The sequence below is a fragment of the Gorilla gorilla genome, chromosome X (genome assembly GCF_029281585.2).
Source record: "Gorilla gorilla gorilla isolate KB3781 chromosome X, NHGRI_mGorGor1-v2.1_pri, whole genome shotgun sequence".
Taxonomy (NCBI): Eukaryota; Metazoa; Chordata; class Mammalia; order Primates; family Hominidae; genus Gorilla; species Gorilla gorilla.
In genome coordinates this window covers 9,633,961-9,694,908 of record NC_073247.2, presented here as the reverse complement: position 1 = coordinate 9,694,908, position 60,948 = coordinate 9,633,961, and the positions used below count along the sequence as shown (strand labels likewise).

The 60,948-nt window shown below is 56.7% G+C and overlaps 2 protein-coding genes and 2 long non-coding RNA genes across 10 annotated transcripts; 1 reads left to right on the top strand and 3 right to left on the bottom strand.

The window, feature by feature from the left end:
- Positions 1-2,339: 2,339 nt before the first annotated feature.
- LOC129530146 (uncharacterized) lies at positions 2,340-12,107 on the bottom strand. 2 transcript variants are annotated; one of them, XR_008675692.2, is made up of 3 exons: positions 11,290-12,107; positions 4,755-5,408; positions 2,340-2,867 (listed from the first exon to the last, which is right to left on the bottom strand). It is a non-coding gene; the product is annotated as an uncharacterized lncRNA (long non-coding RNA). The 2 variants fall into 2 exon arrangements; XR_010132534.1 differs by lacking the exon at positions 2,340-2,867 and having other exon boundaries at positions 4,596-4,828; positions 5,025-5,408.
- LOC134757925 (uncharacterized) lies at positions 7,348-11,278 on the bottom strand. Its single transcript, XR_010132535.1, has 3 exons — positions 9,982-11,278; positions 9,838-9,936; positions 7,348-9,792 (listed from the first exon to the last, which is right to left on the bottom strand). It is a non-coding gene; the product is annotated as an uncharacterized lncRNA (long non-coding RNA).
- Positions 12,108-12,436: 329 nt separating the features above from the next.
- Positions 12,437-27,593, top strand: LOC101146761 (putative GTP-binding protein 6). Its single transcript, XM_055376897.2, has 10 exons — positions 12,437-12,844; positions 14,221-14,358; positions 16,229-16,299; positions 16,501-16,631; positions 17,344-17,411; positions 18,641-18,799; positions 19,727-19,935; positions 24,003-24,151; positions 24,371-24,523; positions 27,146-27,593. The coding sequence occupies exons 1-10, from the start codon at positions 12,502-12,504 to the stop codon at positions 27,267-27,269; spliced, it is 1,545 nt and encodes a 514-aa protein (XP_055232872.1). The 5' UTR covers positions 12,437-12,501; the 3' UTR covers positions 27,270-27,593.
- A 1,409-nt stretch (positions 27,594-29,002) lies between these two features.
- On the bottom strand, positions 29,003-53,985 carry LOC129530145 (PI-PLC X domain-containing protein 1). Of its 6 annotated transcripts, none has more exons than XR_010132550.1 (8): positions 49,159-49,473; positions 46,137-46,284; positions 41,870-42,006; positions 39,955-40,083; positions 39,200-39,355; positions 37,607-37,790; positions 31,061-33,224; positions 29,003-29,226 (listed from the first exon to the last, which is right to left on the bottom strand). XR_010132550.1 is itself a non-coding variant. In XM_055376898.2 (8 exons), the coding sequence occupies exons 3-8, from the start codon at positions 46,261-46,263 to the stop codon at positions 32,986-32,988; spliced, it is 972 nt and encodes a 323-aa protein (XP_055232873.1). In that variant the 5' UTR covers positions 46,264-46,284; positions 49,159-49,358; positions 53,947-53,985; the 3' UTR covers positions 29,003-32,985. The 6 variants fall into 6 exon arrangements, 5 of the variants coding, with proteins under 5 accessions (XP_055232873.1, XP_055232877.1, XP_055232875.1 ...); XM_055376898.2 differs by adding an exon at positions 53,947-53,985 and having other exon boundaries at positions 29,003-33,224; positions 49,159-49,358; XM_055376902.1 differs by adding an exon at positions 49,800-49,818 and having other exon boundaries at positions 29,003-33,224; positions 49,159-49,358.
- Positions 53,986-60,948: the final 6,963 nt, after the last annotated feature.

Here is a 60,948-nt window from a genome sequence, read left to right as displayed (position 1 = left end):
AGACGGGCTCCCCCAGAATAAGGGGACCCAGCCTGGTGGGGGGACGGGGCCTGGAGAGCCATGAGACGGGGGAGACAGAGGAGATGGAGAGGGGGAGATGGGGGAGAACTGGGGGGCATGGGATACAAGGATGAGGCAGAGCCGGACCCAGCCGTGGCCTCTGCAGCCCTGAGGTCCCGGGGCGCCTCCTCGTGGGACAGGACACAGCTCCTCGAGGTGGAGCAGAGGTGACGGGGAGCAGAGGTGACGGGGAGCAGAGGTGACGGGGAGCAGAGGTGACGGGCACCACAGGTTCCCAGCACTGGCACCAGACCGGCACCGAGAGCCCTGCCCAGAACAAGGGGGGACCCAGCCTGCGGAGGGATGGGGCCTGGACAGCCACGAGACGGAGGAGACGGGGAAGGGAGAGATGGAGGAGATGGAGACGGGCAAGACGGAGGGGAGGGGGGAGACGGAGGAGATGGAGACGGGGGAGACGGAGGGGAGGGGGGAGACGGAGGAGATGGAAGAGAAGGGAGTTGTGGGAGAACTGGCGGGCTTCAGATGCAGGAATGAGGGAGAGCCAGACCCAGCCGCGCCCAGCAGTTCCTAGAGGAGACACGGCTCCCGGGGGAGCGGGAGGCCTTTATGACTCAGAGCCGGGGAAGGAGCAGGAGCCGGGGAAGGAGCAGGAGCCGGGGGTCATCCCCAGCACGGTGCCCACGGGCGCCCCTGCCCAGGCCGAGGGGTCGGACCCCACATGGCACAGAAGCCCCGTCTGCTGCAGCCCCGAGACTCATATCCTGCGGCTGACGGAGATGCTGCCCCTGGGCCGGCGCAGACCCCACGTGGCACAAACGGCCCTGCTGGGTCTGAAGCCTGCAGACAAGGCCACTCACCCGGCAAGACGCTGCTGCGTGGCTACAGCAGAGGGGCCTCGAACCATGTTCCCCACGACCCACGGGCAGACCCTGGCAGGGCAGGGATCCCTCCACCCCGGCACCGTGTGTAGAAGTCACAGCTCCCCCAGCCTTGGCTGCCGCACACGCCACTCAGAGCCTGGGGAGCAGCCGTTCGGGTCTCAGTGGCACAGCGGCCCCAGGATGTGTCTGCGCAGCTCCTGGGCGGGGGCTGCTCCGGGTCTTCCGCACGGGGGCCTGGCCTTCGGCTGCAGCCTCCCCCGGCCTGTGTCCTCACCATGGCATAGCTGTCTCCACCCCGGTATCAGCTCCCACAGCAGCCCCGGCCGCCACGAGTGGGTCTGACCACAAGGCGGGGGGGGGGGGGGGTCCTGACCACAAGGCGGGGGGCCCTGGCTACGAGGTGGTCCTGCCTGCCTCTGCCCCAGAGAACAGCCCCTCTGCAGGGACAGAGCCACCCCATCTCCCTAGCGCGGTGCTGCCTGACCTCACGGAGCAGCCATAGGAGGGGATGAGGCCGTCGGGAAGGACGACCCCAGCGGTGCAGGGACAAGGAGGTCCCGCTTGGACAAGCCCCCCACAGGCCTCCCCACAACAGGGCTTCTAGGCCCGGTCCCTCAGCCCCCAGCACACAGGCCCTTGCCCTGCAACCAAGACCGGCCTGAGCGGTACCTACGGCCGACAGCCCACAGGTGCGACCACAGGGGGACACAGGTGCGACCACAGGGGGACACAGGTGCGACCACAGGGGTACACAGGTACGACCACAGGGGTACACAGGTGCGACCACAGGGGGACACAGCAGCCCCTCCCCCAGGTCACAGAGGCCCCCGAGCCCCCGTCCTCCTCACCAGGGCCTCGGTCCCCAGGCACTCACACAAACCTTGCAGGAGACTCAGAGAAGTGGGGCTTAGGGAGGCAGCCCCCTAGCTATAGCGATTCCAGAAAGGCAAACTCCATGCTGTGCCTGTCTTTTGTTTGAGACGGTCTCACGCTGTCGCCCAGGCTGGAGTGCAATGGTGTGATCTCGGCTCACTGCAGCCTCTGCCTTCTGGGTTCAAGCGATTCTCCTGCCTCAGCCTCCCGAGTAGCTGGGACTACAGGCGCCCTCCACCATGCCCGGCTAATTTTTGTATTTTCAGTCGAGACGGGGTTTCTCCGTGTTGGCCGGGCTGGTCTCGAACTCCTGACCTCAAGAGATCCACCCGCCTCAGCCTCCAAAAGTGCTGGGATTACAGGCGTGAGCCACTGTGCCCGGCCTTTTTAATAGAAAACGGGTCCCGCCAGGCAAGGTGGCTCATGCCTGTAATCCCAGCACTTTGGGAGGCCAAGGCGGGCGGATCGCTTGAGGTCAGGAGATTGAGACCAGCCTGGCCAACACGGTGAAACCCCGTCTCTACTAAAAACACAAAAAATTAGCCGGGCACGGTGGCAGGTGCCTGTAGTCCCAGCTACTCGGGAGGCTGAGGCAGGAGGATGGCGTGAACCCGGGAGGTGGAGCTTGCAGTGAGCTGAGATCGTGCCACTGCACTCCCGCCTGGGCGACAGAGCGAGACTCTGTCTCAAAAAAAAAAAAAAAAAGAAAAGGAAAACCTAGGGTCCCACTATGGTGCCCAGGCTGGTCCTGGGCTTAAGTGATCTCAGCTTGGCCACACAATGAATCAAGCTATGCACACGGGTGTGCTGACCAGGAAGTTGACAAAACCTACCTGCAACGTGGGACTCGAAGTGCCATGGGGGCCGGGCGCAGCGGCTCACGCCTGTCATCCCAGCACTTGAGGAGGCCAGGGCGGGCGGATCACCGGAGGCCAGGAGTACAAGACCAGCGTGGCCAACGGGGTGAAACCCCGTCTCTACTAAAATTAGCCGGACGTGGTGGCGGGCACTCGGGAGGCTGAGGCAGGTGAATCGCTTGAACCCGGGAGGCGGAGGTTGCAGTGAGCTGAGATCGCACCGGTGCATCCCAGCCTGGGTGACAAGAGCGAGACTCTGTCTCTAAATAAATAAATGTGCCACAGAAACCTGCCCCGTCCTCACCTCACCCAATGTCAGAGTCAGGGACACAGGGCGTGGCCCACAGGGTAGGATGACAGATGTCCACCCAGGCCCTGACCCTCCTGACCACCCCTCATCCGGGGGTACCCCGACCTTTTAGGACTATGAGGTGCCCTGAACACCAGGGATGTGGGGTGCCCCCAATCCTTTAGGACTACGGGGTGCCCTGAACACCAGGGATGTGGGGTGCCCCCAATCCTTTAGGACTACAGGGTGCCCTGAACACCAGGGATGTGGGGTGCCCCCAATCCTTTAGGACTACGGGGTACTCTAAACATGACAGCCATGGGGTACCCTGACCCTTTAGGACTATAGGGTGCCCAGAACATGACGGCCGGAGGGTACCCCAACCTTTCAGGGCTGTGGGACACACTGACTTCTTAAGACTACAGCTGGGCCTACAGGAGTCCAGGGGATGCCAGGCCTATGTGGGGAGGGGGCGGAGGCAGAAAAGCGAAGGGGGAGGTGCCGGGCATTGGCTGTCCCTGCCCTGAAGGAAGGGATGGGGCCGCCAGGTAGGCGTGCGGCCAGGACCACCCAAGAACTCAAGGGAGAGAAGGGACGGGGAGAGGGGAAGGGCGGGACGGGGAGAGGGGAAGGGGGGGACGGGGAGAGGGGAAGGGGGGGACGTGGAGAGGGGAAGGGGGGGACGTGGAGAGGGGAAGGGGGGGACGTGGAGAGGGGAAGGGGGGGACGTGGAGAGGGGAAGGGGGGGACGTGGAGAGGGGAAGGGGGGGACGGGGAGAGGGGAAGGGGGGGACGTGGAGAGGGGAAGGGGGGGACGTGGAGAGGGGAAGGGGGGGACGTGGAGAGGGGAAGGGGGGGACGGGGAGAGGGGAAGGGGGGGACGGGGAGAGGGGAAGGGGGGGACGGGGAGAGGGGAAGGGGGGGACGGGGAGAGGGGAAGGGCGGGACGTGGAGAGGGGAAGGGGGGGACGGGGAGAGGGGAAGGGGGGGACGGGGAGAGGGGAAGGGGGGGACGTGGAGAGGGGAAGGGGGGGACGGGGAGAGGGGAAGGGGGGGACGTGGAGAGGGGAAGGGGGGGACGTGGAGAGGGGAAGGGGGGGACGTGGAGAGGGGAAGGGGGGGACGTGGAGAGGGGAAGGGGGGGACGTGGAGAGGGGAAGGGGGGGACGTGGAGAGGGGAAGGGGGGACGTGGAGAGGGGAAGGGGGGGACGGGGAGAGGGGAAGGGGGGGACGGGGAGAGGGGAAGGGGGGGACGGGGAGAGGGGAAGGGGGGGACGGGGAGAGGGGAAGGGGGGGACGGGGAGAGGGGAAGGGGGGGACGGGGAGAGGGGAAGGGGGGGACGGGGAGAGGGGAAGGGGGGGACGGGGAGAGGGGAAGGGGGGGACGGGGAGAGGGGAAGGGGGGGACGGGGAGAGGGGAAGGGGGGGACGGGGAGAGGGGAAGGGGGGGACGGGGAGAGGGGAAGGGGGGGACGGGGAGAGGGGAAGGGGGGGACGGGGAGAGGGGAAGGGGGGACGGGGAGAGGGGAAGGGGGGGACGGGGAGAGGGGAAGGGGGGGACGGGGAGAGGGGAAGGGGGGGACGGGGAGAGGGGAAGGGCGGGACGGGGAGAGGGGAAGGGCGGGACGGGGAGAGGGGAAGGGCGGGACGGGGAGAGGGGAAGGGGGGTCGGGGGAGGGGAGGGGGGTCGGGGGGAGGGGAGGGGAGATGGGGAAAGAGGAGGGGGCATGGGGAGAGAGGAGGGGAACAGGACAGAGGGGGCGGGGACAAGTGCCGGAACCAGGGTCACACGTGGAAGGCCAGGACCCTGGGTCAGGAGTGGGCGCGAAGACCTGGGGTCACACGTGGGACGGCCTCCTGACTGGAGCGTGGCCTTCAGTCGCGCTGTCACCAGCCTGTGGGACCCCTGGGGTGCAGAGAGGGAGCCAAGCCTCAGGGGCCCAGCCCGGATGCTGCCGACTCCCATCCGCCAGCCTCGCCGAGAGCCCACTGACTTCATCACTCCACAGCGATCCCATCCCGGGGTTCCGGGGCCTGTGCAGGAGAAACGCAGGTGCAGGGCCTCGTGCCCACACCGCCGGCATCTGTGCTCCACAACCAACCTCCTAGAGCCGTCATCATCCCTGGGCTGCAGCGCCGGCCGGCGACGACTCCCTGACCACCTCGCTGGGGTCACGTGTCCCCGTGGGTAGAAAATCCAGTGATGCGTGTAGACGAAGAGCCCTCTGCACGCCTGGAAGCCCAGCGCCTTCGGAGGCCGAGGTGGGGGGATCACCTGAGCTCAGGGGTTTGAGACCAGCCTGGGCAACGTGGCGAAACCTCGTCTCTAGGAAAAATTTAACAATGAGACGGACGCGGTGGTGCACACCTGTGATCCCAGCTCCTCGGGAGGCTGAGGCGGGAGAATCGCTTGAACCCGGGAGGCGGAGGTTGCAGTGAGCCGAGATCACGCCACTGCACTCCAGCCTGGGTGACAGAGCGAGACCCTGTTTAAAAAAAAAAAAAAAAAACCATTTAACCATTTGCATGATGAGGACCAAGAGAATAAAAATGAAAAGAAATCTCAGCAACTCACTCTCCAATTATTCCTGTAGGAAAATGAAATGAGAAACATACGCACGTAAAGTATTTAGTATTTCCTGCAGTTTAAGAAATAGAATCCGGGGCCGGGCATGGTGGCTCACACCTGTAATCCCAGCACTTTGGGAGGCCGAGGCAGGTGGATCACCTGAGGTCAGGAGTTCGAGACCAGCCTGGCCAACATGGTGAAACCCCGTCTCCACTAAAAATACAAAAATTAGCTAGGCAAGGTGGCAGGCGCCTGTAATTCTAGCTTCTCAGGAGGCTGAGGCAGGAGAATCACTTGAACCCGGAAGGCAGAGGTTGCAGTGAGCCAAGATCGCGCCACTGCACTCCAGCCTGGGCGACAGAACAAGACTCCGTCTCAAAAAAAATAAATAAATAAAAACAATGCTCATCTTTGTACGATCTAATTGTCAGTCATTTTTATTTCCTTCTGCGTTCGCTTTTAGGAGAACTTACCACCGTCTTCCAAAACAGACGACGGCTTCACCATATCATGAGGAGATTTTCCTCTCACACACGAGAAAAACAAACTTGCAAACTGGTTATAAAACAGCCACCCCCTTGGCCGGGTGTGGTGGCTCACGCCTGTCATCCCAGCACTTTGGGAGGCCGAGGCGGGCAGATCACCTGAGGTCAGGAGCTTGAGACCAGCCTGGTCAATATGGTGAAAAACCCCATCTGTACTAATAATACAAAAATTAGCCAGGCATGGTGGTGCGTGCCTGTAATCCCAGCTACCCGGGAGGCTGAGGCAGGAGAATCGCTTGAACCCGGGAGGGGGAGGTTGCAGTGAGCCGAGATCACGCCACTGCACTCCAGTCTGGGCAACAAGAGCAAAACTCCGTCCCCCCCCCCAAAAAAGAAATCTCAGCAACTCACTCTCCAATTATTCCTGTAGGAAAATGAAATGAGAAACATACGCACGTAAAGTATTTAGTATTTCCTGCAGTTTAAGAAATAGAATCCGGGGCCGGGCGCGGTGGCTCACACCTGTAATCCCAGCACTTTGGGAGGCTGAGGCAGGCGGATCACCTGAGGTCAGGAGTTCGAGACCAGCCTGGCCAACGTGGTAAAACGCTGTCTCTACCAAAAATACAAAAGTTAGCCAGGTGTGGTGGTGCATGTTTGTAATCCAAGCTAGCTGGAGGGCTGGGGCAGAAGGATCACTTGAACCTGGAAGGCAGAGTTTGCAGTGAGCCGAGATCGCGCCACTACACTCCAGCCTGGGCGAGCGAGCGACACTCTGTCTCAAAAAAACAGACAACGGTCACTCCCAACCAACTCACATTAAACCCTTCTCTCAAGGGCTATGGATAAACAGTTTCAATTTTAAGAACACAGACTGCCATGAGACATTTTAAATGTTTTTGTCAGCGGAGAGCAGAAAGTTATAAAACTCAATGACAGGAAATTGCAAACATATAAGATTATAGTAGGTAAAATATCAACCCAATCTTTTTTTTTTTTTTTTGAGACAGAGTCTCACTCTGTCGCCCAGGCTGGAGTGCAATGCTGCAATCTCAGCTCGCTGCAAGCTCCGCCTCCTGGGTTCACGCCATTCTCCCGCCTCAGCCTCCTGAGTAGCTGGGACTACAGGCACCTGCCACCACACCCGGCTAATTTTTTGTATTTTTAGTAGAGACAGGGTTTCACCAAATTAGCCAGGCTGGTCTTAAACTCCTGACCTCGTGATCCGCCCACCTCAGCCTCCCAAAGTGCTGGGATGACAGGCGTGAGCCACTGCACCCGGTTTTGTTTTTTTTTTTTTTTTAAAGGCGCACAGATAAATGATCAGATTTTTTTTTTTTTTTTTTTTTTTTTAGATGGAGACTCGCCCTGTCACCCAGGCTGGAGTACAGCGGCATGGTCTCAGCTCACTGCAACCTCTGCCTCCCGGGTTCAAGCAATTCTCCCACCTCAGCTTCCAGAGCAGCTGGGATTACAGGCACCTGCCAGCACGCCCGGCTAATTTTTTGTATTTTTAGTAGAGACAGGTTCTCACTATGTTGGCCAGGTTGGTCTCGAACTCCTGACCTCAGGTGATCCACCTACCTCGGCCTCCCAAAGTGCTGGGATGACAGGCATGAGCCACCGTGCCCAGCGTAGATTTACTGGATTCTAAAATGCGCAATTCTCTATGTCTCGGTGTTTCTGAAACCAAGGTCATCTCACCATCCACAGGAATCTTTAATAGCTTTTTCCCCACCAACAGTCATTACATCAATGGTATATGAAAGTCAAGAAAACAGGAAACTCTCAAAACCAAGTTCCGAAAGCCCTGGTGTTTCTGCTAAGCTGGCTGCGGCCTCCTGTGTGTTTCGAATACCAGCCACACTGTGGCGGCCACATCTCACCAGGCAGGCCTCCACATAACGGCTTCAGTACCGACTGAGCGGCAAAGTTACATATAAAAACCTGAAAGAAGCCGGGCGCGGTGGCTCACGCCTGTCATCCCAGCACTCTGGGAGGCCGAGGCGGGTGGATCACCTGACGTCGGGAGTTCAAGACCAGCCTGACCAACATGGAGAAACCCCGTCTCTACTAAAAATAAAAATTAGCCGGGCATGGTGGTGCACACCTGTAATCCCAGCTACTCAGGAAGGCTGAGGCAGGAGAATCGTTTGAACCCGGGAAAATCGCTTGAACCCAGGAGGCGGAGGTTGCGGTGAGCTGAGATCGCGCCATTGCACTCCAGCCTGGGCAACAGGAGCGAAACTCCATCTCAAAAAAAAAAAAAAAAAGGAAAGCAGCAGAGATCTATGTCCAGCGAGAAGCTCCCAACACAGACCACGCACCCTGGAAACATCCGTTCCTATGAGGTTTTTAGACAGAGGGTCTCACTCTGTTGCCCCAGCTGCCAGTGCAGGGGTGCAATCACAGCTCACAGCAGCGTTAGCCTCCTAGACTCAGGAGATCCTCCTGCCTCAGCCTCCCTAGCAGCTGGAAGGACAGGTGCCCCACCACCAGGCCCGGCTAATTTTTAAGTTTCTCAGGGCCAGGCACGGTGGCTCACACCTGTCATCCCAGCACTTTGGGAGGCGGAGGCGGGTGGATCCCCTGAGGTCAGGAGTTCAAGACCAGCCTGGCCAACATGGTGAAACCCCGTCTCTACTAAAAATACAATATTAGCCGGGCACAGTGGTGCACACCTGTAATCCCAGCTACTCAGGAGGCTGAGGCAGGAGAATCACTTAAATCCGGGAGGCGGACGTTGCGCTGAGCCGAGATCGCGCCATTGCACTCCAGCCTGGGTGACAGACCGAGACCGTTTCAAATGAAAGAAAAAAGAAAAAAAAAATTGTTACAGAGAAGAGGGTCTCGCTATGCTGGCCAGGCTGGTCTCGAACCCCTGGGCTGAGGCAACCCTCCTGCATTGGTATCCCACAGTGCTGGGATGACAGGCCTGAGCCACCGCGCCCGGCCATCTATGGCTTTTTATCCCCAACGTAAGACAAGGAAGAGGCACAGCTCAGGAGCGAGCTGAGTCGACGCCAGGTGGCGCCCAGGTCCCGAGCCAGCTGTGCCTGCAATGCGGCCACCTGCACGTCCCCTCTCATCCCAGAGCTCACCCTCCGGAGCCATCATCCCCCCAACACGCAGGGCTCACCCTCCAAAGGGCCCCTGGCGGGGTCAGGGCCTGCGTGGTGGTCCGTGGAATCGCTTACGGACCCTCCTCCTGCGCGGCCTCCTGAAGCCCTTGGATGGCTCGGAGGGCACGGGGACCAGGTACTAAAGGATAATCATGGCTACACACACGTCCCCGAGCTCACCACCTGGGGACGCCCTCATTCCGTCTCTCAGTCTATTAACAGGGAAGACGGAGCCCAGGAGAGGCCTCCGTCCCGCGCTGCCCCGGCGAATCTGGGTCCCGATTCTGAGTTCAGTGGTGTTAGAAATAATAGGGTATGTGCCCCCTTAAGGCTGAATATAGCTAACCCCATTTACCCAGGCTGTGCACGTCACAATTCCACTCATGGTGTAGCTGGGACCACAGGCACCCACACACCACACCCGGCTAATTCTTTTTTTTTTTTTTTTTTGTAGATATGGGTTCTTACCATGTTGCCCATGCTGGTGTCAAACTCCCGGGCTCAAGCAATCCTCCCACCTCAGCCTCCCGAGTAGCTGGGACCACAGGCACCCACCATGATGCCTGGCTATTTTTTTGGAGATACAGGTTCTTACCATGTTGCCCATGCTGGTGTCAAACTCCTGGGCTCAAGCAATCCTCCCACCTCAGCGTCCCGAGTAGCTGGGACCACAGGCACCGACCACCACGCCAGACTAAATATTTTTTGTTTTTTTGAGGGGGTAGAGAAGGGGTCTTACCATGTTGCCCAGGCTGGTGTCAAACTCCTGGGCTCAAGCGATCCTCCCACCTCAGCGTCCCGAGTAGCTGGGACCACAGGCACCGACCACCACGCCAGACTAAATATTTTTTGTTTTTTTGAGGGGGTAGAGAAGGGGTCTTACCATGTTGCCCAGGCTGGTGTCAAACTCCTGGGCTCAAGCGATCCTCCCACCTCAGCCTCCCGAGTAGCTGGGACCACAGGCACCCACCACCACGCCCAGCTAAAATTTTTTTTTTGGGGGGGTACAGAAGGGGTCTTACCATGTTGCCCAGGCTGGTGTCAAACTCCTGGGCTCAAGCGATCCTCCCACCTCAGCCTCCCAACATGCAAACGGTGGCTACATTATTGCACAATCCCCGCGTTCTCTCCCATTCTGTTTTACAACTACTCCCACGTAAAGTAACGTAGAAAGGCGAGCCCCGTTATTCCCTTAGAAGGTAGACTGGAGCTTGCAGGAAGCTGTAGGATAAACATTCAGAGGCCAACTGAGAGAAAACGAAACACCCAGGTGATTTTAAGCTAATCAAGAACCCCTTTCACGTGGGTGATTTTAAACTAATCGCGTTCTCCCTTCACAGAACTAAAAAGGGAGGTTAATTTACACGAACGCGCAGGCTACAGCCACCTGTCCTGCCTAGGGACTTCGGGCCGAAAATGCTACCTGTCACACCTCCAATCCAGGCACTGCAGGGCTGTTAGGACGGGAATTAGCAGCTGGGATACCCCGATCCTACAAGGAGGGGGGTTAGCAACCCCTCCTGAAATACCAAAAAGGCCACGGCTTCCTGCAGACGCTTAAGGAACATGCCAATCACAACCGATTTCCTGAAAAACGCAAGAAATCCTGGTGAGGGCTGGGGTTGCAGGACGCTCTGCACACCACGGGTAACAGTTTGTGGGGGAGCTTCTCTGAGACCGGCTGCCTCTTACTGTCCCCTGGACCAGGGGGGCGCCGCTCTCATCCTCCTGGCATCTCCCAGGCCCCTGCCCCACTAAGAGCTCCACCGCAGGGGCTCCCGAGGCTGGACTCAGACCCGCTGGATCCCATCCAGGCCCCCAAGGCAGCAGTGGAGACCCTCAAGGCTGGACTCCAGCCCCTAATGTAGACTCAGGGACCCCTGGGATGGATGGGTTCGAACCCCCAAAGCTGACTTCAGGACCCTCAGAGCTGGACTCCACCCTCCAAGGCAGCATTCGGGACCCTCACGGCTGGACTGGAGGCCCACGGCAGATATGAGGACCCCTGGGAGGCGTCCGGGACCCCCAGGACTGGATTTGAGGCCCCCAGGCAGACATGGGGGCCCCTGGGCGGTGGTCAGGACGCCTGGGGCTGGACACAACCCCCAAGGCAGACGAGGAGAACCCCCGGGAGGCACCGGGGACCCACAGGGCTGGACTCAAGCCCCCAAAGCTAGACGTCGGGACCCACCTGGGCGGCGTCCGGGACCCCCAGAGCAGGTCTCAAGCCCCAAAGGCAGACGTGGGGGCTCCTCGGCGACGTCCGGGACCCCCACGGCTGGACTCAAGCCCCAAAGGCAGACGTGGGGGCTCCTCGGGGACGTCCGGGACCCCCAGGGCTGGACTCAAGCCCCCAAAGCTAGACGCGGTGACTCCGGGGTGGCGTCCGGGACTCCCAAGGGGAACTCCAGTCTCCAAGGTAGTCGTGAGGACCCCCAGGCGGCATCGGGGACCCCCAGGGCGAGACTCGAGCCCCCAAGGCAGACGCGGGGACGCCGAGGCGGCGTCCAGGACCCCCAGGGCGGGACTCGAGCCCCCAAGGCAGACGCGGGGACGCCGAGGCGGCGTCCAGGACCCCCAGGGCTAGACTCGAGCCCCCAAAGCAGACGTGGGGACCCCCTGTGTGGCGTCCGGGACCCCCCAGAGCTGGACAAGAGCCCCCAGGGCACACGTGGGGACTCCTGGGCGGCTTCCGGGACCCCCACGGCGGCTCTCCAGGTTCCAGGGCAGACGTGGAGACCCCTGGGCGACGTCACGGACGCCCAGGAAGGGACTCGAGCCCCCAAGGCAGACGTAGGGACCCCCGGGCGCCGTTCTGGATCCCCGGGGCTGGAGTCAAGCCCCCGAGGCGGCGTTCCGGACCCTCGCAATCAGACTTGGACTCCACCCAGCGCGGAACGGGGTAGGACGGGAGCGAGGACGAGATGAGTGAAGGCAGCGCCGCCGCCGCCGAGGCTCGGGGTCCTGGCGCCTACCCGGCCGGCCGCTGCACCGCTGGATGGGTCGGCCAGGAGCCGCCCACGCCGAACAGGAAGCGGCCCGGCCCCGCCTCCCCCGCCGGCAGCGCGTGCCAATCACCAGCACCTGATGCGGGGCGACCAATGAGGAGCACGCCCTGCCGGGGCTCGGCGCAGGGAGCCCGCCCCGGCCGCACGCCAATCACCAGCACGTGACAAGGGATGACCAATGAGCAGCACGCCCTATGCTGCGGAGAGGCGCTGGCGAGCACGCCCCAGCTGCACGCCAATCACTAGCACGTGACGCGAGATGACCAATGAGGAGCACGGCCTGTGCCGGGGAGAGGCGCTGGTGAGCCCGCCCCGGCCGCACGCCAATCACGAGCACGTGAGGAAGAGCGGCCTGTGGGCAACCCCCGCCCCAACGCTCAGCCTCTAGACGCGCCATGTGGGCCCTGCGGGCCGCCGTACGCCCGGGGCTGCGGCTCTTGAGCCGCGGCCGCTCGGCTCCGCGGGCAGCCGCGCCGTCCTGCCCCGCGCGCGCGCTCGCCTCTGTCGGCCGCAGGAGCCCCGGGAATCTGGAGGGGCCGTGGGGCGGAGGGCGGGGCCTGCGGGCGGACGGCGGCCGAAGCCGCACGGGAGACGACGAGGAGGAGCCGGAAGATGCGGACGAGAACGCTGAGGAGGAGCTGCTGCGGGGAGAGCCTCTGCTGCCGGCGGGGACCCAGCGCGTGTGTCTGGTTCACCCTGACATCAAGTGGGGCCCGGGGAAGCCGCAGATGACTCGAGGTGACCGCGGCAGGGCTTTCGGGGGAGAAACAGGAGCTGGAGACCTGGGGGCGGGGCTCTGAGGGGAGGGGGCTCATAGGTGAAGATTCAGGGGCGGGGCTCTGAAGGGACGATCTCATAGGTGGAGATTCAGGGGCGGGGTTCTGTGGGGAGAATCTCATAGGTGGAGGCGCAAGGGCGGGGCTCTGCAGGAAGGATTTCATAGGTGGAGATTCTGGGGCGGGACTCGGGAGAATCATAGGTGGCGACGCAAGGGCGGGGCTCTGGGGAGGCTCATAGGTAGAGATTCAGGGACGGGGCTCTGACCTGAGAATCTCATAGGTGGAGACCCAGAGCGGGGCTCCGAGGGGGAAGAGCTCAGGTGGCGACGTAGGGGCGGGGCTTCAGGGGGCCAGGCTCTAAGGAGAGGATCTGATGGTTGGAGATGCCACGGCGTGGGGCTCTGAGGGGAAGAGCTTATGGATGGTGATGCGGGGGCGGGGCTCTGAAGGGAGGATCTCATAGGTGGAGGTGCGTGGGCGGGGTTCGGGGGAGGAGCCCATGGGTGAAAGGGCGGGGCTTATGGGGAACAGGGGAGGATGTCATCGGTGGAGGTGCGTGGGCGGGGCTTCGGGGGAGGGGCCTATGGGGTAAAAGTGCGGGGGCGGAGCTTATGGGGTGGAGCCCGTGGGATGGGGTGGGGCCCGTGGGGTGGGGTGGGGTGGGGTGGGCCGGGCCGGGGCGGTTCTCGCCGTTGGGACCTACGTTTCTCTTGCCCTGGGTTAGAGGTAGGCACGGTGTGTTTGAGGTCAGGGAAGGGAGGGCGTCCAGCAGACCAATCTGTGTCGAGTCCCCCCCACCCCACCCCCCCCACCCCCCCCCCAGGAGGAAATGCAAATGAAAAAGTCGCTGCATGTGCCAGAGTCTCAAAAACGTTGATTTTTCTCTTGGAAGCTCCTGTAGTCGATGAGTGGTTTTTCTTTACGGGTGTTTTCCAAAATGGTCAATTCCTGGAACAGATGAAGCCCCAAACTGCTCAGAACAGCGCGCAGACCTCTTGCCTCTCTACTCCCCAAACCTGCCCGTGGTTCCTCAGTAATCCCTGAGCACCCGCAGCTCCCGGGTTCCCTGCTGCGCCCGCCTGGAGCCCAAATTCCATGTAACGCAGGGTCGCCCTCGTGTCCCGCTGTGGCTCCGGCGTCCTTCCCCCATCAGATTCCTACTTAGAGGCCCTGGGGGGACGGAGTCATATCGGGGGACAAACGGCGGCTCAAGGTGCCTTCTCCGGGGAGATTGTCTCAAGGGCAGGAGGAGGCCTCCCCAGGCAGGTGTGGACGGGGTCCCCGGGCCTACCCCGAAGGGAAGCATCTCTCACGGTGGCCCTTGTGTCCCCGCAGCCGAGTGGCAGGTGGCGGAGGCCACAGCGCTGGTGCACACGCTGGAGGGCTGGTCCGTGGTGCAGACAATGGTCGTGTCCACCAAAACGCCGGACAGGAAGCTCATCTTCGGCAGAGGGAACTTTGAGCACCTGACAGGTGGGTCCGTCCAGACCTGCTCCTTCCCCAAACCTCCTTTCCTGTCCGCTGCTACCGAAAACATCCAACTGAGACATGCTGAAGTACGGGGGTCTTGCGGGGCCAGAGGGGAAGCGGCCTCTCGGATTGCCCAGGTAAGCTGGGAGCACACGCCAGTAGGAGTCGGAGGACGGTGAGGCTTTATCTGTGTCGAGATTCACACCAGGCCCTGGAGAGACTTAAACTGGTGAAGATTAGGTCGGGGCAGTTTATAGAGTCCAACAAGCAGGGTAGGCAGTGGACCGGCTGTAACCCCACCTGCCCCTGCAGGCCCCCGCCAAATCCTCCTTCTGGGTGCCCCTCCACCCCACCAGCAGTCTCTTAGGGTGGGGTCCAGCATGGGATCCTTGCGCTTCCCAGGTTTCTGACCATCCTGCTTACAGTAGAGTTGGGAAGACGCTACTCACTTGCCCAGGTGGGGGTGTGCTGCCCTGGGTCACCTGCCCAGGTGGGGGTCAGCTTTCCTGCCTGACTCAGATGCATCTCACCCCTGCTGGGATGTGTTCACCCTGTGTGTGTGTGTATGTGTGTGTGTGTGTGTCCCCAATGGGATGTGTCCACGGTGCATGTGTGTCTGTGTGTGTCCCTGTCGGGATGTGTTACGCTGTGTTTGTGTCTGTCTGTGTGTGTTCCACCAGCTGTGTTCTCCGTGCATGTGTGTCTGTCTGTCTCTGTCGGGATGTGTTACTGTGTCTCTGTGTGTGTGTGTCTCTGTGTCTGCACATGTCTGTCTGTGTCTCTCCCTGTTGGGATGTGTTTACTGAGTGTGTCTGTGTGTGTGTCTGTGTGTCTGTGTCTGTCCCTGTTGGGATGTGTTTACTGTGTGTGTGTGTCTGTGTGTCTGCATGTGTGTGTGTGTGTGTGTCTGTCCCTGTCAGGATGTGTTTACTGTGTGTTTCTCTGTGTGTCTGCATGTGTGTGTCTGTGTCCCTGTTGGAATGTGTTTACTGTGTGTGTGTCTGTGTGTCTGCGTGTGTGTGTGTGTCTGTCCCTGTCAGGATGTTTACTCTGTGTGCATGTGTGTGTGTGTGTGTCCGTCAGGATGTGTTTACTCTATGTGTGTGTCTGTGTGTGTGTCTGTGTGTCTGTGTCTGTCCGTCGGGATGTGTTTACTCTGTATGTGTGTCTGTCCGTCGGGATGCATTTACTGCGTGTGTCTGTATGTGTGTGTCTGTGTCTGTCCCTGTCAGGATGTGTTTACTGTGTTTGTGTGTGTCTCTGTGTGTGTGTCTGTGTGTGTGTGTGTGTGTGTGTGTGTCTGTCCCTGTCAGGATGTGTTTACTGTGTTTGTGTGTGTCTCTGTGTGTGTGTCTGTGTGTCTGCACATGTCTGTCTGTGTCTGTCCCTATTGGGATGTGTTTACTGAGTGTGTCTGTGTGTGTCTGTCTGTGTCTGTCCCTGTCGGGATGTGTTTACTGTGTTTGTGTGTGTCTGTGTGTGTGTGTGTGTGTGTGTGTGTCTGTGTCTGTCAGGATGTGTTTACTGTGTTTGTGTGTGTCTGTGTGTGTGTCTGTGTGTGTCTGTGTCTGTGTCTGTTGGGATGTATTTACTGTGTGTTTGTGTGTGTGTGTGTGTGTCTACGTGTGTATGTGTTTGTGTCCCTGCCGGGATGTGTTCACCGTATGCATGTCTATGTCTTTGAGACACACACCCCTAGAGACACACCCCCTCCCACGCTGACTTCCTGGATCCCGGGTGTCGTGCTCAGGAACTCGGGGACGCCTGTGAACTGAGCTCTCCGCGGTGCATCCCACAAAGGGTATCGTGGGCTCATCCCACAGTCCACGGGCCTGGACGGCCAGCCTCTGACGGGACCCCCTCTTTCTGTTAGAAAAGATCCGAGGGTCTCCAGACATCACGTGCGTCTTCCTGAACGTAGAGAGGATGGCTGCCCCGACCAAGGTACCACAGGATGTGGCTTGCTGTGTTTGTCCCCGCGTGATGAAGGAGGGGACACCACAGCGTCCGGCCAGGCGGGGTACAGATGGGGACAGATGGGGACACGGTGGGGTTAAGGTATTAGAGACGTCCTCCTTCCTCTCACATTGGCCACCAGGGCCTGGCCTTCCCCCGTGGCTTCTCAGTCGCTCTCTCCTTTTGCAGAAAGAACTAGAAGCCGCCTGGGGCGTGGAGGTGTTTGACCGCTTCACGGTCGTCCTGCACATCTTCCGCTGCAATGCCCGCACGAAGGAGGCCCGGCTTCAGGTGGCCCTGGCGGAGATCCCGCTGCACAGGTGTCGTGGGGCCCCGGGGCCGCGCCAAGCGTCACGCCCGCTCCCGGAACCCCTCGCCAAGCGTCACGCCCACTCCCGGAACCCCTCCGTTCTGTAGTCACCTGTAGGGCGTTCTGGGGGTACGTGAGGAAGAAAAGCACCATGGGGGCCGGGTGTGGTGGCTCACGCCGGTCATCCCAGTGCTTTGGGAGGCCGAGGCGGGCGGATCATGAGGTCAGGAGATCGAGACCATCCTGGCTAACACGGTGAAACCCCGTCTCTACTAAAAATACTAAAAATTAGCCGGACGTGGTGGTGGGCGCCTGTAGTCCCAGCTACTCAGGAGGCTGAGGCGGGAGAATGGCGTGAATCCCAGAGGGGGAGCTTGCAGTGAGCTGAGATCGCGCCACTGCACTCCAGCCTGGGTGACAGAGCGAGACTCCGTCTCAAAAAAAAAAAAAAAAAAAAAAAGAAAAGCACCGTGTGGGCTCTCTCTCCGGGGCCCGTTGCCCCCACTGCCTGCCCCCGGCTCCCCGCTAGGCAGGTCCCCTCGGCCCGGGACACGCGTCACTCACAGTGTCTGAGCTACACACGGAGCGGGGCCGCAACAGCAGCTCCTCGCTTCGGCCCAGAGCCCCAGCTCAGTGCCCCCTTCACCTTCACCTTCACCTCGACCTCTGCCGGGAGGGAGAGAGCGTCCGCAGAGACCGAGCCACTCCCGTTCCCACACCAGGTCGAACTTGAAAAGGGACGTCGCCCACCTGTACCGAGGAGTCGGCTCACGCTACATCATGGGGTCAGGTAACTCGGGCCGGGCGCGGCGTCCCGGGGGGTCCTCGGAATGCGGTTGTCAGCGGCAGCCACACCCTCCTCAGCCCTGGAAGATTCCAACAGGTGGGGTCCAGCTGGGGTCTCCGTCTCCTGGTAGCATTTGAGGACATAGGAGACCCTCAGCCCTGGAAGATTCCAACAGGGTAGGGGCCGGCTGGGTCCTCCCTCTCCTGGTAGCATTTGAGGAGATAGGAGACGGTGATGGTTTTTGGAGATTTTGCCTAAATCAGTAGCCACACACTGGGGATTTAAACAGCAGAGATCCATGCTCTCCCCTCCTGGACACCAAAACTCTGAGATCAAGGTGAGGACAGGGCTGCGCTCCCTCCAGGGGCTCCTTCTGCCTCTCCCAGCTCCTGGGGGCTCCAGGCATCCCTGGGTTTGTGGCCGCGTCACTCCAGTCTCTGCCTCCGTCTCCACGTGGCCTTCTCCTCTGTGTCTGTGTCTCCTCTTCTGTCTCTTACAAGGACACATGTCATTGCATTTATGGCCCGCCCTAATCCAGAATCATCGCATCTCTAGATACTTCACTTACGACAAACACCCTATTTTCAAATAAGGTCCCATTGACCAGTTCTGGGAATTAGGATGTGGACAGATCTTTTAGGAGGACCACAGTTCAATCCACTACGCTTGTATCCACTTCCCTCTGGAGGCTCTAGGGCAGGGTCCTTCCTGCCTCTCCCAGCTCCTGGGGGCTCCAGGCGTCCCAGGCTTGTGGCCTCGTCACTCCAGTCTCTGCTTCTTAGAAGGACACAAGTCGTTGCCTTAGGGCCCACCCTAACCTAGGATGGTATCTTGAGACCCTACAAAGACCATATTTCCAAATCAGGTCCCATTCCCAGGTTCTGGGACGTCGGATGTGAAAGGGGCCCCACTGAGCCCGCTCACGATGACGTCCCGGGCCGTGTCCCGCTCGGAGGCCTCCGTAGTGATCTGGCCTTTACTTTCTCCCCGAGTCACGGGAAGCCCTCGCTGACCTCACGGGGTGGACACCCGGAGGCGAGATCCGGTTCCGCTGAGCAGAGCCCTTTCTCATGGAACAGGACGTGTCGGGGCCGCTGCTGGGGAAAGCGGCCGGGCCCCCAGATGCTGGAGCGGGAGCAGGCCCCGGGCCCCCGCAGACCCTCTGCGGCACCGCCCGCTCTTGTGCCTTTCCCGGCGTGGCTCACCGCCTCCCCATCTCGGGTGTCTTTTAGGAGAATCCTTCATGCAGCTGCAGCAGCGTCTCCTGAGAGAGAAGGAGGCCAAGATCAGGAAGGCCCTGGACAGGCTTCGCAAGAAGAGGCACCTGCTCCGCCGGCAGCGGACGAGGCGGGAGTTCCCCGTGATCTCCGTGGTGGGGTACACCAACTGCGGTGAGCACGCGCCCAGGGGAGGGGCCTTCCGCGGTCTCCGTGTGGGGTACACCGGTGAGGACTCGCCCGGGGGAGGGGAGGGGGTTCCTGTCGTCTCAACGGTGCCGTACGCCAGCTGCGGTGAGCACGCGCCCAGGAGAGGGGGTTCCCATGGTCGCCGTGTGGGGTACACCAGCTGCTGTGAGAGCTCACCCAGGAGACGGGTTTCCTGTGGTCTCTGTGTGGGGTACAGCAGCCATGGTGAGGATGTCATCTACCCCATCCTCCCATCCAGAGCTTTACCACCCTGTCTATACCACAACCTCCCCTCCATCTACACCATCCTCCTGTCTAGACAATCCCCACTGCCTCAGCTATACCAGCACCCCGTCTACACAATCCACCCATCTACACCATCACCTCTCCTCTGTCTACACCATCCTCCTGTCAACACCGGCACGACTGCCGTATCTATATCCACCCATCTACACCATCACCTCTCCTCTGTCTACACCATCCTCCTGTCAACACCGGCACCACTGCCGTATCTATATCCACCCATCTACACCATCACCTCCCCTGTGTCTACACCGTCCTCCCATCCACACCAGCACCACCACCCCATCTACACCATCCCACCGTCTACACCACTGCCAAATCTACACAGACGACCTCACTCCCATCCACGCCTTCACAGCACACCCGTCTACACCACCATCTCCCCCGTGTCCACACGGCGGGCCCCGCTCCATCGGCCCGAGAGCAGCGACGGTGGCTTTGTCCCACACGTCGTGTCTGGCCCGGGGTGCCCGAGGAGCTCAGGGACCGTGTGGCTCGGGGTGCGGCCCCCCAGAGGGTGCCGTGGTCTCCATTTGGAGGGCCTGGCTGCGGCACTAGGAGTTGGGACGCAAGGGTCTCTGCAGCGCCCTGACCTCCGCGCCCTCCTAGGAAAGACCACGCTGATCAAGGCGCTGACGGGCGATGCCGCCATCCAGCCGCGGGACCAGCTGTTTGCCACGCTGGACGTCACGGCCCACGCGGGTACGCTGCCCTCACGCATGACCGTCCTGTACGTGGACACCATCGGCTTCCTCTCCCAGCTGCCGCACGGCCTCATCGAGTCGTTCTCCGCCACCCTGGAAGACGTGGCCCACTCGGTGAGCGTGGGACGGCTGGGGATCGGGTGCTCGGACACCCACTGGGCAGGGGGGCCGGGCACTCAGACACACACACAGCCAGGGGCCAGGCACTCAGACACACACAGCCAGGGGCCGGGCCCTCAGACACCCACTGGGCACAGGGGCCGGGCTTTCAGACACCCACTGGGCACGGGGGCTGGGCACTCAGACACACACACAGCCAGGGGTCGGGCCCTCAGACACCCACTCAGCCCAGGGGCCGGGCCCTCAGACACCCACTGGGCATGGGGGCCAGGCACTCAGACACACACAAAGCCAGGGGCCGGGCTCTCAGACACCCACTGGGCACGGGGGCCGGGCACTCAGACACACACACAGCCAGGAGCCGGGCCCTCAGACACCCACTCAGCCCAGGGGCCGGGCCCTCGGACACCCACTGCACATGGGGGCCAGGCACTCAGACACACACAGCCAGGGGTCGGGCCCTCGGACACCCACTGGGCACGGGGGCCGGGCACTCAGACACACACACAGCCAGGAGCCGGGCCCTCAGACACCCACTCAGCCCAGGGGCCGGGCCCTCGGACACCCACTGCACATGGGGGCCAGGCACTCAGACACACACAGCCAGGGGTCGGGCCCTCGGACACCCACTGGGCACGGGGGCCGGGCACTCAGACACCCACTCAGCCCAGGGGCCGGGCCCTCGGACACCCACTGGGCACGGGGGCCAGGCACTCAGACACACATACAGCCAGGGGTCGGGCCCTCGGACACCCACTGCACACGGGGGCCAGGCACTCAGACACACACACAGCCAGGGGTCGGGCCCTCGGACACCCACTCAGCCCAGGGGCCGGGCCCTCGGACACCCACTGGGCACGGGGGCCAGGCACTCAGACACACACACAGCCAGGGGTCGGGCCCTCGGACACCCACTCAGCTCAGGGGCCGGGCCCTCGGACACCCACTGGGCACGGGGGCCAGGCACTCAGACACACACACAGCCAGGGGTCGGGCCCTCGGACACCCACTCAGCCCAGGGGCCGGGCCCTCAGACACCCACTGGGCATGGGGGCCAGGCACTCAGACACACACAAAGCCAGGGGCCGGGCCCTCGGACAGCCACACAACTCGGGGCCGGAACAACAACTGCCTCCTGGGGCTCAGACTTAGTGTCCCCCAAGCCTCCCACGTCCCCGGGCGAGAGGCTGAGCGGTTGCCCCAGCCTCACCGACACTCAGGGCCGTGTTCTTGCCGCCGTGAGCCCGTGTAGAAATAGGAAGTCGGCCGTCAGTCCTCTCCTGGCTTATGTGCCTGAACACATAAGCGTGTTCCCGGGTGCACCTGCTCCACGTCACAGACCCCTGACAGACAGTGAGAGTGACCGTTCGTGTCACAGACGTGCGGGCAGCGGCAGACACAGCACGGTGATGCCTGAGGATTGGTGAACACCGAGACCCTGGAAACACCTGTGGGGTCCTGAGGCCGTCACTGCAAAAGGGGCCACAAATGGGGGCCAGAAACCACAGGAACCAACTCTACCACAGTTCCAGAAAGCGGGAGCTGACCATAGACTCTAGGGGAGGATCCTTCCTGCCTCTCCCAGCTCCTGGGGGCTCCAGGCGTCCCTGGGCTTGAGGCCGCATCACTCCAGTCTCTGCCTCTGTCTGTGGCCTCCTCCTCTGTGTCTGTGTCTCCTCTTCTGTCTCTTAGAAGGACAGTAGTCATTAGATTTATGGTCCACCCTAATCCAGGATGATCTCATCTCCAGATCTTCCAGTTAATCACATGTGCAGAGACCCTGTTTCCAAATAATGTCCCATTCACAGGTTCCAGATGATCAATACATGGACAGGTCTTTTGTGGGGGGGGCCACAGTTCACTTCAGTTGGATCCAGTTCCTTCTGGAGGCTCTAGGGGAGGGTCCTTCCTGCCTCTCCCAGCTCCTGGGGGCTCCAGGCGTCCCTGGGCTTGAGGCCACATCACTCCAGTCTCTGCCTCTGTCTGTGGCCTCCTCCTCTGTCTGTGTCTCCTCTTCTGTCTCTTAGAAGGACAGTAGTCATTAGATTTATGGTCCACCCTAATCCAGGATGATCTCATTTCCAGATCTTCCACTCAATCACATGTGCAGAGACCCTGTTTCCAAATAATGTCCCATTCACAGGTTCCAGATGATCAATACATGGACAGGTCTTTTGTGGGGGGGCCACAGTTCACTTCAGTTGGATCCAGTTCCTTCTGGAGGCTCTAGGGGAGGGTCCTTCCTGCCTCTCCCAGCTCCTGGGGGCTCCAGGCATCCCTGGGCTTGAGGCCGCATCACTCCAGTCTCTGCCTCTGTCTGTGGCCTTCTCCTCTGTGTCTGTGTCTCCTAGGACACCTGTCATTGCATTTAGGGGCCACCTAGATAAATCCAGGGTAACCTCGTCTTAACTACATCTGCAAAAACTCCATTTCCAAGCAAGGTTCCCTTCTCTTCTGTGTCTGCCCCACATCTCTCTCTCTGTCATAAACATACCGGTCGGTCGTTGGATTTAAGGCCCACTCTGCTCCACCTCGACTTCATCTTCACCAGCTGCATCCGCAGAGATCTTAATTCTGGGTAGGGTCCCATCCTGAGGCTGCTGGTGGATGTGGATTTGGGGGCGGGGTGCTGTTCGGCTCCGGAACTGCCCCCGGCCCTAGGGTGCTGAGTGAGCTGCACACTCCGTCCGTACCGTAGACTTTCCAGGTTCATGAAGAGCACGGGGAAATATTGTCAAGCAACAAGGCAGGAAAACAAGGTGTGAGATTGTCACATTCAGGCTACAGCTTGGTTTTTTGCCCTGAGGGAGAAGCAGCAAATGTCCCAAAGAACGGACGCGGCTGCCACCTCCTTGAGAAGATGAGACTGAACCCTGCCCGGAGCCTGGACTCCGCTTTTGACGACTCCCGACAATAAATTATGGAGCGGGCGCGGTGGCTCACGCCTGCAATCCCAGCACTTTGGGAGGTTGAGGCGGGTGGATCACTTCAGGTCAGGAGATCGAGACCATGGCGAAATCCCGTCTCTACTAAAAATATAAAAAATTAGCCAGGCGTGGTGGCGGGCGCCTGTAGTCCCAGCTACTCAAGAGAGGCTGAGGCAGGAGAATGGCTGAACCCGGGAGGCGGAGCTTGCAGTGAGCTGAGATCACGCCACTGCACTCCAGCCTGGGTGACAGAGCGAGACTCATCTCAAAAAAAAAAAAAAAAAGTCTAAAACTTTCCTGGGATGAAATTTTTTTTTTGTTTTTACTTTTCTTCTCTAGAGACAGGGTCTCGCTCTGTCACCCAGACTGAACTGCAGTGGTATGATCTCGGCTCACTGCAGCCTCGACCTCCTGGGCTCAAGTGATCCTCCCACCTCAGCCTCCTGAGTAGCTGAGACCACAGACACGCACAACCAGGCCATGGCTAATTTTTGTACTTTCTGTAGAAACGGTCTCACTCTCTTGCCCAGGCTGGTCTCAAACTTCTGGGCTCAAGCCACCTCCCAAAGTGCCTCAGTTACAGGAAAAATATCATTTGTATTAAGTGCATCCAAACAAACAAAAAGTAGACGTGGATACCCCGGTAGTATAAGTCGGAGAATTACACACGGCTTTTTTTTTTTTCCCTGTGTTTTTCAAATTTTGTGTAAGGAGCCTGCCTGTAAGATTTTTTTCGAACGTGAGAAAAAGCGTCCTTTAAACAGGAAATAATTCCGCTGTTAAAAAAAATTTCACGGGAGGATGAAGCCGCCCTAAAGCTTTGAATGAAGACCCCCTGGGTGGGTGGGTGGTGGTTGGGTGCTCATATATGGCACCCCCTTGCGTGTGGGTCTGGGGGTGCGGAGCTGCTGCCTGTGGCTTGGAAGGTTGGGTAAGTGCAGCCGGGTGGGCTCGCATCCACTGTTAGTCCAGGAGCCCCCGTCCTGGGGTGTCCGAGGGGCCTGCACACAGGCGTACCTCCCACGCCCAGCCTGTCGTTGGGAGCTCGTGTGAGCCCCTCTCCTGGGCCTGTCTGCAAGCTTGGGGTCGGGGACCAGAGGCTCCGCAGCTCTGACCCCACGGCCCGGCCCACAGGATCTCATCCTGCACGTGAGGGACGTCAGCCACCCCGAGGCGGAGCTCCAGAAATGCAGCGTTCTGTCCACGCTGCGTGGCCTGCAGCTGCCCGCCCCGCTCCTGGACTCCATGGTGGAGGTTCACAACAAGGTGGACCTCGTGCCCGGGTGAGTCCTGCCCTGGGGTCCGCAGGCGTCTCCTTCCCCTGCACGCGGTGGAGCCAGGTGGGGAGATGCTCCGTCTCCTTGTGTGAACCGCAGCGGTGGCAGCCAGGACGCAGGGAGTGGCCCCAGACTGTGCCCCGTGGGCAGTGGACTCCTGGGGACCCTGATTTCGTCCGGCCGCCCCGACACTGAGCGGGGCCTGTGACATCCCCACCCTTGCAGGTACAGCCCCACGGAACCGAACGTCGTGCCCGTGTCTGCCCTGCGGGGCCACGGGCTCCAGGAGCTGAAAGCTGAGCTCGATGCGGCAGTTTTGAAGGCGACGGGGAGACAGATCCTCACTCTCCGCGTGAGGCTCGCAGGGGCGCAGCTCAGGTGAGCGGCCTGCAGGGGCAGGAGACGGGATGGTGCTCTGGATGCCTGTCTCTGGCTCTGAAACGGGCTCTTCGTGGGTGCAGAAGGAGCTGTGAGATCCCCGAGAGCTTTAGGATGTACAGACGAGATGAATGGGTTTGCATCAAATGTACATTTGTGACTGTGCATACAACAGGTGCCTAATCTGCGCTTGTCAAAACATACATTTGTGACTTTGCATACAACAGGTGCCTAATCTGTGCTGACAGTCAAAATGTACATTTCTGACTGCATACAACAGGTGCCTAATCTGCTGACAGTCAAAATGTACATTTCTGACTGCATACAACAGGTGCCTAATCTGCGTTTGACAGTCAAAATGTACATTTCTGACTGAGCATATAACAGGTGCCTAATCTGTGCAGAGTCAAAATGTACATTTCTGACTGCATACAACAGGTGCCTAATCTGTGCTTGACAGTCAAAATGTACATTTCTGACTGCATACAACAGGTGCCTAATCTGCGCTTGACAGTCAAAATGTACATTTCTGACCATACAACAGGTGCCTAATCTGTGCTTGACAGTCAAAATACATTTCTGACTGCATACAACAGGTGCCTAATCTGCGTTTGACAGTCAAAATGTACATTTCTGACTGCATACAACAGGTGCCTAATCTGTGCTTGACAGTCAAAATGTACATTTCCGACTGTGGATACAACAAGTGCCTAATCTGTGCTGACAAGGGGTACATTTCTGACTGTGCATACAACAGGTGCCTAATCTGTGCTGACAGACAAAAATTACATTTCTGACTGCATACAACAGGTGCCTAACCTGCGCTTGACAGTTAAAATGTACATTTCTGACTGTGCATACAACAGGTGCCTAATCTGTGCTGACAGTCAAAATGTACATTTCTGACCATACAACAGGTGCCTAATCTGTGCTTGATAGTCAAAATACATTTCTTACTGCATACAACAGGTGCCTAATCTGTGCCTGACAGTCAAAATGTACATTTCTGACTGCATACAACAGGTGCCTAATCTGTGCTTGACAGTCAAAATGTACATTTCTGACTGTGGATACAACAGGTGCCTAATCTGTGCTTGACAGCCAAAATGTACATTTCTGTGCATACAACTGGTGCCTAATCTGTGCTTGACAGTCAAAATACGTTTCCGACTGTGCATACAACAGGTGCCTAATCTGTGCTGACAGTCAAAATGTACATTTCTGACTGTGCATACAACAGGTGCCTAATCTGCGCTGACAGTCAAAATGTACATTTCCGACTGTGGATACAACAAGTGCCTAATCTGTGCTGACAGTCAAGGGGTACATTTCTGACTGTGCATACAACAGGTGCCTAATCTGTGCTGACAGACAAAAATTACATTTCTGACTGCATACAACAGGTGCCTAACCTGCGCTTGACAGTCAAAAGGTACATTTCTGACTGTGCATACAACAGGTGCCTAATCTGTGCTGACAGTCAAAATGTACATTTCTGACCATACAACAGGTGCCTAATCTGTGCTTGATAGTCAAAATACATTTCTTACTGCATACAACAGGTGCCTAATCTGTGCCTGACAGTCAAAATGTACATTTCTGACTGCATACAACAGGTGCCTAATCTGTGCTTGACAAAGTGTACATTTCTGACTGGATACAACAGGTGCCTAATCTGTGCTGACAGTCAAGGGGTACATTTCTGACTGTGCATACAACAGGTGCCTAATCTGTGCTGACCGTCAAAAATGTACATTTCTGCATACAACAGGTGCCTAATCTGTGCTTGACAGTCAAAATGTATATTTCTGACTGTGCATACAACAGGTGCCTAATCTGCGCTGACAGTCAAAATGTACATTTGTGACTGCTTACAACAGGTGCCTAATCTGTGCTTCACAGTCAAAATGTACATTTCTGACTGTGCATACAGTCAAAATTACATTTCTGACTGTGCATACAGTCAAAATTACATTTCTGACTGCATACAACAGGTGCCTAATCCGTGCTGACAGTCAAGGGGTACAGGTCTCCCTACCAATAAGAAAGCAAGCTCCAGCTGGATGCCGTGGCACAGGCCTGTAACCCCAAGACTTTGGGAGGCCGAGGCAGGAGGATTGCTTGAGCTGAGAGGAGTTTGAGGCCAGGCTGGGCAACATAGTGAGACCCCATCTCTACAAAGAATAAAAAATTACCCCAGGTGCGGGGGCTCACACCTGTAATCCCAACACGTTGGGAAGCCGAGGTGGCTGGACCACAAGGTCAGGAGATCGAGACCATCCTGGCTAACACGGTGAAACCCCGTCTCTACTAAAAATACAAAAAATTAGCCGGGCGCGGTGGCGGGTGCCTGTAGTCCCAGCTACTCGGGAGGCTGAGGCAGGAGAATCTCTTGAACCCGGGAGGTGGAGGTTGCAGTGAGCTGAGATCGCGCCACTGCACTCCAGCCTAGGCGACAGAGCAAGACTCCGTCTCAAAAACAAAAAAAAAAACAAAGGAAACAGGACGGTCTGATGAACGGATAGTTTGAGCTAAGCTCTTTTTAGCGTAATTATTTATCATGAAACTAACCAAATACTTACGGGTTCTGCTTGTCTCCATACAACGCGCATCTGTGCCCAGCTGGCTGTATAAGGAGGCCACAGTTCAGGAGGTGGATGTGATTCCTGAGGACGGGGCGGCCGACGTGAGGGTCATCATCAGCAACTCAGCCTACGGCAAATTCCGGAAGCTCTTTCCAGGATGAACAGACGCCCACAGAGGCCTGGGGAGTGGGGGCATTGCTGCCTGGGGAGCTGAGGCGTTACCGCTGTGTTGGGGGCAGCCTGGTGTCAGGTGCAGCAGGGTCCTCCTTGTCTGGTTCTGCACCCGTCTCGCTCCCAGCCATTTGCTGGGATGACCGTGCAGGCCGGTGACACGGCCGCACCTGCCCCAAAGCGGGCCGCCCGAGCGTCCACTCCAAGCCTGAGCATCCACACAATTCCAGTGGGCCCTCGGTGCCTGCTGTGAACTGCTTTCCCTCGGAATGTTTCCGTAACAGGACATTAAACCTTTGTTTTTACTTCCCTGAGCAGCATTTCCAGTTCCTCCTGCACCTGCCGTGAGCCGTGGCCCCGGTGGGCACCGACGGCCCCTCCGCCCGGCTGTCTGTGTTCACAGATGGTCTCGTTTCCCATGGTTGTGTTGGGGAAATGACGAAAAATCAGGTTTCCCGGCAGCACAGAGAACCCTTCCACAAAAGTAGAAGGGAAAGCAAATAGTTTTACTAAAGCAGCAGCTTCAAACCAGACCGTGAGGCTGGGCGCGGTGGCTCACGCCTGTAATCCCAGCACTTCGAGAGGCTCAGGTGGGTGGATCACGAGGTCAGGAGATCGAGACCGTCCTGGCTAACATGGTGAAACCCTGTCTCTGCTAAAAATACAAAAAATTAGCCGGGCGTGGTGGCGGGCGCCTGTAGTCCCAGCTACTCGGGAGGCTGAGGCAGGAGGATGGCGTGAGCCCGGGAGGCGGAGCTTGCAGTGAGCTGAGACCGCACCACTGCGCTCCAGCCTGGGCGACAGAGCGAGACTCCGTCTCAGAACAAACAAACCAGACCGTGATGTGTCACAGACCATCCGCTAAGAGATGCAGAGGAGAGAATTTCACCTGCGTGTGGCCAGGCTGTGCAGCCGTTACACACACATTAGCCGTGTCCATCAACGGGAAAACAAAATGCCTCGTATGTTTTGAGACAGAATCTCGCTCTGTCACCCAGGCTGGAGTACAGTGGTGCGATCTCAGTTCACTGCAACCTCTGCCTCTCGAGTTCAGACAGTTCTCCTGCCTCAACCTCCCAAGTAGCTGGGATTACAGGCACCCGCCACCATGCCCGGCTAATTTTTTGCATTTTTAGTAGAGATGGGGTTTCAGCATGTCGGTCAGGCTGGTCTCAAACTCCTGACCTCAGGTGATCCACCCAACTCGGCCTCCCAAAGTGCTGGGGAGTACAGGCGTGAGCCACTGTGCCCGGCCTGAATTAACATTTTCTTTTTTTTTTTTTTTTTTTTTTTTGACGGAGTCTCACTCTGTCATCGAGGCTGGAGTGCAGTGGTGCAATCTCGGCTCACTGCAAGCTCCGCCTCCCGGGTTCATGCCATTCTCCTGCCTCAGCTTCTCCAGTAGCTGGGACTACAGGCCCCCACCGCCATGCCCGGCTAATTTTTTATATTTTTAGTATTTTTATATATTTATAATTTATATATTATTTATTTTTGTATATTTAGTAATTTTTTGTATTTTCACCATGTCGGTCAGGCTGGTCTCGAACTCTTGACCTTGTGATCCGCCCACCTCGGCCTCCCAAAGTGCTGGGATTACAGGCGTGAGCCACCGCACCCGGCCTCCTGAATTAACATTTTCTAAAGATGCCTCCGGCCTGCTATCCTGAAAGCTGCCAGAGGTGTCTTGGCTGCATTGGTGATAATAAAATTCATACTCATATTTGACTTTAATGATGTTCATTTATTGAAACGATCTGTATGAATTCGGTGATTTTGTGGATACGCTCCTGACAGACAAGGATTCACAGCCGACGGAAGTCAGGGAGGCTCCCTGCAAATTCTTCATCTCCGCGGGGCCTGCCCGAGCCCTGATCCTGCAGAGCCGTGGGGCTGAGGTAGCCGCCGGTTGTGGCCCAGCAATGCGTCTTTCTGGGTGCGGGGCACCTTCATTTCACCGTAGCAACCGGGTACCAAAAGTAGAAGCGGATTTTTGGAAAATGAGTCATTAGGTCCCAAAGAGAACCTGTTGCAACATGGACTCCATAACGTTCTTGAGGATCATCCTGAGAAACTGATGTCTCTCGTTAGACAAAGAAATGCACGATTTGCTTGGGAAAGGGGAGTAAAAATGGTGCTGGCATCCATTGGCTGGCTGGGAACTTGAACCAGCAGCTCCAACAAGCGACATGTAGAAAATCAGGTATAGGCCGGGCGCGGTGGCTCACGCCTGTCATGCCAGAACTTCGGGAGGCTGAGGCGGGAGGATCACCTGAGGTCAGGAGATCGAGACCAGCCTGGCCAACATGGTGAAACCCCGTCTCTGCTAAACACACAAAAATTATCCGGGCGTGGTGGCAGGCACCTGCAATCCCAGCTACTTGGGAGGCTGAGGCAGGAGAATTTGCTGGAACCCGGGAGGTGGAGGTTGCAGTGAGCCAGGATCATACCACTACACTCCAGCCTCGGCAACGAGAGCGAAACTCCGTCTCAAAACATAAATAAAAATACAAATACAAAATTAACCAGGCACGGTGGCACGCGCCTGTAATCTCAGCTCCTCGGGAGGCTGAGGCAGGAGAATCACTTGAGCCCGGGAGGCAGAGGTTGCAGTGAGCTGAGATCGTGCCATTGCACTCCAGCCTGAACAACAAGAGGGAAAATCCATCTCAAAAAAAAAAAAAAAAAAAGTATTTGCAGGATCTGCGTCTGAAACTAGGACCATTCACGCTTCAGAGGCAGAAAGAAACCTGTGCAGAAAACCTGTGTGCGAGTCTCCCACATGGACTGGGGGCGCCTTCCGTGGGGTGGGGTCTCCCTTGTACCTGTAGGACTTTAATTCACGGAGGTGACCGGGACTAGCACAGAGAGGCCACTGAAAGAAGAAATTACTCCTGACCCTTCCTGAGAGAAGAGGTTGCCACACCACGCAGGGCACAAGCAATACCTGTGTTTGGCTCGGGAGGCGGGAATGAACGAGGGAACAGCCCAGGCCACAGCCTTCAAGGGGCTTCCCCAGAACGGGGCAACAGGACTAGGGAACGGCTGAGGATTGACAACTTTTGAACACTTCAGCAGGACTCTGGGCTGGGGGGCTGGCTCTACCGGGCTGGGACCCAGCCAGGAATGATTTACGGCCAGGGAAATACTGGCTTGAGGCCAGGTGCGGTGGCTCACGCCTGTGATCCCAGCACTTTGGGAGGCCAATGCAGATGGATCACCTGAGGTCGGGAGTTCAAGACCAGCCTGGGCAAAATGGTGAAACCCCATCTCTGCTAAAAATACAAAAATTAGCCAGGCGTGGTGGCAGGCGCCTGTAATCCCAGCTACTCGGGAGGCTGAGGCACAAGAATTGCTTGAACCTGGGAGGCAGAGGTTGCAGTGAGCTGAGACTGTGCCACTGCACTCCAGCCTGGGCGACAGAGCAAGACTCCATCTCAAACATAATACTGCTACTACTACTAATAATAATTAGCTGGGCATGGTGGTGTACACCTATACTCCCGGTTACTTGGGAAGCTGAGGCAGGAGGATTGCTTCAGCCCAGGCGTTGAAGGTTACAGTGAGCTATGACTGTGCCCCTACTACACACCAGCCTGAGCAACAGAGCCAGACCCCATCTCTACAAAAAAAAAAAAACAATTAGCTGTGGGTGTGGTGGCTGACACCTGAGGTCCTGGCTATGGCAGAGGTTGAGGTGGGAGGATCAGTTGAGCCCAGGAGTTTGAGACCACCCTGGACAACATAGCCAGACCACATCTCTACAAAAAAATAAAATTACCTGGGCATGGTGGTGCCTGCCTGTGATCCTGGCTACTCTGGAAGCTAAGGTGGGAGGATCACTGGAGCCCAGGAATTTGAGACCAGACTGTGCAACGTGGTGAAACCCTGACTCTACCAAAAATACAAAAATTAGCCAGCAGTGGGGGTGTGTCCCTGGAGTCCCAGCTACACGGGAGGCTGAGCTGAGAGGATCGCTTGAGCCCAGGAGGTTGAGGCTGCAGTGAGCTATGACTGTACCACTGCCCTCCAGCCTGGGTGACAGAGTAAGACCCTGTCCCTAAACATAATTTAAAGAAATATCGGCGGCTGGGCACAGTGGCTCATGCCTGTAATCCCAGCACTTTGGGAGGTCGAGGCGGGCGGATCACCTGAAGTCGGAAGTTTGAGACCGGCCTGACCAACGCGGAGAAACCCCATCTCTACTAAAAATACGAAATTAGCCGGGCGTGGTGGCACATGCCTGTCATCCCAGCTACTCGGGAGGCGGAGGCAGGAGAATTGCTTGAACCTGGGAGGCGGAGGTTGCGGTGAGCCGAGATCTCACCGTTGCACTCCAGCCTGGGTGACAGAGTGAGACTCCTTCTCAAAAAATATATATATATACACATATATATATACACACACACACGTATATATGTATACATGTGTGTATATACACGCATACATGCATACACACATATACATGTATATACACACATACACACATATACATGTATACATACATACATGCATACACACATACATGTATACATACATATATACACATATACACATGTATAAACATATATACATACATATATACACACAGATATATACACATATATACACACACAAACATACACACAGACACATCAACACACACACATATACACACACACACATATATATAGGCTTGGTGTGAGAACTAGCCGAGGGGTTGGCTGACAGGGGAGGCCAGCTCCTAAGTGGGCTGTTACTGGGTTTAGTAATTAGTGAGCTGTGGGTCTCTAATAGTGTCTCCCTGGGTCTCTAAGGGCTCCAGACGCCACAGCAAGGAGAATACAGAAATAAGAAAACATATTATGGGCTGCCATGGTGGTTCTTGACTGTCATCCCAGCACTCTGGGACGCTGAGATGGGAGGATCACTTGAGGCCAAGAGTTCAAGACCAACCTGGCCAACATAGAAAGACCCCATCTTTGTTTTTTTTTTTTTTTTGAGATGGAGTCTCGCTCTGTCGCCCAGGCTGGAGTGCAGTGGTGTGATCTCAGCTCAATGCAACCTCCACCTCCTGGGTTCAAGCGATTCTCCTGCCTCAGCCTCCTGAGTAGCTGGGAGTACAGGCACCCGTCACGCACCCAGGTAATTTTTGTGTTTTTAGTAGAGACGGGGTTTCACCACGTTGGTCAGGCTGGTCTCGAACTCCTGACCTCATGATCCACCCACCTTGGCCTCCCAAAGTGCTGGCATGACAGGCGTGAGTCACTGCGCCCGGCTTTTTTTTTTTTTTTTTTTTTTTTTTTGAGGTGGAGTCTCGGTCTATCATTCAGACTGGAGTGCAGTGGCACGATGTCAGCTCCACGCAACCTCCACCTCCCGGCTTCAAGCAGTTCTCCTGCCTGAGCCTCCCGAGTAACTGGGACTACAGGCGCCTGCCACACACCCAGCTAAGTTTTGTATTTTTAGTAGAGACGGGGTTTCACCATGTTGGCCAGGCTGGTCTCGAACTCCCGACCTCATGATCCACCCACCTCGGCCTCCCAAAGTGCTGGGAAGACAGGCGAAGTCACCACGCCCAGCCACCCCATCTCTATTTTAAAGAAAAAGAAAACGTATTATCATCGGTCCTATGATCACCAATATTTGGCCCAGACAAAGTCACAATACTTGGAAAGTCGGGGGTGAAACTGCAGCCGCCGCGTCCCGGACTTCAGAAGGGTCCCGTCAGCACCACAGCAGCTTCCGATTGAGCGCGATGACGTCACTGACGAAGCCGTCTGCGCCGACGAAGTCCCCCGCGATGATGTTGGTGCAGCGTGAACCCGGCCCCGGGCACTGCTCTCGGACCCACGCGCTCAGCCGCGGAAGGTTGCGCAGCGTCATCTTCTCCAGGGACTCGGACGGGTGCGCCAGAACGTACTGCAGGTTCTCCGTGAGGTTGATGCCGGCCACGAACAACCCTCCTGCAACGGTGAGGGTGGGGAGAGGTTGCACGGTCACGGGCCGCACCCGCCTGTTTCTCCCTCCTAGTCACATTATAGAGGTTCGCATCTCGGGAATCAAGAGTTGAAAGCGCCATGTCCAACAAGGAAATTGGGTGAACTTTGCTTATAAAGCGTGGTGGGCTGCAGACAACCCCAAAGATGCTCACGTCGTAACACCGTGTGGGAGACAGAATAATGGCCCCAAAGATGTCCACATCCTAATCCCCATGTGGGAGACAGAATAATGGCCCCAAAGATGTCCACATCCTAATCCCCACGGGGTACACGGAATAATGGCCCCAAAGATGTCCACATCCTAATCCCCATGTGGGAGACAGAATAATGGCCCCAAAGATGTCCACATCCTAATCCCCACGGGGTACACGGAATAATGGCCCCAAAGATGTCCACATCCTAATCCCCACGGGGTACACGGAATAATGGCCCCAAAGATGTCCACGTCCTAATCCCCACGGGGTACACGGAATAATGGCCCCAAAGATGTCCACGTCCTAATCCCCACGGGGTACACGGAATAATGGCCCCAAAGATGTCCACGTCCTAATCCCCACGGGGTACACGGAATAATGGCCCCAAAGATGTCCACGTCCTAATCCCCACGGGGTACACGGAATAATGGCCCCAAAGATGTCCACGTCCTAATCCCCACGGGGTACACGGAATAATGGCCCCAAAGATGTCCACGTCCTAATCCCCACGGGGTACACGGAATAATGGCCCCAAAGATGTCCATATCCGAATCCCCATGTGGGAGACAGAATAATGGCCCCAAAGATGTCCACGTCCTAATCCCCATGTGGGAGACAGAATAATGGCCCCAAAGATGTCCACATCCTAATCCCCGTGTGGGAGACAGAATAATGGCCCCAAAGATGTCCACATCCTAATCCCCATGTGGGAGACAGAATAATGGCCCCAAAGATGTCCACATCCTAATCCCCACGTGGTACACGGAATAATGGCCCCAAAGATGTCCACATCCTAATCCCCACGGGGTACACGGAATAATGGCCCCAAAGATGTCCATATCTGAATCCCCATGTGGGAGACAGAATAATGGCCCCAAAGATGTCCACATCCTAATCCCCATGTGGGAGACAGAATAATGGCCCCAAAGATGTCCACATCCTAATCCCCACGTGGTACACGGAATAATGGCCCCAAAGATGTCCACATCCTAATCCCCACGGGGTACACGGAATAATGGCCCCAAAGATGTCCACATCCTAATCCCCACGGGGTACACGGAATAATGGCCCCAAAGATGTCCACATCCTAATCCCCACGGGGTACACGGAATAATGGCCCCAAAGATGTCCACATCCTAATCCCCACGGGGTACACGGAATAATGGCCCCAAAGATGTCCATATCTGAATCCCCATGTGGGAGACAGAATAATGGCCCCAAAGATGTCCACGTCCTAATCCCCATGTGGGAGACAGAATAATGGCCCCAAAGATGTCCACATCCTAATCCCCGTGTGGGAGACAGAATAATGGCCCCAAAGATGTCCACATCCTAATCCCCACGTGGTACACGGAATAATGGCCCGAAAGATGTCCATATCCGAATCCCCACGGGGTACACGGAATAAAGGCCCCAAAGATGTCCATATCCTAATCCCCATGTGGGAGACAGAATAACGGCCCCAAACATGTCCACATTCTTATCCCCCATGTGATAGACAGGAAGAATGCTGTTGTCTTGGGCACTAAGTCTGTGCCATCTCTTATGAGGCTTATAGAGAGGGTTGACGTTGACCAGTGATTCTCAAAGTGGGGTCCCTGCAATAGTTAGAAATGCAAATTTGGGGGCTCCACCTACATCTGCTGAGCCGGAATCTCCTGCAAGCCGTATTTGAAGAAGCTCCCCCAGAGGTAGGTTCCAGTGCCCGTGTTGACCAGCTGGACTGACTCCACGGCCAGAGACGGCAAAGTCAACAGACGTTTATGGCCAAGTTCTCTCAGTGATTTTTAACACGTATTTCTAGGCTGGGCACGGTGGCTCATGCCTGTCATCCCAGCACGTTGAGAGGTTGAGGCCGGTGGATCATCTGAGGTCAGGAGTTCAAGACCAGCCTGACCCACACGCTGAAACCCTTTCTCTAGTAAAAACACATCCAAAAATTAGCTCAGCATGGTGGTGCATGCCTGTAATCCCAGCTACTCGGGAGGCTGAGGCAGGAGAATCGCTTGAACCCAGGAGGTGGAGGTTGCAGTGAGCCGAGATCACGCCATTGCACTCCAGCCTGGGTGACAGAGCAAGACTCTGTCTCAAAAACAAAACAAAACAAACAAAAAAAGGCCGGGTGCAGTGGCTCATGCCTGTAATCCCACCACTTTGGGAGGCCAAGGCGGGCAGATCACCTGAGGTCGGGAGTTCGAGACCAGCCTGACCAACATGGAGAAACCCCATCTCTACTAAAAATAAAAAAAATTAGCTGGGCGTGGTGGGAGGCTGAGGTGGGAGAATTGCTCGAACCCAGGAGGCGAAGGCTGCAGTGAGCCAAGATTGTGCCATTGCACTCTAGCCTGGGCAGCAAGAGCAAAACTCTGTCTCAAAAAACAAACACACAAACAAAAAAATTTTCCGCCTGGCACCGTGGCTCACGCCTGTCATCCCAGCACTTTGGGAGACTGAGACGGGCAGATCACGAGGTCGGGAGTTCGAGACCAGCCTGACCAACATGGTGAAACCCTGTCTCTACTAAAAATACAAAAAAAAATTAGCCGGGCGTGGTGGTGGGCGCCTGTAATCCCAGCTACTCAGGAGGCTGAGGCAGGAGAATGACTTGAACCCGGGAGACGGAGGTTGCAGTGAGCCGAGATCGCGCCACTGCACTCCGACCTGGGCAACAAGAGTGAGACTCCATCTCAAAAAAAAAAGACATTTCTGAACTCTGTAACCTCCTTCCTGTGTGAGGGCAAGAGACCAAGCTGAAAAAACCTGCTCCTTTGCCCGGCCCGTGACTGGGTTTTATGCTGCCCCCGTGGGAAGCAGCCCTCGCGGCCGTGAAGATCAGCTTGAGAGAACCCAGCCCCAGGCTGCAGGACCGAGACGGCCCCACCTGCCACCGTCCCCGCGGGGAGGACCTTCCTCCCTCCCTCCCTCAGGCTCCTGCCTCTGGAGGACACGGGGCTGTGGCTGCCGACGCTGTCTGCACCTCACACCCCCTCGGTGGCTTTTTTACAAAAAATTGTGGTGAAATACACATACAAAAAAGTTACCTTTTTTTTTTTTTTCCGAGATGGAGTCTCGCTCTGTCGCCCAGGCTGGAGTGCAGTGGTGTGATCTCGGCTCACTGCAGCCTCCGCCCCCCGGGTTCAAGCAATTCTCCTGCCTCAGCCTCCCGAGGAGCTGGGATTACAGGCGTGCACACAACCACGCCCAGCTAAATTTTTTTGTATTTTTACTAGAGATGGGGTTTCACCAGACTGGTCGCAAACTCCTGATCTCAAGTAATCCACCTGCCTCGGCCTCCCAAAGTGGTGGGATTACAGGCGTGAGCCACTGCACCGAAATTCACGATTTTAAATTGCACAACTCGGCTGGGAATGGTGGTTCAAGCAGATCGCTTGACCCCAGAAGTTTGATTTTGTCTTGTTTTGTTTTGAGACAGAGTCTCGCTCTGTTGCCCAGGCTGGAGTACACTGGCTCGATCTCGGCCCACTGCAACTTCCACCTTCCTGGTTCAAGCGATTCCCCTGCCTCAGCCTCCTGAGTAGCTGGGATTATAGGCGCACATCACCATGCCTGGCTAATTTTTCTCTTTTTTGTTTTGTTTTGAGATGGAGTCTTGCTCCTGTCGCCCAGGCTGGAGTGCAGTGGTGCAATCATGGATCACAGCAACCTCTGCCTCCTGGATTCAAGCATTTCTCCTGCCTCAGCCTCCCGAGTAGATGGGATTACAGGTGCCTATTTTTTTTTTTTTTTTGAGATGGAGTCTCACTCTGTCGCCCAGGCTGGAGTTCAGTGGCGTGATCTCGGCTCACTGCAAGCTCCGCCTCCCGAGTTCACGCCATTCTCCTACCTCAGCCTCCCGAGTAGCTGGGATTACAGGCGCCCGCCACCACGCCCAGCTAATTTTTTGTATTTTTAGTACAGACGGGGTTTCTCCATGTTAGCCAGGATGGTCTCGATCTCCTGACCTCGTGATCCGCCCGCCTCGGCCTCCAGAAGTGCTGGGATTACAGGTACAGGGATTACCACACCCGGCTCATGGATTCCTTTTAAATTGTTTTCACGTAAAAGTGAAGGCAAGTCCATGTGGACCCGGCCTGCCGCAGGGCGTCACGGGAGGCTGTGTGGAATCTACCCCCATGAGGGGTGACCTGGTACCTGGACGGCCGCAGCTCTTCATGGTCTCCAGGTATCGGATGAGGGCCTCGGTCTTCACCCTGTTTCCCCACCAGTAGGGGACTCCTGGCCACAGCTCGTGGTGCCGGCCCAAGGAGCTCTCGTCTTCATAGGAGACGATGACCTGTTGGCCCCGGGACCACAGCTGCCGCAGTGTCGGCACCTCCTGCAAAGGACCAGAGTTAAGGGGTGCAGGGGAGAGAGGAGAGCCAGGGACACGGGGGGCACCTGGGAGAGAGGAGGGCCGGGAAGTCGGGACACCGGCCCAACACGAGTATAAACCAAAAATGAAATTCTGGCCGGGCGCAGTGGCTGACGCCTGTAATCCCAGCACTTTGGGAGTCCGAGGCGGGTGGATCACCTGAGGTCAGGAGTTTGAGACCAGCCCGGGCAACATGGTGAAACCCCATCTCTACTAAAAATACAAAAATTGGCCGGGTGTGGTGGTGCACGCCTGTCATCCCAGCTACTCGGGAGGCTGAGGCAGGAGAATCGTTTGAACCTGGGAGGCAGAGGTTGCGGTGAGCTGAGGTTTCGCTATTGCACTCCAGCCTGGGAGACAGAGCGAGACTCCCTCTCAAATAAATAAATAAATAAAGTATGGCCAGGTGCAGGGGCTCATGCCTGTAATCCCAGTACTTTGGGAGGACACGTTGGGAGGATCACTTGAGGCCAGGAATTCGAGCCTGGGCTGCATAGGGTGACCCTGTCTCTATTTTTATATATTTATTTATTTTTATTTTTTATTTTTTGAGATGGATCTCGCTCTGTCGCCCAGGCTGGAGTGCAGTGGCACGATCTCGGCTCACTGCAAGCTCCGCCTCCTGGGTTCACACCATTCTCCTGCCTCAGCCTCCCGAATAGCTGGGACCACAGGCGCCCGCCACCACGCCCGGCTAATTTTTTGTATTTTGTTTTAGTAGAGATGGGGTTTCAATGTGTTAGCCAGGATGGTCTGGATCTCCTGACCTCGTGATCCGCCCGCCTCGGCCTCCCAAAGTCCTGGGATGACAGGCGTGACCCACCGCGTCCGGCACACCCACCGCCACACCCAGATAATTTTTGTATTTTTAGTAGAGACCGGGTTTCACCATGTTGGCCAGGATAGTCTCAATCTCTTGACCTCGTGATCCGCCCGCCTCGGCCTCCCAAAGTCCTGGGATGACAGGCGTGACCCACCGCGTCCGGCACACCCACCGCCACACCCAGATAATTTTTGTATTTTTAGTAGAGACCGGGTTTCACCATGTTGGCCAGGATAGTCTCAATCTCTTGACCTCGTGATCCGCCCGCCTCGGCCTCCCAAAGTGCCGGGATGACAGGCGTGAGCCACCACCCCCGGCTGACGCTGCACACATTTCTAAACCCGTCACGGGAAGCAGATCTCACCAGGAGCCACCCCACCGGGTCAGTTAGGGCCCCCCACATTGCGGGAGAGCAGGCAGCCCCCGTTCGACGGCTTCACCTGCTACAGCAATCATGGCAGCACCCACACCCAGGGCACAGCAAACGGAGTCTGAGGCTGACGATGCCCCTGCCCCGGGAGAGACGTGGGGATATCCTTCCCCTCCTCACCCCACGAGGACACAGCATGTCTCCGAAGATGTTCTTGATACAGGCGACCAGGTACTCGTGCAGGTCCTCGCTCAGCCCCTCGAAGTTTCTGCAGGCCAGGATGACCACCTCGCGCGGGTGCCGCTCCAGCCACTCCGAGATTTCCGTGAGCGTGTCCTGGGGAGGGGGGTGCGGGGCTGAGTCCTGCACGACTCCAACAACACAGGGAAGGCCGGGTGCGGCGGCTCACGCCTGTCATCCCAGCAATTTGGGAGGCCGAGGCGGGTGGATCACCTGAGGTTAGGAGTTTGAGACCAGCCTGGCCAACATGGTGAAACCCCGTCTCTGCTAAAAATAGAAAAACTAGCTGGGCGTGGTGTCGGACGTCTGTAATCCCAGCTACTTGGGAGGCTGAGGCAGGAGAATTGCCTGAACCCGGAGGCGGAGGTTGCAGTGAGCTGAGATTGCACCACTGCACTCCAGCCTGGGTGACAGAGCAAGACTCCATCTCCAAAAAAAAGAAAACAAAAAAAAAAAGAAATCTCCGTAACGGATTGCCGGGGTCAGTGTCTCCTGTCTGGTGTATAGGTGACGTCACCATTCCATTAAAGACCGGGCGTTTCCTGTCCAGATCTGCGTGTGGCTGTTTCATCCCCAGGGGAGCTTGGTCACCTCCCACTCTCTCCCTTGCTTCCCACCTCAGCCCGGCCGCACCTGCACCAGCGCCCGGCCGCCTCCCGCTGTCCCCCTCGCGTCCCACCTCAGCCCGGCCGCACCTCCACCAGCGCCGTTGTGTACACCATATGGACAAAGTGCAGGTTCTTCTCCGAGCCCTCCAGCATGTGGGCGATCCGCAGGTCCAGGTACCGCACCCCGGCATCCAGCTGCTCCGTGACGTCCAGCGCCTGTGGACAGAGGCTGCCGTCATGTCTGCCTGGCTGAACGCCGCGTGTGGAGGGCTCAGGAATGGGCTGCGGGGTTGGCCCACCCGCATGTCCTGCTGTCCACTGGGACGTGGATGTCGTAACAACAGCTGTTTGTACGTGCTGGGAGCGCTGCAGCCACGGGGACCTGCATTTGGAAAACCTCATCTCCGGGCACCTGGCCTTTTTTTTTTTTTTTTTTTTGAGACGGAGTCTCGCTCTGTCACCCAGGCTGGAGGGCAGTGGTGCAATCTGGGCTCACTGCAAGCTCCGCCTCCCGGGTTCATGCCATTCTCCTGCCTCAGCCTCCCCAGTGGCTGGGACTACAGGCACCCACCACTGCACCCAGCTAATTTTGTTTTGTATTTTTAGTAGAGACGTGGTTTCAACATGTTAGCCAGGACGGTCTCGATCTCCTGACCCTGTGATCCACCCACCTTGGCCTCCCAAAGTGCTGGGATTACAGGTATGAGCCACCGCGCCCGGCCTCCACTAAAAATTTTAAAAATCAGCCTGGTGTGGTGGTGTACACCTGTAGTCCCAGCTGCCCGGGAGGCTGAGGAAGGAGGATCCTTTGATCCTGGGAGGCCCAGGCTGCAGGAAGCTGAGATCGCACCACTGCACTCCAGCCTGGGTGAGAGAGTGAGACTCCATGTCTAAAGGAATGAATGAATCTGATTATTAGGGAGAAAGGGGCCTGTCTCCCTGTTTCCCAGGGACTAGCAGGTGCCTGACTGCAAACTGCAGACCCGCCTCAGGTCCTAAAGACACAAGAAATGAGTCCTTGTCTGTCTTGAGTGCAGGCATGAAAGGGGTTGTCTCGGCCAGGTGTGGTGGCTCACGCCTGTCATCCCAGCACTTTGGGAGGCCGAGGCGGGTGGATCACGAGGTCAGGAGTTCGAGACCATCCTGGCTAACACGGTGAAACCCTGACTCTACTCAAAATACCAAAAATTAGCCGGGCGTGGTGGCGGGAGCCTGTAGTCCCAGCTACTCAGGAGGCTGAGGCAGGAGAATGGCGTGAACCCGGGAGGCGGAGCTTGCAGTGAGCTGAGATGGCACCAACTGCACTCCAGCCTGGGCGGCGGCAGTGAGACTCCGTCTCACAAAAAAAAAAAAGAAAAAAGAAAGAAAAACAAAAGTGTTGTCTCTGCTGGGATGCAACAGGGCGAGACCCTCTCCCTCTGCAGCTCTCCGTGGCGGCCTGCCATGCTCACGGCATTAGCTTTACGCCATTTAATAAAATGCTGGGCCGGGCGCGGTGGCTCACGGCTGTAATCCCAGCACTTTCAGAGGCCGGGGCGGGCAGATCATGAGGTCAGGAGATCAAGACCATCCTGACTAACACGGTAAAACCCCATCTCTACTAAAAATACAAAAAATTAGCCAGGTGTGGTGACAGGTGCCTGTAGTCCCAGCTACTCAGGAGGAGGAGGCAGGAGAATCGCTTGAACCCAGGCAGCGGAGGTTGCAGTGAGCCGAGATCACGCCACTGCACTCCAGCCTGGGCAAGAAGAGTGAGACCCTGTCTCAAAAAATAAATAAATAAAAACACTGTTCCCCTCTCTTCCACCTTTGGGGAGGGGGCTCTGGGTGGGCAGCAGGTTTTGTTTTAATCCTGTCTCCGCAGCTGGGATAGGAACCTGCCTCCTGAGCCCACAGGGCACCACTCAAACCCTACCTGGGTGACGGGCCATTTCAGCACCACGGGGCCGTGGGCCCCACCCAGCTGAGAGGCCAGGTCAGCAGCACGGGGCACAGACCGTACCTGGGTGACGGACCACTTCAGCACCACAGGGCGCGTGATGCAGGGCAAGGCCTTGTTCAGCAGCTGCAGCAGCCGGGACTCCTCGTGCGAAATGGGGGACTTCTTGTTCAGGCAGTACGTCATCGTGTCGTGGCTCCCTGAGAGCAAAGCACACACGCGGACACGTCACCATGAGTCCGTCCCCGTCACCTGCTGTGAGTCGCTCCAGAGCCCGCCTACAGCACAGGCTGCCGCCCGCCTACGACACAGGCACAGGTATGGCGGGAGGGGTGCACGCTGACCCCCAAAACTCACGTCCACTGGAACCTGGGAACACGACCCGTGTTGAAACAGGGTCTCTGCAGATATCGTTAGGTTGAAATGAGACCATCCTGGAGTAGGGCAGGCCCCCAAATCCAGTGACAGGTGTCCATCTAAGACACAAGAGGAGGAGACAGACACAGAGGAGGAGGCCTCGTGGAGACAGAGGCAGAGACTGGAGTGATGCGGCCACAAGCCCAGGGATGCCTGGAGCCCCCAGGAGCTGGGAGAGGCAGGAAGGATCCCCACTCTAGAGCCTCTAGAAGGAACTGAATACAATTTCAATGACTTGAGTGGTGATCCCCAAAAGAGCTGTTCAAGTCCTAACCCCCCGCCCAGAACCTGTGAATGGGATCCTGTTTGGAAATAGGGTCTTCACACATTCTCTCAAAATGCTCAAGATGAAGTCATCTTGGCTTTGTGCTGGGTCCTAAATGCAATGACAGGTGTCCTTAGGAGACACAGACCCAGAGGAGGAGGACTCGTGGAGACGGAGGCAGAGACTGGAGTGATGAGGCCACAAGCCCAGGGATGCCTGGAGCCCCCAGGAGCTGGGAGAGGCAGGAAGGGCCCTCCCCTAGAGCCTCAGGAGGACGTGTGGTCCTGCCCATATCTTGACTTCAGATTTCTGTATCTAGAACTGGGAGAGAGTAAATTTCTGTTCTTTGCCGCCTCCTGACGTGTGGTCACTTGTTATGGTAACCACAAGAAACACAGACCTTTGTAGAGTTTGACTGATGGCTGACGTTTGCATTTCCTGCCTATGACACGTAGTTGTTATTTCCTAAATATAGATATAAATATATCTATATTTAAAATATATATGATATATATGACATATATTTATATATAAACATATATAGTATATATACTATAAACATATATAGTATATATCTATATATAAACATATATAGTATATATTTACATAAATACATAATTTTTGCATAAATATGTATTTATATAAATATATAAAATATATATTCACATATTATGTGTTTATAAATATATAAACATACTTATGTATCATATATTTATGTAAATATATAACATATTTTATATTATACATTTACTTATTTATCTATTTTATATATAAATATAAATATACATATGTATATTTATATATAAATATGTACACTTACATATAAATGTGTGTGTGTATATATATATTTGCAGAGATGGGGCCTCACTATGTTGCCCAGGCTGCTCCCAAACTCCTAAACTCAAGTGATCCTCCTGCCTTGGCTTCCCAAAGTGCTGGGATTACAGGCGTGAGCCACCACGCCCGGCCTTCCCCCTTTAAATCCCCTGATGAACGTGAACCACCTTTAAATCCCCAGACCCAGAGAGGCATTGGAAAGAAGCCACAGTCACCTGCTCCCCCAATCTTGAGCTAAGGTATTAAGGAAGGAGTCCAGTACTTCTCCTGCTGCCCCGTACCCCCACCTTGCCTAGTTTATAAGACAGGAGAAAGCAAAAGGTTGGAAAGAAACAGAAGTAAGATAAATAGCCAGACAACCCTGGCACCACCACCCGGTCCTGGGAGTTAAAATAATAATAATATCAATCTATAACCTAAACCACTTCTGTTATCGGTAAATGCCAGACACTGTATGAAAAAGCATTGCAAAACTTTCTGTTCTGTTGGCTGATGCATGTAGCCCCCAGTCACGTTCCCCACACTTGCTTGATTTATCACGACCCTTTCACGTGGACCCCTTAGAGTTGTAAGCCTTTAAAAAGGCCAAGAATTTATTTTTTAAGGAGCTCGGCTCTTAAGACGTGAGTCTGCCGACGCTCCCGGCCAAAGAAACCTCTCCTTTCTTTAATCCGGTGTCTGAGGAGTTTTGTCTGCGGCTGGTCCTGCTACAGTATCACCCCTGGAAGCTACTTACGAGGTCAACTCTAGACTGACGGATGCCCCGCATCTCTACAAATTAACCTAAGACGTCGGGTGCAGTAGCTCATGTCTGCAATGCCAGCACTTTGGGAGGCCAAGGCGGGCGGATTGCCTGAGGTCGGGAGTTCGAGACCAGCCTGACCGACGTGGTGAAACCCCATCTCTGCTAAAAATACAAAAATTAGTCAGGCGTGGTGGCGCGTGCCTGTAATCCCAGCTACTCGGGAGGCTGAGGCAGGAGAATCGCTTGAACCCAGGAGGCAGAGGTTGCGACGAGCTGAGATGGAGTCACTGCACTCCAGCCTGGGCGACAAGAGCAAAACTCCATCTCAAAAAAAAAAAAAGTAACCTCAGGGTGTCACACTGGGGCACCATAACTTATTCCCTACATTGCAAGGAAGAATGCAACCAGTGCTCAATGCCACTTCAGTAACCCACATGAATTCCTGAAAAACAGCTTTCATCATCACCCCCTCTCCTGATGTGCTCTTTCTTTAGAAGCTCCCGTCTCGACGTTGTTCTCCACAGCCACTTCCTAAGGCGAGTTGGAGGGTTTCCTGGGCTGCAGTCCTCAAATGTGGCTCAAGGAAACCCCCTACTTATATTAATTTTGTCTAAGTTTCTTTCCTTAGGTTGACAATACGTATCTGTGTGCATGTGTGTGTGTGTCCGTATGCCTATATGTGAGCGTGCATGTGTGTGCCTGTGTTTAAACATGTGTGTACCTGTGTTCCTGTGTGCATGCACATCTGTGTATATGTGTGTGCATGTGTGTGTACGCACGTGTGCACGTGCATGTGTGCCTGTGTACACGTGTGTATATGTGCATTCATGTATGTCCATGTGAATAGGTGCAAATGTGTGTACATGTGTACGTGTGTGCATGCATGTACGTGTGTACACGTGTACACATGCATGTGCATAGACGTGTCTCTGCGTGCATAGGTGCAAATGTTTATGTGTGCATGTGTGTCTATGTGCATGTACATGTGTACACCTGTGTATATCTGCATGTGTCTATATGTGTGCATAGGTGCAAATATATATACATGTGTGCATGTGTGTACATGCGTACACGTGTGCATGTGCATATGTGTACACACCCGCACATGTGCATGCATGTGTATGTGCATCCATGTGTGTGTGAGCCTGTGTGCATGTATACATGTGTGCATTAGTATGTATGTGCCTACGTCCATGTATACATGTGCCTGCATGTGTGTACACCTGTGTGCATGTATGCATCCATGTGCATATGTGTGGGGATGTACATGTGTGCATGTGTGTGTGTGCACGTGCATGTGTGTATGTATGTGTCTGTGTGGGTGCCTGCATGTGTGCCTATGTGCACCTATGTATGTGATATGGCTTGGCTGTGTCCCCACCCAAATCTCATCTTGAATTGTAGCTTCCATAATTCCCATGTGTCATGGGAGGGACCTGGTGGGAGGTCACCGAATCACGGGGCGGGTCTTTCCCATGCTGTTCTCGTGATCGTGAAAAAGTCTCACGAGATCTGATGGTTTTACAAAGGGCAGTTCTCCGGCACGCGCTCTCTTGGCTGCCACCATGTAACAAGTGACTTCGCTCAGCATTCACCTTCTGCTGTGATTGTGAGGCCTCCCCAGCCAGATGGAACTGTGAGTCCATTAAACCTCTTTTATAAAATACCCAGTCTCGGGTATGTCTTTGTTAGTAGCGTGAGAACAGACCAACACGGTATGCACGTGCGTGTGCATATGTGCATGTGTGTGCATATGTGCAGGTGTGTACGTGTGTACCTATGTGCACATGTGCATGTGTGCATATATGCCTGTGTATGTGTGCACGTGTGCATGTCTGTGTGTGCATGTCTGTGCATGTCCATGACTATGTACATATGTGTATGCACACACGTGTGCACTGTGTGTATGTGTGTGTCCACATCAGTGTGCTTTCTAGGATTTCCCCACACCCAGGATTGCTCCTACAGCCAGCGTCCCCACTGAGGAATGCAGACACGACAGCTCCCGCCCCACCCTACCCTCACCTGGGATAGAGGCAACGGACCCCGCCCAACCCCACCCTCACCTGGGATGGAGAGGTGGTGGAGGGGCACATCCCAGAGCCGGGGACACAGTGCCGACATCCAGTCCTCGTTGGCATTTCTGCAGTGCAGCCTCGAGAAGCTGTTGGAAGCGCTCACCTGCCCGCCCATCAGAGGTGAGCCCTGGGCAACCTGAGGAAGGAGAAGAGGAAAAGAGGTTTTTTACGGTGACTTCACGTCAGGAGTTCGAGACCAGCCTGGCCAACTTGACAAAACCCCATCTCTACTAAAAATACAAAAATTAGCTGGGCGTGGTGGTGGGCACCTGTAATCCCAGCTACTCGGGAGGCTGAGGAAGGGGAATCGCTTGAACCCGGGAGGTGGAGGTTGCAGAGAGCCGAGATCCCGCCACTGCACTCCAGGCTGGGCAACAAGAGTGAAACTCCATATCCAAAAAAAAAAAAAAAGGAGAGAGAGAGGAAAAGGAGTCCTTGGAAGCATTTTTTGCAGCTCCAAAAAATGTTTCTTGTCTAGCGTGAAAGCCCTGGCTCTTAGACCCGGCTTGGCAACCTTTAATATGCAAATGCGAGCCCTTAGCTGGTCCAGCCAACAGGGCGATTCCCACCGTTGCCCTCTTGCCCTCGCCCCAACCCGGGCCTGACACCACGGCCGCCCCCACCCGGGCCTGACACCACGGCCGCCCCCACCCGGGCCTGGGCCGCCCCCACCCGGGCCTGACACCACGGCCGCCCCCACCCGGGCCTGGCACCACGGCCGCCCCCACCCGGGCCTGACACCACGGCCGCCCCCACCCGGGCCTGGGCCGCCCCCACCCGGGCCTGGGCCGCCCCCACCCGGGCCTGACACCACGGCCGCCCCCACCCGGGCCTGGGCCGCCCCCACCCGGGCCTGACACCACGGCCGCCCCCACCCGGGCCTGGCACCACGGCCGCCCCCACCCGGGCCTGGCACCACGGCCGCCCCCACCCGGGCCTGACACCACGGCCGCCCCCACCCGGGCCTGGGCCGCCCCCACCCGGGCCTGACACCACGGCCGCCCCCACCCGGGCCTGACACCACGGCCGCCCCCACTACCCCCAGGCGTGTGGAACATCATGGCGCCCTACATTTGCATATTACGGAACTGGGGTGGGCGGGTCAGGTTTTTCGCGGGCTACGTGAATGACAGGCCTGGTCAGACCAATCCCCTCAGCGCTATGCAAATGAGTCACGCCTCCTCCAGGCACCGCATAACACGGGCTGGTCTCCTACCTGGGGTTTGGAGCCCCCGTCCCTCTGTCTCAGTCCTGGGGAGCCACTTCTTTCTGCCTTCTCGCCTTGGTTTTTTTTTTTTTTTTTTTTTTTTTTTTTTTTTTTTTTGAGACGTAGTTTCGCTCTTGTTGCCCAGGCTGCAGTGAAATGGCGCGATCTCGGCTCACCGCAACCTCCGCGGTGCTGGGATTACAGGCGTGAGCCACTGCCCGGACCTCCCCTCTTTACTATTAAACTCTCCGCTCCTTAAAACCACTCCACGTGTGTCCGTGTCGCCTTATTTAATTCGACTCGAGAGGAAGAACCCGGTGTTCCTCCACTCATCGGAGCCATATCACCACTGCACTACAGCCTGGGCGACAGAGCAAGACTCTGCCTCAAAAAAAAAAAAAAAAAAAAATATATATATATATATACACACACACACACATAACAGAATATGTACATATATACATATTATATACATAACATATATACATATTATATACATAACATATATACATATATATAATATATAACATATACATATATTATATATACATATATACATATATAACATATACACATATATAATATATACACATATATAATATATACATATATAACATACATAACATATATACATATATACATAACTATATATACATATATAAGTATATATATAAAATATACTGTTGAAAATAAGGGAAGTGACCCTTTCCATAAGGACATTTTAGACAACTTGTAAATTCTTTCTCTGCCTCTGAAGTGTATATAACTTTTTTGGTTGGTCTTTTTTTTTTTTGACACAGAGTTTCGCTCTCGTTGCCCAGGCTGGAGTGCAATGGCGCGATCTCGGCTCAGTGCAACCTCCGCCTCCCAGGTTCAAGCAATTCTCCTGCCTCAGCCTCCAGAGTAGCTGGGATTACAGGCGCCCGCCACCACACCTGGCTAATTTTTGTATTTTTGGTAGAGACGGGGTTTCACTATGTTGGTCAGGCTAGTCTTGAACTCCTGACCTCAGGTGATCCGCCCGCCTCGGCCTCCCAAAGTGCTGGGATGACAGGCGTGAGCCACGGTGCCCAGCTGTATGTACGATTTTTTTTTTTTTTTTTTTTAAAGACAGAGTTTCACTCTTGTTACCCAGGCTGGAGTGCAATGATGCAATCTCGGCTCACTGCAACCTCCGCCTCCCAGGTTCAAGCAATTCTCCTGCCTCAGCCTCCTGAGTAGCTGGGATTACAGGCGTCCGCCACCACGCCCGGCAATGTATGTAAGATTTTTAATCATTTAGATTAAAACTGATTAGATGAAAATCATTAGATCTAACTGATTTAATCAAATCAATTAGAATTGTTGATCTTGAGCCCAGAAATCAGCCTGTTGACAGTTTCACATCTGAGGACGGTTTCCTGGTGGACCTGAGGCCTCCTCTTAGAAATGAGACCTGGAGGGGCCGGGCACGGTGGCTCACGCCTGTAATCCCATCACTTTGGGAGGCTGAGGCGGGTGGATCACCTGAGGTCAGGGGTTCGAGACCAGCCTGGCCAACATGGTGAAACCCCATTTCTACTAAAAGTACAAAAAGTAGCCGGCCGTGGTGGCGCACGCCTGTAATCCCACTGAGTCACGAGAATCGTTTGAACCCGGGAGGCGGGGGCTGTAGTGAGCCACGATCACACCATTGCACTCCAGCCTGGGTGACAAAGTGAGACTCTGTCTCAAGAAAAAAGAAATGGGACAGAGAGGAAGGGAAGAAGCCCCGGCCTCCTGGAGAAGAGACAAACTTCAGTTGACTGCAAACTGCAAACCCACCTTGAGTCCCACACGCAGGAGTTCGGAATTCGAATTGTTGGTCTTGAGCCCAGAATGAAAGGCCTGGTCTCCCTGGGCCGCAAGAAAGGAAGAGATCCTCTCGGTCTGCAGCTCCTGGCGGCTGCCCGCGTTGGCTTCACAAGGTTCTGTAGTAATCCTGCTGCCTTCTCTTCCACACTGAGGCCAGGCTTCCCAGGTGGCTGCAGATTTTGTTCTTATTTACATCTTCCCAAAAGCCCTTCCTCCCAGACCCTAAGCCAACACCAGCTACATGAACTCAGATCTTCCCTGCTGCCCGGACTGGGAAGGAGGGAGGGAGGGAGGGTCCCGGGAGCCCGCTGGGCCCAGGAGGAGGAGCCCATTCTTTATCAGCCCGGGGGATGTCAGCTCAGCCTCTTTCTCCAAGAGAAGCAACCACACCTGTACCGCGGCCCCGGGTCCCCAGGAGGGAGCTGGCCCCTTCTCTGCAGCCAGCTGGAAAAGGCCCAGGACGGCTTCCCCTCCCCCTGCACGGCCCCCCTCCCCCAGCACGGCCCCCCTCCGCCTGCACGGCCCCCCTCCCCCTGCACGGCCCCACTCCGCCTGCACGGCCTCCGCTGCCCCCTGCACGTACCCCCCTCCGCCTGCACGGCCTCCCTCACCCCTGCACGGCCTCCCTTCCCCCTGCACGGCCTCCGCTGCCCCCTGCACGGCCTCCCCTCCGCCTGCACGGCCTCCCCTCCCCGTGCACGGCTTCCCCTCCCCCTGCACGGCTTCCCCTCCGCCTGCACGGTTGTGCAGTGATCCGCCTGGAGCATCCCAGCAGGGCCGCTGTGAGCCTCCGGATGCCCAGGGCCCCGGGGCCGCGGGGTGGAGGGGAGGTTAAAATGCAGGTCTGGGCGGGGCCCGCTGGCTCACGCCTGTAATTCCAGCACTTCAACACTTTGGGAGGCCAAGGCGGGCGGATCACCTGAGGTCAGGAGTTCGAAACCAGCCTGGCCAACATGGCGAAACCCCATCACTAGTAAAAATACAAAAATCATTTAGCCGTGCTGGCGCGCGCCTGTAATCCCAGCTACTCGGGAGGCTGAGGCAGGAGAATCGCTTGAACCCGGGAGGCGGAGGTTGCAGTGAGCCGAGATCGCGCCATTGCACTGCAGCCTTGGTGACAGAGTGAGACTCCCGTTCAAAAACAAAAAACCTTCATCTCCACATCCTCTTATCTTAATGCAGATATTCCTTTCTACTAATAACTCTTTTTTTTTTCTTTTTTTTTTTTTTTTTTTCAGAGACAGGGTCTTGCTCTGTTGTGCAGACTGGTGTGCAGTGCCATGATCTCAGCTTACTGCAGCCTCCTCCTCCTGGATTCAAGCTATTCGCCTGCCTCAGCCTCCAGCACAGCTGGGATTTCAAGCACTTGCCACCATTCCCAGCTAATTTTTTGTATTTTTGGTAGCAACGGGGTCTCACCATGTTGGCCAGGCTGGTCTCGAACTCCTGACTTCAGGTGATCCGCCCGCCTTGGCTTCCCAAAGTGCTGGGATGACAGGCGTGAGCCACCGTGCCAGGCCTAATAATAACTCTTTCAACCAATTGTGAGTCAGAAAATTTTAAAATCTACCTTATGACCTGGAAGCCCGCCTCACCACCAATGGAGCTGTCCCACCTTCACAGATTGAACCTGTCAGGCCTCTGAGCCGAAGCTCAGCCATTATCACCCCTGTGACTTGCACGTATACGTCCAGGTGGCCTGCAGGAGCCAAGAAGTCTGGAGCAGCCAAGGAAAAACCACAGAGAAGTAAAACAGCCAGTTCCTGCCTTAACTGGTTAACTAAAATTACAACATTTTACTATCGTGACTTCTCCCTGCCCTACCTTAGCCGATCAATCGACTTTGTGCCCTCCATCCTCTGGACAATGAGTCTTATGATCTGTGCACCATGCACCTTGCAATCCCTCCTCTGCTGACAATAGATAACCACCTTTTGCTGTAATTTTCCATTACCTACCCAACTCCTATTGAGCCACCCCTTCCCCATCTCCCTTCGCTGACTCTCTCTTCGGACTCAGCACACTTGCACCCAACTGAATGAACAGCTTTATCGCTCACACAAAGCCTGTTCGGGGGTCTCTTCGCACCGACGCGCTTGACAGAACCAAGGTTCATCTTACACGTATGGATTCATCTCTGACGTTTCCTTAAAATGCATAATACCGAGGTGTCCTCCAACCACCTAGGGCACAGGTTGTCAGGACCTCCTGAGGCTCGGTCACAGGCGCGTCCTCAACCTTAGCAAAACACACTTTTTTTTTTTTTTTGAGACGGAGTCTCGCTCTGTCGCCCAGGCTGGAGTGCAGTGGTGCGATCTCGGCTCACTGCAACCTCCGCTTCCCGGGTTCGAGCAATTCTCCTATCTCAGCCTCCCAAGTAGCTGGGACTACAGGCGCCTGCCACCACACCCAGGTAATTTCTGTATTTTTAGTAGAGACAGGGTTTCACCTTGTTGGTCAGGCTGGTCTTGAACTCCTGACGTCAGGTGATCCGCCCACCTTGGCCTCCCAAAGTGCTGGGATGACAGGCGTGAGCCACCGTGCCCGGCCAGCAAAACACACTTTCTAAATGTCTTGAGACCTGTCTCAGATACTTTTCGGTTCAGAAGACTCGAGGAAATCAGTGTCTCCTAGGACAGGCTGGACCCAAAGCTGTACAGTCACATCCTCTGTGTCATGACGGATTCCATCCATTCCGGCTACTGTCATACTCCCTCCCTCCCATCACAGTCCCTTCCCCCATCACAGTCCCTCCCCTCCTGTCACCTTCATCATATCCCAGGTCCCATGACCACTGAGGGGTGTCCCCTCCTGTCCCCACGTTCCCCGACCCCTCCCCTCACATCCCAGGTCCTCTGACCACTGAGGGGTGTCCACTCCTGTCCCCACACCTGTCCCCATGTCCTCCTGAGCCCTCCATCACATCCCAGGTCCCCTGACCACTGAGGGGTGCCCCCTCCTAGCCCCACACCTGTCCCCACGTTCCCCCTGACCCCTCCCCTCACATCCCAGGTCCCCTGACCACTGAGGGGCGTCCCCTCCTGTCCCCACACCTGTCCCCACGTCCCCCTGACCCCTCCATCACATCCCAGGTCCCCTAACCACTGAGGGGCACCCCCTCCTGTCCCCACATTCCCCGAACCCTCCCCTCACATCCCAGGTCCCCTGACCACTGAGGGGTGTCCCCTCCTGTCCCCATGTTCCCCAACCCCTCCCCTCACATCCCAGGTCCCCTCACCACTGAGGGGTGTCCACTCCTGTCCCCACACCTGTCCCCACATCCCCCTGACCCCTCCATCACATCCCAGGTCCCCTGACCACTGAGGGGTGTCCCCTCGTGTTCCCACACCTGTCCCCACGTCCCCCTGGCCCCTCCATCACATCCCAGGTCCCCTGACCACTGAGAGGCGCCCCCTCCTGTCCACACGTTCCCTGACCCCTCCCCTCACATCCCAAGTCCCCTGACCACTGAGGGGTGTCCCCTCCTGTCCCCACACCTGTCCCCACGTTCCCCTGACCCCTCCCCTCACATCCCAAGTCCCCTGACCACTGAGGGGTGTCCCCTCCTGTCCCCACACCTGTCCCCATGTCCCCCTGACCCCTCCATCACATCCCAGGTCCCCTGACCACTGAGGGGTGTCCCCTCCTGTCCCCACACCTGTCCCCACACCTGTCCCCACATCCCCCTGACCCCTCCATCACATCCCAGGTCCCCTGACCACTGAGGGGTGTCCCCTCCTGTCCCCACACCTGTCCCCATGTCCTCCTGACCCCTCCATCACATCCCAGGTCCCCTGACCACTGAGGGGCACCCCCTCCTGTCCCCATATTCCCCGACCCCTCCCCTCACATCCCAGGTCCCCTGACCACTGAGGGGTGTCCCCTCCTGTCCCCACGTCCCCTGACCCTTCCCCTCACATCCCAGGTCCCCTGACCACTAAGGGGCGCCCCCTCCTGTCCCCACGTCCCCTGACCCCTTCCCCACACATGACAAAGTGGAGCAGGAAGGAGCCCCAGGGGCGGCCCCCACTCCCAGCCACCTCTGCCATCTCGTCCGGACGGCACAGCGAAGTGGGGTCTGGAGGCCGTCCCACGGAGCACTGACCCTTCCTGGGGGAGGTCCTCTCCACCCTGGCCTTCACAGTCGCGACGGGACAGCGCAGATGACGGACGGACCGAGACGCCCGGTGACCCGCCAGGCCGGGTGAGACACCTACACCTTCCCGCCCGCTGAGTCCTCGGGAGACTCACGTCCCAGAGGCGTGAGTGGCCGTGACCCGCACATTCAACGCACTGGGTGAACAGTTGCTGGGTGAATCAACGGAAGGACAGGGGTGCTCAGATCCCAGCATTGCCAGTGTCCCAACATCCCCACCGTCCCAGCTGTCCCGACCCGTCCCCACGCAGGCCCCCGCGGCAGGGTGAGGACGTCCAACCGGCCAAGCAAGTCGTGGTCCCCAGGCTCATTTCATAACCGTCCTGGGCTGTTCCCACACTGGCTCCGCGGCTCTGACCCGGCAGAGAATTCAGGGCCTGCAACGGGTGCAGGCCGCCTGTGGCTGCCGACGTCCAGGCCACAGATCCCAGGCGACCCTCCCCCTGAACCCCCTGCCCGTGCCCCCAGCTAAGGGTCCCGGGAGGAGGAGGAGGAGACTCAATGACAGGTTCCTGATTCCCAGCCCGCAACAGGCACAGACGGCACCCGCCACGTCCCCCGTAGGGGACTTGCCATCAGGAGAACGGGGTAGACACACTCACCTTCCAGCCACTGGAATCCCAGAGCTCCTGGCAGCTCCCGCCGGGTCTCTGCGGGACACTCTTCCTAAAACACACCCAGGCCGCTGCAATTGGCTGGCGCGGACACTCCTGCCACCAGGAGGAGGGACAGCCCGCCCCCGCCACGGATCTGTCCCCACCGCAGGAGCGGAACCGGCTGGGCTGGAAACACCGCCCTGAACTCCCACGGGGACCCCACTGCCCAGGGTCAGGGGAGGGGCCGGGGTCCCCACAGACCAGGACTGGGGACCGGAAGATCCCTACCAGGGGACCCCACGGTGTGTCCCAACAAGGTGTCCCCGGGGTCCCCCGGTCAGGGGCTCAGAGACAGCAAGGACGTCCCAGAGGTGTGTGCCCACGGGTTCTCTGTGGTCAGAGGGGCCCTTGCAGGGGACATTGAGGTGTGTGACTGACGGGCCCCACTCGGGCCACTGGCCGTGGCTGCGGTGGGTCTCCCAGAGCCCCCAGGATGGGGTGAACAGGTGCTTTCATCTGGGCCTTGGGGTCAAGGCATGGGACTGGCAGTCCCAAGCCTGCAGGCTCTGAGCGCCTTGGCCAGCAAACCCACTGGGTTCTTCCCCCTGCAGGTTCCGACCTCTCCCGCCCCGCGTGGCCCAAACCCTGGGCAGCCCGTGCCGCCTCCGTCGGTGGAAGTGGGTCCTCCCAGCGCAGCCCACGCCTGCAATCTCTCCCCCTGAGCCAACCTGGAGCTAACCAGGAGCCCAGGTCAGGGGTCTGTCCAGGGCCCCGTTCCTGCCTCCTCCTGGCTGCTTCCGGTCCACTCCGCAGGTGCTCCCCACGCGCCCCGCTGTCTCCCACCCCGGGCTGGACGCGAGGACAGGGCCAGTGTGGGCCTCAGACAGTGCACAGAACATTTGGGGGCCGCAGTGGACGGCTCAAAGGGCTGCCTTGGGATCCCATGTTCCCGGGTGGAATTCTCCCGCGTAGCCACGGCTGGGGCTTCTCTCCCTGCACCCCATTTCTGTCCCGGCTCCCTGTTTCCTCCATCACCCCAGCTGTGGGGTACCTTGAGGGCGGCTGCTGTCCTGGCGCAGGGACATCTGGTCGGCCGACAAGCCACAGGCCACCGGCCTCTCTGCCTCTTTCCATCCTCACTCAGGCCCCGTCTCACCTCCCCACACTCCGCCCTCCTCCCTGCTCCTCCTCCTCCTCCTTCCTCCCCCTGCTCCTTCTCCATCCTCTCCCTCCTTCTTCCTCTCCATTGAGACTCCCCCTCTCTGCCCAAAGCCCCCTGTGGCTTCCTCTTGGCCCATCTGTTTCCTCCCTTCCCCCTCTTTCCTCCCTCCCCCTCCTCCCTCCTCCCTTCACTGAGGCCCTGCAGGGACACCAGCCTCCTGTTTCCCGCCTCCTTCCACAGCCCTGGGAGAGTCTATAAAATGACCTGTGCCCTGGTGTGGCACGGGAGCAGGAAGCGGCTTCCACGCCTCCTCCCACAGTCACGGGGCCCGGCCCTTCCTCCCGCTGTGCCCCAGAGTCATGAGGACCAGAGGTCACCGGGCCCGGCCCTTCCTCTGTGTCCTGGTGTGATGTGGACCGTGGTCACCGGGCCCGGCCCTTCCTCTGTGTCCTGGTGTGATGTGGACCGTGGTCACCGGGCCCGGCCCTTCCTCTGTGTCCTGGTGTGATGTGGACCGTGGTCATGAGGTCTGGCCCTTCCTCCCGCTGTGCCCCACTGTCATGAGGACCAGACGTCACAGTGCCCGGCCCTTCCTCCCATGTCCTGGTGTGATGTGGACCCATAGTCTCAACGCCTGGCCCTTCCTCCCATGTCCTGGTGTGATGTGGACCCATAGTCTCGGGGCCCAGCCCTTCCTCCCTCTGTGTCCTGGGCGGCCAGGTGTGGGCTGGACACGAGGTGAAGACATCACATGGGCTGAGGGACGTGTCGTCCGTGCCTCGGTGCTGCCTGTTTTCTGCAAGCCGAGGGTTGTGAAGGGTGCTTGAGTGAAGTGGGCCAAGTGTGAGCCCCTGTAAATGGCTGCGACTTCCCTGTTGACCGTGCGCTTGTGTCCGACAAGGGGTGTTTGCGAACCCCTCCCAAGGCCGGGCACGGAAGCCCTTGGTCCAGCTGCTTCCTGGAATGGAAAACCCTCTTCTGCACTAGAAAATCCCATGACCCCGCGTTCGAGTTTCGAATATTTAGCGTGGGGAGCACCCCTCCAATGGCTAGGAGAGACACCAGGCGGAGATAAAGGTTTGATTATTTACGAGTCCTGCATCCACGGCCGGCCTGCAGGCCCCACCCAGGCGGAGGTAAGGATTTGATTATTTACGGGTCCTGGGTCCTGCAGACCCCACCCACACTGGGTGGTGAGGAATGCAGCAGAGAGGGACCCTGGGCCAGCACCTTTATTGAGTCCAACGTATTATCCCACCCTGTTTCCAGCTCGCAGTTGTCACGGGTGGTTGAGAGCCAGCACGGAGGGTTTCTGAGAGGTGGCACCGTGCGGTCATCACGGGGAACAGAGGCACAAAGCTGGGAGCCCCGGACCCGAGTTTCAACAGCATGGGGCAGCCGCGCGGCTCACGGGGCCTCAGGCCGGGCCGTGACGGGCTCAGAGCACAGCTGCGTGAGCCGAGACCGGAGGCTACATGATCTCATTCTGCAGGTGCGACTCCCGAAGCTGCTCTGTTCTGAGCTGCCTTGTTTAAAACCGTCACTGGGCCGGGCGTGGTGGCTCACGCCTGTCATCCTAACACTCTGGGAGGCCCGGGAGGGTGGATTGCCTGAGCTGAGCTCTGGAGTTCGAGACCAGCCTGGGCAACATGGTGAAATCCCGTCTCTACTAAAAAAAAAAAAAAAAAAAAATAGCTGGGCGTGGCGGCGTGTGCCTGTAGTCCCAGCTACTCCAGAGGCTGAGGCAGGAGAATCGCTTGAACCGGGGAGGTGGAGGTTGCAGTGAGCCAAGATCGCGCCACTGCACTCCAGCCTGGTCTCCGTCTCAAAAAATAAAAAATAAAAGTAAAGTCATCAATTCTGTTTCCCCCTGTCCTTGCCGAGAAGCAAAATGACATGAAAAGGATAGAGAATTGTGTCTCCGAAGCTGAGTCTTACCCCTTTACCAGAGAAAAGACACAACTTTGGGAGGCCAAGGCGGGCGGATGGCCAACATGATGAAACCTCGTCTCTACCAAAAAAAAACAAAATACAAAATTTAGCTGGGCCTGGTGGCACGCGCCTGTAATCCCATCTACTGGGAAGGCTGAGATAATCTCGGCTCACTGCAACCTCCATCTCCCGGGTTCAAGCGATTCTCCTGCCTCAGCCTCCGAGTAGCTGGGATTACAGGCGTCCGCCACCACGCCTGGCTAATTTTTGTATTTTTCGTAGAGACGGGGTTTCACCGTGTTAGCCAGGCTGGTCTCGAACTCCCGACCTCCAGTGATTTGCGCAACTCGGCCTCCCAAAGTGCTGTTTTTACAGGCGTGAGCCACTGCGCCCAGCCCTTCACATCAGTATTCTTTGTTTTGAGCCACGTCCTGCTCTCCTGCTGTAGCCCAGGCTGCAGTGCAGTGGCATGACGTCGGCTCACTGCAGCCTCGAACTCCTGGGCTCAAGGGATTCTCCTGCCTCAGCTTCCCAAATAGCTGGGACTACAGGCACGTGCCACCACGCCCGACTAATTTCAGCATTTTTTCGTATAGGGTCTCACTATATTGCCCAGGCTGGTCTCAAACTCCTGGGCTCAAGGGATCCTCCTGCCTTGGCCTCCCAAAGTGCTGGGATGACAGGCATGAGCCACCGCGGCCAGCATCAAGCCAGGGTTATTTAACGCTTCACTTGCTGTTTATTGAGCAGGAGCTGGGAGGTACTGGTTTTTGTTTTTGTGGTTGTTTTGAGACAGAGTCTCGCTCTGTCGCCCAGGCTGGAGTGCAATGGTGCCATCTCGGCTCACTGCAACCTCCACCTCCCTGGTTCAAGCAATTCCCCTGCCTCAGCCTCCCGAGCAGCTGGGATTACAGGCACCTGCCATCATGCCCGGCTAATTTAGTAGAGACAGGGTTTCATCATGTTGGTCAGGCTGGTCTCAAACTCCTGACCTCAGGCAATCCGCCTGCCTTGGCCTCCCAAAGTGCTGGGATGACAGGCGTGAGCCACCGCACCCTGCCAGAGATACTGATTTTTATCAGCAACACGTATAGCCTTCCTAAATCACACCTCTGGAAAAAGTATTCTCCACGTCTGTAGCTCCCGTCTCTGCTGGTTTGGGGGTTCAGGAAGCAGGGCGCGATTTTGCATTATAAGTATCGACTAAAGAATAGTAAGGCTGGCTGGGTGTGGCGGCTCACGCCTGTCATCCCAGCAGTTTGGGAGGCTGAGGCAGGTGGATCCGTGAGGTCAGGAGTTCAAGACCAGCCTGGCCAACATGGTGAAACCCCATCTCTACTAAAAATACAAAAGTTAGCCAGCCATAGTGGTGAATGCCTGTAATCCCAGCTACTGGGGAGGCTGAGGCAGGAGAACTGCATGAACCCAGGAGGCAGAGGTTGCAGTGAGCCAAGGTTGTGCCACTGCACTCCAGCCTGGGCTGCAACAGTGAAACTCCATCTCAAAAAAAAAAAAAAAAAAACAGGACAGGTGCGGTGGCTCACGCCTGTCATCTCAGCACTTTGGGAGGCTGAGGTCGGCGGATCACTTCAGGTCAGGAGTTCGATACCAAAAATATAAAAAATTAGCCGGGTGTGGTGACACTCACCTGTAATCCTAGCTCCTTGAGAGGCTGAGGCAGGAGAATCACTTGAACCCGGAAGGCGGAAGTTGGAGTGAGCCAAGATCTAGCCATGGCACTCCAGCGTGGGGGACAGAACCAGACTCTGTTTCAAAAAAACAAACAAAAAAAAAAAAACAAAAAAACAAAAAAAGAATGGTGAGGCTGCAAAGGACAGCTTTGTTTCTCATAAGGGGTTAGGCGCAGGGGAGCTATTCCTACAGCCTGGGAAGCAGAGTCAGAAGCCAGAAGCAGACACCTCCAGAGAGGGGCAGAAGGAACAGGAATCGGCCGGGCGCGGTGGCTCACGCCTGTAATCCCAGCACTTTGGGAGGCCGAGGCGGGCAGATCACAACGTCAGGAGCTGGAGACCATCCTGGCTAACACGGTGAAACCCCGTCTCTACTAAAAATACAAAAAATTAGCCAGGCGTGGTGGCGGGCACCTGTAGTCCCAGCTACTTGGGAGGCTGAGGCAGGAGAATGGCATGAACCCGGGAGGCGGAGCTTGCAGTGAGTGGAGATCGTGCCATTGCACTCCAGCCTGGGAGACAGCAATAGACTCTGTCTCCAAAAGGAAAAGAAAAGAAAAAAAGAAAGAAGAAAGAAAGAGAGAGGGAGGGAAGGAAAAGAAAGAGAAAGAAAGAAAGTGCCCGTTTCCTCTGGCACAAGGGTGCCCATGCCACAGCTGAGCTGGAGAAGGAAGTCAGGGATGAGGAGTGGAGTCAGGGATGCGGCCCTCTCACCCCTGACGCCAGGCGCACCTGCCCACCTGGTCCCATGCTAATCATTCATACTCCAAGTCCCCACGCTCAAAATTGTAACGCAGCCCTAAATGTCCCAAAATGTCCTCTGATGACACACACAGCAGGAGAGTCACTCGACTTTGTACAGAATTGTCAAAACACATACAAATATATGCTACCACACACCGGTATTCAACGTTAAAATGGATTACCATTTTCCACTGATCAAGTCAACAGAGATTGAAAAACCAGCACTTTTGCGAGAGGCCGAGGCAGGCAGATCGCTTGAGCCCAGGAGTTCCAGACGAGCCTGGGCAACATGGCGAGACCCTGTCTCTACAAAAAATATAAAAATTAGCTGGGCGTAGTGGTGTGCACTTGTAGGACCAGCTGCAGAGACCTCTTCCCTCCTCCTGTAGTCCCTGCTACTCAGGAGGCTGAGGAGGGAGGATCACTTGAGCCTAGGAGGTCGAGGCTGCATGAGCTGCGATCACACCACTGCACTCCAGCCTGGGGGACACAGTGAAATCCTGTGTTCTGTCTACAATATTGATGGTTCCTGAAGTTGCCTCCCGACATATTTTAAGTTTGGCCTAAAGGTTTCTCTGTACATAGTGAACTGTGACATAACAGGAGGGGTCAACAGACCAGAACCTACTCTTGTGGCAATCACCGAATCTCAGCCAAAGGCAGCCAGATGTTCCAACCGGGTTCAAACAAGGTAAACGCCAACCCACACCCAATGCAGCTGTTTCTCTGCTTTCTGTGTGTCCTGTCCTTTTCCTTCCTTCTTTCTTTCTTTCTTTCTTTCTTTCTTTCTTTCTTTCTTTCTTTCTTTCTTTCTTTCTTTCTTTCTTTCCTTCTTTCTTTCTTTCTTTTTTTCTGTTTCCTTTCTTCCTTTCTTCTTTCTTTCTTTTTTTTTTTGGAAACAGAGTCTCGCTCTGTCACCCAGGCTGGAGTGCAGTGGCACGATCTCGGGTCACTGCCAGCTCCGCCTCCCGGGTTCACACCATTCTCTGCCTCAGCCTCCTGAGTAGCTGAGATTACAGGCACCAGCCACCATGCCTGGCTAATTTTTTGTATTTTTAGTAGAGACGGGGTTTCACCGTGTTAGCCAGGATGGTCTCGATCTCCTGACCTCGTGATCCACCCGCCTCAGCCTCCCAAAGTGCTGGGATGACAGGCATGAGCCACTGTGCCCGGGCCACTTTATTTTATTTTTTATTTTTATTTTTATTTTTCAGACAGAATCTCGGTCTGTCACCCAGGCTGGAGTGCAATAGTGCGATCTCGGCTCACTGCAACCTTCACCTCCTGGGTTCAAGCGATTCTCCTGCCTCAGCCTCCCAAAGTGCTGAGATTACAGGCATGAGCCACCGCACCCAGCCTAAGACTTATTTTTCTTCCACATCCCCAAAACTACAGCGTCTGCAAATCCACACGGGCGTTCCTGACCGGACCTGGATTCCCCACTGTCCCCAACCCTGCCCCTTGGAGGCGGTTCAGACG

Coding starts and splice junctions, on each gene's coding strand:
- LOC101146761 (XM_055376897.2), top strand. CDS start 12,502: ATGTGGGCCCTGCGGGCCGCCGTACGCCCGGGGCTGCGGCTCTTGAGC. Junction 16,632..17,343: donor GCGGAGATCCCGCTGCACAG/GTGTCGTGGGGC, acceptor TTCCCACACCAG/GTCGAACTTGAAAAGGGACG. Junction 19,936..24,002: donor TGGAAGACGTGGCCCACTCG/GTGAGCGTGGGA, acceptor CCCGGCCCACAG/GATCTCATCCTGCACGTGAG.
- LOC129530145 (XM_055376898.2), bottom strand. CDS start 46,263: ATGGGCGGGCAGGTGAGCGCTTCCAACAGCTTCTCGAGGCTGCACTGC. Junction 40,084..41,869: donor TGAAGTGGTCCGTCACCCAG/GTACGGTCTGTG, acceptor CTCTGTCCACAG/GCGCTGGACGTCACGGAGCA. Junction 39,356..39,954: donor ACACAACGGCGCTGGTGGAG/GTGCGGCCGGGC, acceptor CCCCCTCCCCAG/GACACGCTCACGGAAATCTC.